Source organism: Zophobas morio, unplaced genomic scaffold (assembly GCF_036711695.1).
Source record: "Zophobas morio isolate AGI-343-1 ecotype UQ-CSIRO unplaced genomic scaffold, CSIRO_AGI_Zmor_V1 ptg000684l, whole genome shotgun sequence".
Classification (NCBI taxonomy): domain Eukaryota; kingdom Metazoa; phylum Arthropoda; class Insecta; order Coleoptera; family Tenebrionidae; genus Zophobas; species Zophobas morio.
This window is the reverse complement of record NW_026972787.1, coordinates 200-72,288: the sequence shown is the minus strand read 5'-3', so window position 1 is coordinate 72,288 and position 72,089 is coordinate 200. Positions and strand designations below refer to the sequence as shown.

General features: G+C 34.8%; 2 protein-coding genes and 1 non-coding gene across 3 annotated transcripts; 1 reads left to right on the top strand and 2 right to left on the bottom strand.

The window, feature by feature from the left end:
• Positions 1–50,977: 50,977 nt before the first annotated feature.
• On the bottom strand, positions 50,978–51,978 carry LOC135121733 (uncharacterized). Its single transcript, XM_064046017.1, has 2 exons — positions 51,364–51,978; positions 50,978–51,299 (listed from the first exon to the last, which is right to left on the bottom strand). Exons 1-2 carry the CDS (start codon positions 51,470–51,472, stop codon positions 50,995–50,997), a joined length of 414 nt encoding a protein of 137 aa, XP_063902087.1. The 5' UTR covers positions 51,473–51,978; the 3' UTR covers positions 50,978–50,994.
• Positions 51,979–53,786: 1,808 nt separating this feature from the next.
• Positions 53,787–55,538, top strand: LOC135121732 (uncharacterized). The gene has a single exon (XM_064046016.1). The coding sequence runs from the start codon at positions 53,787–53,789 to the stop codon at positions 55,536–55,538; it is 1,752 nt and encodes a 583-aa protein (XP_063902086.1).
• Positions 55,539–62,690: 7,152 nt separating this feature from the next.
• Trnal-uaa (transfer RNA leucine (anticodon UAA)) lies at positions 62,691–62,774 on the bottom strand. The gene has a single exon. It is a non-coding gene; the product is annotated as a tRNA-Leu (tRNA).
• Positions 62,775–72,089: the final 9,315 nt, after the last annotated feature.

Here is a 72,089-nt window from a genome sequence, read left to right as displayed (position 1 = left end):
TGCACTTTCCGAGCCCGTAGGGTATCTGAGTGGCTTAAAATTACAAGAAAACACTTCAAAAGTGACGTTTCTGAAGAATTTTAACAGTTTTCTTGTATCTACGAACGCCAGAATGCATAAAATTGACCTAAACGTCTCCTTTTCCTATTCTGAGTCGATTCTGCATGCTTTAAGTGTGTTTGGTGGCTCAGAACCATCAAAAAACGTTGAAATATAGTTCAAATTCAATAAAAATCGACAAAAATACAGTTTCTCGTTAAAATTTGATGGTTTCGTTGCACTTTCCGAGCCCGTAGGGTATCTGAGTGGCTTAAAAGTACAAGAAAACACTTCAAAAGTGACGTTTCTGAAGAATTTTAACAGTTTTCTTGTATCTACGAACGCCAGAATGCATAAAATTGACCTAAACGTCTCCTTTTCCTATTCTGAGTCGATTCTGCATGCTTTAAGTGTGTTTGGTGGCTCAGAACCATCAAAAAACGTTGAAATATAGTTCAAATTCAATAAAAATCGACAAAAATACAGTTTCTAGCTAAAATTTGATGGTTTCGTTGCACTTTCCGAGCCCGTAGGGTATCTGAGTGGCTTAAAAGTACAAGAAAACACTTCAAAAGTGACGTTTCTGAAGAATTTTAACAGTTTTCTTGTATCTACGAAAGCCAGAATGCATAAAATTGACCTAAACGTCTCCTTTTCCTATTCTGAGTCGATTCTGCATGCTTTAAGTGTGTTTGGTGGCTCAGAACCATCAAAAAACGTTGAAATATAGTTCAAATTCAATAAAAATCGACAAAAATACAGTTTCTAGTTAAAATTTGATGGTTTCGTTGCACTTTCCGAGCCCGTAGGGTATCTGAGTGGCTTAAAAGTACAAGAAAACACTTCAAAAGTGACGTTTCTGAAGAATTTTAACAGTTTTCTTGTATCTACGAACGCCAGAATGCATAAAATTGACCTAAACGTCTCCTTTTCCTATTCTGAGTCGATTCTGCATGCTTTAAGTGTGTTTGGTGGCTCAGAACCATCAAAAAACGTTGAAATATAGTTCAAATTCAATAAAAATCGACAAAAATACAGTTTCTAGTTAAAATTTGATGGTTTCGTTGCACTTTCCGAGCCCGTAGGGTATCTGAGTGGCTTAAAAGTACAAGAAAACACTTCAAAAGTGACGTTTCTGAAGAATTTTAACAGTTTTCTTGTATCTACGAACGCCAGAATGCATAAAATTGACCTAAACGTCTCCTTTTCCTATTCTGAGTCGATTCTGCATGCTTTAAGTGTGTTTGGTGGCTCAGAACCATCAAAAAACGTTGAAATATAGTTCAAATTCAATAAAAATCGACAAAAATACAGTTTCTAGTTAAAATTTGATGGTTTCGTTGCACTTTCCGAGCCCGTAGGGTATCTGAGTGGCTTAAAAGTACAAGAAAACACTTCAAAAGTGACGTTTCTGAAGAATTTTAACAGTTTTCTTGTATCTACGAACGCCAGAATGCATAAAATTGACCTAAACGTCTCCTTTTCCTATTCTGAGTCGATTCTGCATGCTTTAAGTGTTTGGTGGCTCAGAACCATCAAAAAACGTTGAAATATAGTTCAAATTCAATAAAAATCGACAAAAATACAGTTTCTAGCTAAAATTTGATGGTTTCGTTGCACTTTCCGAGCCCGTTGGGTATCTGAGTGGTTAAAAGTACAAGAAAACACTTCAAAAGTGACGTTTCTGAAGAATTTTAACAGTTTTCTTGTATCTACGAACGCCAGAATGCATAAAATTGACCTAAACGTCTCCTTGTCCTATTCTGAGTCGATTCTGCATGCTTTAAGTGTGTTTGGTGGCTCAGAACCATCAAAAAACGTTGAAATATAGTTCAAATTCAATAAAAATCGACAAAAATACAGTTTCTAGTTAAAATTTGATGGTTTCGTTGCACTTTCCGAGCCCGTAGGGTATCTGAGTGGCTTAAAAGTACAAGAAAACACTTCAAAAGTGACGTTTCTGAAGAATTTTAACAGTTTTCTTGTATCTACGAACGCCAGAATGCATAAAATTGACCTAAACGTCTCCTTTTCCTATTCTGAGTCGATTCTGCATGATTTAAGTGGGTTTGGTGGCTCAGAACCATCAAAAAACGTTGAAATATAGTTCAAATTCAATAAAAATCGACAAAAATACAGTTTCTAGCTAAAATTTGATGGTTTCGTTGCACTTTCCGAGCCCGTAGGGTATCTGAGTGGCTTAAAAGTACAAGAAAACACTTCAAAAGTGACGTTTCTGAAGAATTTTAACAGTTTTCTTGTATCTACGAAAGCCAGAATGCATAAAATTGACCTAAACGTCTCCTTTTCCTATTCTGAGTCGATTCTGCATGCTTTAAGTGTGTTTGGTGGCTCAGAACCATCAAAAAACGTTGAAATATAGTTCAAATTCAATAAAAATCGACAAAAATACAGTTTCTAGTTAAAATTTGATGGTTTCGTTGCACTTTCCGAGCCCGTAGGGTATCTGAGTGGCTTAAAAGTACAAGAAAACACTTCAAAAGTGACGTTTCTGAAGAATTTTAACAGTTTTCTTGTATCTACGAACGCCAGAATGCATAAAATTGACCTAAACGTCTCCTTTTCCTATTCTGAGTCGATTCTGCATGCTTTAAGTGTGTTTGGTGGCTCAGAACCATCAAAAAACGTTGAAATATAGTTCAAATTCAATAAAAATCGACAAAAATACAGTTTCTAGTTAAAATTTGATGGTTTCGTTGCACTTTCCGAGCCCGTAGGGTATCTGAGTGGCTTAAAAGTACAAGAAAACACTTCAAAAGTGACGTTTCTGAAGAATTTTAACAGTTTTCTTGTATCTACGAACGCCAGAATGCATAAAATTGACCTAAACGTCTCCTTTTCCTATTCTGAGTCGATTCTGCATGCTTTAAGTGTGTTTGGTGCTCAGAACCATCAAAAAACGTTGAAATATAGTTCAAATTCAATAAAAATCGACAAAAATACAGTTTCTAGTTAAAATTTGATGGTTTCGTTGCACTTTCCGAGCCCGTAGGGTATCTGAGTGGCTTAAAAGTACAAGAAAACACTTCAAAAGTGACGTTTCTGAAGAATTTTAACAGTTTTCTTGTATCTACGAACGCCAGAATGCATAAAATTGACCTAAACGTCTCCTTTTCCTATTCTGAGTCGATTCTGCATGCTTTAAGTGTTTGGTGGCTCAGAACCATCAAAAAACGTTGAAATATAGTTCAAATTCAATAAAAATCGACAAAAATACAGTTTCTAGCTAAAATTTGATGGTTTCGTTGCACTTTCCGAGCCCGTTGGGTATCTGAGTGGCTTAAAAGTACAAGAAAACACTTCAAAAGTGACGTTTCTGAAGACTTTTAACAGTTTTCTTGTATCTACGAACGCCAGAATGCATAAAATTGACCTAAACGTCTCCTTGTCCTATTCTGAGTCGATTCTGCATGCTTTAAGTGTGTTTGGTGGCTCAGAACCATCAAAAAACGTTGAAATATAGTTCAAATTCAATAAAAATCGACAAAAATACAGTTTCTAGCTAAAATTTTATGGTTTCCTTGCACTTTCCGAGCCCGTAGGGTATCTGAGTGGCTTAAAAGTACAAGAAAACACTTCAAAAGTGACGTTTCTGAAGAAATTTAACAGTTTTCTTGTATCTACGAACGCCAGAATGCATAAAATTGACCTAAACGTCTCCTTTTCCTATTCTGAGTCGATTCTGCATGCTTTAAGTGTGTTTGGTGGCTCAGAACCATCAAAAAACGTTGAAATATAGTTCAAATTCAATAAAAATCGACAAAAATACAGTTTCTAGTTAAAATTTGATGGTTTCGTTGCACTTTCCGAGCCCGTAGGGTATCTGAGTGGCTTAAAAGTACAAGAAAACACTTCAAAAGTGACGTTTCTGAAGAATTTTAACAGTTTTCTTGTATCTACGAACGCCAGAATGCATAAAATTGACCTAAACGTCTCCTTTTCCTATTCTGAGTCGATTCTGCATGCTTTAAGTGTGTTTGGTGGCTCAGAACCATCAAAAAACGTTGAAATATAGTTCAAATTCAATAAAAATCGACAAAAATACAGTTTCTAGTTAAAATTTGATGGTTTCGTTGCACTTTCCGAGCCCGTAGGGTATCTGAGTGGCTTAAAAGTACAAGAAAACACTTCAAAAGTGACGTTTCTGAAGAATTTTAACAGTTTTCTTGTATCTACGAACGCCAGAATGCATAAAATTGACCTAAACGTCTCCTTTTCCTATTCTGAGTCGATTCTGCATGCTTTAAGTGTGTTTGGTGGCTCAGAACCATCAAAAAACGTTGAAATATAGTTCAAATTCAATAAAAATCGACAAAAATACAGTTTCTAGTTAAAATTTGATGGTTTCGTTGCACTTTCCGAGCCCGTAGGGTATCTGAGTGGCTTAAAAGTACAAGAAAACACTTCAAAAGTGACGTTTCTGAAGAATTTTAACAGTTTTCTTGTATCTACGAACGCCAGAATGCATAAAATTGACCTAAACGTCTCCTTTTTCTATTCTGAGTCGATTCTGCATGCTTTAAGTGTGTTTGGTGGCTCAGAACCATCAAAAAACGTTGAAATATAGTTCAAATTCAATAAAAATCGACAAAAATACAGTTTCTAGTTAAAATTTGATGGTTTCGTTGCACTTTCCGAGCCCGTAGGGTATCTGAGTGGCTTAAAAGTACAAGAAAACACTTCAAAAGTGACGTTTCTGAAGAATTTTAACAGTTTTCTTGTATCTACGAACGCCAGAATGCATAAAATTGACCTAAATGTCTCCTTTTCCTATTCTGAGTCGATTCTGGATGCTTTAAGTGTGTTTGGTGGCTCAGAACCATCAAAAAACGTTGAAATATAGTTCAGATTCAATAAAAATCGACAAAAATACAGTTTCTAGCTAAAATTTGATGGTTTCGTTGCACTTTCCGAGCCCGTAGGGTATCTGAGTGGCTTAAAAGTACAAGAAAACACTTCAAAAGTGACGTTTCTGAAGAATTTTAACAGTTTTCTTGTATCTACGAACGCCAGAATGCATAAAATTGACCTAAACGTCTCCTTTTCCTATTCTGAGTCGATTCTGCATGCTTTAAGTGTGTTTGGTGGCTCAGAACCATCAAAAAACGTTGAAATATAGTTCAAATTCAATAAAAATCGACAAAAATACAGTTTCTAGTTAAAATTTGATGGTTTCGTTGCACTTTCCGAGCCCGTAGGGTATCTGAGTGGCTTAAAAGTACAAGAAAACACTTCAAAAGTGACGTTTCTGAAGAATTTTAACAGTTTTCTTGTATCTACGAACGCCAGAATGCATAAAATTGACCTAAACGTCTCCTTTTCCTATTCTGAGTCGATTCTGCATGCTTTAAGTGTGTTTGGTGGCTCAGAACCATCAAAAAACGTTGAAATATAGTTCAAATTCAATAAAAATCGACAAAAATACAGTTTCTAGTTAAAATTTGATGGTTTCGTTGCACTTTCCGAGCCCGTAGGGTATCTGAGTGGCTTAAAAGTACAAGAAAACACTTCAAAAGTGACGTTTCTGAAGAATTTTAACAGTTTTCTTGTATCTACGAACGCCAGAATGCATAAAATTGACCTAAACGTCTCCTTTTCCTATTCTGAGTCGATTCTGCATGCTTTAAGTGTGTTTGGTGGCTCAGAACCATCAAAAAACGTTGAAATATAGTTCAAATTCAATAAAAATCGACAAAAATACAGTTTCTAGCTAAAATTTGATGGTTTCGTTGCACTTTCCGAGCCCGTAGGGTATCTGAGTGGCTTAAAAGTACAAGAAAACACTTCAAAAGTGACGTTTCTGAAGAAATTTAACAGTTTTCTTGTATCTACGAACGCCAGAATGCATAAAATTGACCTAAACGTCTCCTTTTCCTATTCTGAGTCGATTCTGCATGCTTTAAGTGTGTTTGGTGGCTCAGAACCATCAAAAAACGTTGAAATATAGTTCAAATTCAATAAAAATCGACAAAAATACAGTTTCTAGTTAAAATTTGATGGTTTCGTTGCACTTTCCGAGCCCGTAGGGTATCTGAGTGGCTTAAAAGTACAAGAAAACACTTCAAAAGTGACGTTTCTGAAGAATTTTAACAGTTTTCTTGTATCTACGAACGCCAGAATGCATAAAATTGACCTAAACGTCTCCTTTTCCTATTCTGAGTCGATTCTGCATGCTTTAAGTGTGTTTGGTGGCTCAGAACCATCAAAAAACGTTGAAATATAGTTCAAATTCAATAAAAATCGACAAAAATACAGTTTCTAGCTAAAATTTGATGGTTTCGTTGCACTTTCCGAGCCCGTAGGGTATCTGAGTGGCTTAAAAGTACAAGAAAACACTTCAAAAGTGACGTTTCTGAAGAAATTTAACAGTTTTCTTGTATCTACGAACGCCAGAATGCATAAAATTGACCTAAACGTCTCCTTTTCCTATTCTGAGTCGATTCTGCATGCTTTAAGTGTGTTTGGTGGCTCAGAACCATCAAAAAACGTTGAAATATAGTTCAAATTCAATAAAAATCGACAAAAATACAGTTTCTAGTTAAAATTTGATGGTTTCGTTGCACTTTCCGAGCCCGTAGGGTATCTGAGTGGCTTAAAAGTACAAGAAAACACTTCAAAAGTGACGTTTCTGAAGAATTTTAACAGTTTTCTTGCATCTACGAACGCCAGAATGCATAAAATTGACCTAAACGTCTCCTTTTCCTATTCTGAGTCGATTCTGCATGCTTTAAGTGTGTTTGGTGGCTCAGAACCATCAAAAAACGTTGAAATATAGTTCAAATTCAATAAAAATCGACAAAAATACAGTTTCTAGTTAAAATTTGATGGTTTCGTTGCACTTTCCGAGCCCGTAGGGTATCTGAGTGGCTTAAAAGTACAAGAAAACACTTCAAAAGTGACGTTTCTGAAGAATTTTAACAGTTTTCTTGTATCTACGAACGCCAGAATGCATAAAATTGACCTAAACGTCTTATTTTCCTATTCTGAGTCGATTCTGCATGCTTTAAGTGTGTTTGGTGGCTCAGAACCATCAAAAAACGTTGAGATATAGTTCAGATTCAATAAAAATCGACAAAAATACAGTTTCTAGCTAAAATTTGATGGTTTCGTTGCACTTTCCGAGCCCGTAGGGTATCTGAGTGGCTTAAAAGTACAAGAAAACACTTCAAAAGTGATGTTTCTGAAGAATTTTAACAGTTTTCTTGTATCTACGAACGCCAGAATGCATAAAATTGACCTAAACGTCTCCTTTTCCTATTCTGAGTCGATTCTGCATGCTTTAAGTGTGTTTGGTGGCTCAGAACCATCAAAAAACGTTGAAATATAGTTCAAATTCAATAAAAATCGACAAAAATACAGTTTCTAGTTAAAATTTGATGGTTTCGTTGCACTTTCCGAGCCCGTAGGGTATCTGAGTGGCTTAAAAGTACAAGAAAACACTTCAAAAGTGACGTTTCTGAAGAATTTTAACAGTTTTCTTGTATCTACGAACGCCAGAATGCATAAAATTGACCTAAACGTCTCCTTTTCCTATTCTGAGTCGATTCTGCATGCTTTAAGTGTGTTTGGTGGCTCAGAACCATCAAAAAACGTTGAAATATAGTTCAAATTCAATAAAAATCGACAAAAATACAGTTTCTAGTTAAAATTTGATGGTTTCGTTGCACTTTCCGAGCCCGTAGGGGATCTGAGTGGCTTAAAAGTACAAGAAAACACTTCAAAAGTGACGTTTCTGAAGAATTTTAACAGTTTTCTTGTATCTACGAACGCCAGAATGCATAAAATTGACCTAAACGTCTCCTTTTCCTATTCTGAGTCGATTCTGCATGCTTTAAGTGTGTTTGGTGGCTCAGAACCATCAAAAAACGTTGAAATATTGTTCAAATTCAATAAAAATCGACAAAAATACAGTTTCTAGCTAAAATTTGATGGTTTCGTTGCACTTTCCGAGCCCGTTGGGTATCTGAGTGGCTTAAAAGTACAAGAAAACACTTCAAAAGTGACGTTTCTGAAAAATTTTAACAGTGTTCTTGTATCTACGAACGCCAGAATGCATAAAATTGACCTAAACGTCTCCTTTTCCTATTCTGAGTCGATTCTGCATGCTTTAAGTGTGTTTGGTGGCTCAGAACCATAAAAAAACGTTGAAATATAGTTCAAATTCAATAAAAATCGACAAAAATACAGTTTCTAGTTAAAATTTGATGGTTTCGTTGCACTTTCCGAGCCCGTAGGGTATCTGAATGGCTTAAAAGTACAAGAAAACACTTCAAAAGTGACTTTTCTAAAGTATTTTAACAGTTTTCTTGTATCTACGAACGCCAGAATGCATAAAATTGACCTAAACGTCTCCTTCTCCTATTCTGAGTCGATTCTGCATGCTTTAAGTGTGTTTGGTGGCTCAGAACCATCAAAAAACGTTGAAATATAGTTCAAATTCAATAAAAATCGACAAAAATACAGTTTCTAGCTAAAATTTGATGGTTTCGTTGCACTTTCCGAGCCCGTAGGGTATCTGAGTGGCTTAAAAGTACAAGAAAACACTTCAAAAGTGACGTTTCTGAAGAATTTTAACAGTTTTCTTGTATCTACGAACGCCAGAATGCATAAAATTGACCTAAACGTCTCCTTTTCCTATTCTGAGTCGATTCTGCATGCTTTAAGTGTGTTTGGTGGCTCAGAACCATCAAAAAACGTTGAAATATAGTTCAAATTCAATAAAAATCGACAAAAATACAGTTTCTAGTTAAAATTTGATGGTTTCGTTGCACTTTCCGAGCCCGTAGGGTATCTGAGTGGCTTAAAAGTACAAGAAAACACTTCAAAAGTGATGTTTCTGAAGAATTTTAACAGTTTTCTTGTATCTACGAACGCCAGAATGCATAAAATTGACCTAAACGTCTCCTTTTCCTATTCTGAGTCGATTCTGCATGCTTTAAGTGTGTTTGGTGGCTCAGAACCATCAAAAAACGTTGAAATATAGTTCAGATTCAATAAAAATCGACAAAAATACAGTTTCTAGCTAAAATTTGATGGTTTCGTTGCACTTTCCGAGCCCGTAGGGTATCTGAGTGGCTTAAAAGTACAAGAAAACACTTCAAAAGTGACGTTTCTGAGGAATTTTAACAGTTTTCTTGTATCTACGAACGCCAGAATGCATAAAATTGACCTAAACGTCTCCTTTTCCTATTCTGAGTCGATTCTGCATGCTTTAAGTGTGTTTGGTGGCTCAGAACCATCAAAAAACGTTGAAATATAGTTCAAATTCAATAAAAATCGACAAAAATACAGTTTCTAGTTAAAATTTGATGGTTTCGTTGCACTTTCCGAGCCCGTAGGTTATCTGAGTGGCTTAAAAGTACAAGAAAACACTTCAAAAGTGACGTTTCTGAAGAATTTTAACAGTTTTCTTGTATCTACGAACGCCAGAATGCATAAAATTGACCTAAACGTCTCCTTTTCCTATTCTGAGTCGATTCTGCATGCTTTAAGTGTGTTTGGTGGCTCAGAACCATCAAAAAACGTTGAAATATAGTTCAAATTCAATAAAAATCGACAAAAATACAGTTTCTAGTTAAAATTTGATGGTTTCGTTGCACTTTCCGAGCCCGTAGGGTATCTGAGTGGCTTAAAAGTACAAGAAAACACTTCAAAAGTGACGTTTCTGAAGAATTTTAACAGTTTTCTTGTATCTACGAACGCCAGAATGCATAAAATTGACCTAAACGTCTCCTTTTCCTATTCTGAGTCGATTCTGCATGCTTTAAGTGTGTTTGGTGGCTCAGGACCATCAAAAAACGTTGAAATATACTTCAAATTCAATAAAAATCGACAAAAATACAGTTTCTAGCTAAAATTTGATGGTTTCGTTGCACTTTCCGAGACCGTAGGGTATCTGAGTGGCTTAAAAGTACAAGAAAACACTTCAAAAGTGACGTTTCTGAAGAATTTTAACAGTTTTCTTGTATCTACGAACGCCAGAATGCATAAAATTGACCTAAACGTCTCCTTTTCCTATTCTGAGTCGATTCTGCATGCTTTAAGTGTGTTTGGTGGCTCAGAACCATCAAAAAACGTTGAAATATAGTTTAAATTCAATAAAAATCGACAAAAATACAGTTTCTAGTTAAAATTTGATGGTTTCGTTGCACTTTCCGAGCCCGTAGGGTATCTGAGTGGCTTAAAAGTACAAGAAAACACTTCAAAAGTGACGTTTCTGAAGAATTTTAACAGTTTTCTTGTATCTACGAACGCCAGAATGCATAAAATTGACCTAAACGTCTCCTTTTCCTATTCTGAGTCGATTCTGCATGCTTTAAGTGTGTTTGGTGGCTCAGGACCATCAAAAAACGTTGAAATATACTTCAAATTCAATAAAAATCGACAAAACTACAGTTTCTAGCTAAAATTTGATGGTTTCGTTGCACTTTCCGAGCCCGTAGGGTATCTGAGTGGCTTAAAAGTACAAGAAAACACTTCAAAAGTGACGTTTCTGAAGAATTTTAACAGTTTTCTTGTATCTACGAACGCCAGAATGCATAAAATTGACCTAAACGTCTCCTTTTCCTATTCTGAGTCGATTCTGCATGCTTTAAGTGTGTTTGGTGGCTCAGAACCATCAAAAAACGTTGAAATATAGTTCAAATTCAATAAAAATCGACAAAAATACAGTTTCTAGTTAAAATTTGATGGTTTCGTTGCACTTTCCGAGCCCGTAGGGTATCTGAGTGGCTTAAAAGTACAAGAAAACACTTCAAAAGTGACGTTTCTGAAGAATTTTAACAGTTTTCTTGTATCTACGAACGCCAGAATGCATAAAATTGACCTGAACGTCTCCTTTTCCTATTCTGAGTCGATTCTGCATGCTTTAAGTGTGTTTGGTGGCTCAGAACCATCAAAAAACATTGAAATATAGTTCAAATTCAATAAAAATCGACACAAACACAGTTTCTAGCTAAAATTTGATGGTTTCGTTGCACTTTCCGAGCCCGTAGGGTATCTGAGTGGCTTAAAAGTACAAGAAAACACTTCAAAAGTGACGTTTCTGAAGAATTTTAACAGTTTTCTTGTATCTACGAACGCCAGAATGCATAAAATTGACCTAAACGTCTCCTTTTCCTATTCTGAGTCGATTCTGCATGCTTTAAGTGTGTTTGGTGGCTCAGAACCATCAAAAAACGTTGAAATATAGTTCAAATTCAATAAAAATGGACAAAAATACAGTTTCTAGTTAAAATTTGATGGTTTCGTTGCACTTTCCGAGCCCGTAGGGTATCTGAGTGGCTTAAAAGTACAAGAAAACACTTCAAAAGTGACGTTTCTGAAGAATTTTAACAGTTTTCTTGTATCTACGAACGCCAGAATGCATAAAATTGACCTAAACGTCTCCTTTTCCCATTCTGAGTCGATTCTGCATGCTTTAAGTGTGTTTGGTGGCTCAGAACCATCAAAAAACGTTGAAATATAGTTCAAATTCAATAAAAATCGACAAAAATACAGTTTCTAGCTAAAATTTGATGGTTTCGTTGCACTTTCCGAGCCCGTAGGGTATCTGAGTGGCTTAAAAGTACAAGAAAACACTTCAAAAGTGACGTTTCTGAAGAATTTTAACAGTTTTCTTGTATCTACGAACGCCAGAATGCATAAAATTGACCTAAACGTCTCCTTTTCCTATTCTGAGTCGATTCTGCATGCTTTAAGTGTGTTTGGTGGCTCAGAACCATCAAAAAACGTTGAAATATAGTTCAAATTCAATAAAAATCGACAAAAATACAGTTTCTAGTTAAAATTTGATGGTTTCGTTGCACTTTCCGAGCCCGTAGGGTATCTGAGTGGCTTAAAAGTACAAGAAAACACTTTAAAAGTGACGTTTCTGAAGAATTTTAACAGTTTTCTTGTATCTACGAACGCCAGAATGCATAAAATTGACCTAAACGTCTCCTTTTCCTATTCTGAGTCGATTCTGCATGCTTTAAGTGTGTTTGGTGGCTCAGAACCATCAAAAAACGTTGAAATATAGTTCAAATTCAATAAAAATCGACAAAAATACAGTTTCTAGCTAAAATTTGATGGTTTCGTTGCACTTTCCGAGCCCGTGTATCTGAGTGGCTTAAAAGTACAAGAAAACACTTCAAAAGTGACGTTTCTGAAGAATTTTAACAGTTTTCTTGTATCTACGAACGCCAGAATGCATAAAATTGACCTAAACGTCTCCTTTTCCTATTCTGAGTCGATTCTGCATGCTTTAAGTGTGTTTGGTGGCTCAGAACCATCAAAAAACGTTGATATATAGTTCAAATTCAATAAAAATCGACAAAAATACAGTTTCTAGTTAAAATTTGATGGTTTCGTTGCACTTTCCGAGCCCGTAGGGTATCTGAGTGGCTTAAAAGTACAAGAAAACACTTCAAAAGTGACGTTTCTGAAGAATTTTAACAGTTTTCTTGTATCTACGAACGCCAGAATGCATAAAATTGACCTAAACGTCTCCTTTTCCTATTCTGAGTCGATTCTGCATGCTTTAAGTGTGTTTGGTGGCTCAGAACCATCAAAAACGTTGAAATATAGTTCAAATTCAATAAAAATCGACAAAAATACAGTTTCTAGTTAAAATTTGATGGTTTCGTTGCACTTTCCGAGCCCTTAGGGTATCTGAGTGGCTTAAAAGTACAAGAAAACACTTCAAAAGTGACGTTTCTGAAGAATTTTAACAGTTTTCTTGTATCTACGAAAGCCAGAATGCATAAAATTGACCTAAACGTCTCCTTTTCCTATTCTGAGTCGATTCTGCATGCTTTAAGTGTGTTTGGTGGCTCAGAACCATCAAAAAACGTTGAAATATAGTTCAAATTCAATAAAAATCGACAAAAATACAGTTTCTAGTTAAAATTTGATGGTTTCGTTGCACTTTCCGAGCCCGTAGGGTATCTGAGTGGCTTAAAAGTACAAGAAAACACTTCAAAAGTGACGTTTCTGAAGAATTTTAACAGTTTTCTTGTATCTACGAACGCCAGAATGCATAAAATTGACCTAAACGTCTCATTTTCCTATTCTGAGTCGATTCTGCATGCTTTAAGTGTGTTTGGTGGCTCAGAACCATCAAAAAACGTTGAAATATAGTTCAAATTCAATAAAAATCGACAAAAATACAGTTTTTAGCTAAAATTTGATGGTTTCGTTGCACTTTCCGAGCCCGTAGGGTATCTGAGTGGCTTAAAAGTACAAGAAAACACTTCAAAAGTGACGTTTCTGAAGAATTTTAACAGTTTTCTTGTATCTACGAACGCCAGAATGCATAAAATTGACCTAAACGTCTCCTTTTCCTATTCTGAGTCGATTCTGCATGCTTTAAGTGTGTTTGGTGGCTCAGAACCATCAAAAAACGTTGAAATATAGTTCAAATTCAATAAAAATCGACAAAAATACAGTTTCTAGTTAAAATTTGATGGTTTCGTTGCACTTTCCGAGCCCGTAGGGTATCTGAGTGGCTTAAAAGTACAAGAAAACACTTCAAAAGTGACGTTTCTGAAGAATTTTAACAGTTTTCTTGTATCTACGAACGCCAGAATGCATAAAATTGACCTAAACGTCTCCTTTTCCTATTCTGAGTCGATTCTGCATGCTTTAAGTGTGTTTGGTGGCTCAGAACCATCAAAAAACGTTGAAATATAGTTCAAATTCAATAAAAATCGACAAAAATACAGTTTCTAGCTAAAATTTGATGGTTTCGTTGCACTTTCCGAGCCCGTTGGGTATCTGAGTGGCTTAAAAGTAGAAGAAAACACTTCAAAAGTGACGTTTCTGAAGAATTTTAACAGTTTCCTTGTATCTACGAACGCCAGAATGCATAAAATTGACCTAAACGTCTCCTTTTCCTATTCTGAGTCGATTCTGCATGCTTTAAGTGTGTTTGGTGGCTCAGAACCATCAAAAAACGTTGAAATATAGTTCAAATTCAATAAAAATCGACAAAAATACAGTTTCTAGTTAAAATTTGATGGTTTCGTTGCACTTTCCGAGCCCGTAGGGTATCTGAGTGGCTTAAAAGTACAAGAAAACACTTCAAAAGTGACGTTTCTGAAGAATTTTAACAGTTTTCTTGTATCTACGAACGCCAGAATGCATAAAATTGACCTAAACGTCTCCTTTTCCTATTCTGAGTCGATTCTGCATGCTTTAAGTGTGTTTGGTGGCTCATAACCATCAAAAAACGTTGAAATATAGTTCAAATTCAATAAAAATCGACAAAAATACAGTTTCTAGTTAAAATTTGATGGTTTCGTTGCACTTTCCGAGCCCGTAGGGTATCTGAGTGGCTTAAAAGTACAAGAAAACACTTCAAAAGTGACGTTTCTGAAGAATTTTAACAGTTTTCTTGTATCTACGAACGCCAGAATGCATAAAATTGACCTAAACGTCTCCTTTTCCTATTCTGAGTCGATTCTGCATGCTTTAAGTGTGTTTGGTGGCTCAGAACCATCAAAAAACGTTGAAATATAGTTCAAATTCAATAAAAATCGACAAAAATACAGTTTCTAGCTAAAATTTGATGGTTTCGTTGCACTTTCCGAGCCCGTAGGGTATCTGAGTGGCTTAAAAGTACAAGAAAACACTTCAAAAGTGACGTTTCTGAAGAATTTTAACAGTTTTCTTGTATCTACGAACGCCAGAATGCATAAAATTGACCTAAACGTCTCCTTTTCCTATTCTGAGTCGATTCTGCATGCTTTAAGTGTGTTTGGTGGCTCAGAACCATCAAAAAACGTTGAAATATAGTTCAAATTCAATAAAAATCTACAAAAATACAGTTTCTAGCTAAAATTTGATGGTTTCGTTGCACTTTCCGAGCCCGTTGGGTATCTGAGTGGCTTAAAAGTACAAGAAAACACTTCAAAAGTGACGTTTCTGAAGAATTTTAACAGTTTTCTTGTATCTACGAACGCCAGAATGCATAAAATTGACCTAAACGTCTCCTTTTCCTATTCTGAGTCGATTCTGCATGCTTTAAGTGTGTTTGGTGGCTCAGAACCATCAAAAAACGTTGAAATATAGTTCAAATTCAATAAAAATCGACAAAAATACAGTTTCTAGCTAAAATTTGATGGTTTCGTTGCACTTTCCGAGCCCGTAGGGTATCTGAGTGGCTAAAAAGTACAAGAAAACACTTCAAAAGTGACGTTTCTGAAGAATTTTAACAGTTTTCTTGTATCTACGAACGCGAGAATGCATAAAATTGACCTAAACGTCTCCTTTTCCTATTCTGAGTCGATTCTGCATGCTTTAAGTGTGTTTGGTGGCTCAGAACCATCAAAAAACGTTGAAATATAGTTCAAATTCAATAAAAATCGACAAAAATACAGTTTCTAGTTAAAATTTTATGGTTTCGTTGCACTTTCCGAGCCCGTAGGGTATCTGAGTGGCTTAAAAGTACAAGAAAACACTTCAAAAGTGACGTTTCTGAAGAATTTTAACAGTTTTCTTGTATCTACGAACGCCAGAATGCATAAAATTGACCTAAACGTCTCCTTTTCCTATTCTGAGTCGATTCTGCATGCTTTAAGTGTGTTTGGTGTCTCAGAACCATCAAAAAACGTTGAAATATAGTTCAAATTCAATAAAAATCGACAAAAATACAGTTTCTAGTTAAAATTTGATGGTTTCGTTGCACTTTCCGAGCCCGTAGGGTATCTGAGTGGCTTAAAAGTACAAGAAAACACTTCAAAAGTGACGTTTCTGAAGAATTTTAACAGTTTTCTTGTATCTACGAACGCCAGAATGCATAAAATTGACCTAAACGTCTCCTTTTCCTATTCTGAGTCGATTATGCATGCTTTAAGTGTGTTTGGTGGCTCAGAACCATCAAAAAACGTTGAAATATAGTTCAAATTCAATACAATAAAAATCGACAAAAATACAGTTTCTAGCTAAAATTTGATGGTTTCGTTGCACTTTCCGAGCCCGTAGGGTATCTGAGTGGCTTAAAAGTACAAGAAAACACTTCAAAAGTGACGTTTCTGAAGAATTTTAACAGTTTTCTTGTATCTACGAACGCCAGAATGCATAAAATTGACCTAAACGTCTCCTTTTCCTATTCTGAGTCGATTCTGCATGCTTTAAGTGTGTTTGGTGGCTCAGAACCATCAAAAAACGTTGAAATATAGTTCAAATTCAATAAAAATCGACAAAAATACAGTTTCTAGCTAAAATTTGATGGTTTCGTTGCACTTTCCGAGCCCGTGTATCTGAGTGGCTTAAAAGTACAAGAAAACACTTCAAAAGTGACGTTTCTGAAGAATTTTAACAGTTTCCTTGTATCTACGAACGCCAGAATGCATAAAATTGACCTAAACGTCTCCTTTTCCTATTCTGAGTCGATTCTGCATGCTTTAAGTGTGTTTGGTGGCTCAGAACCATCAAAAAACGTTGAAATGTAGTTCAAATTCAATAAAAATCGACAAAAATACAGTTTCTAGTTAAAATTTGATGGTTTCGTTGCACTTTCCGAGCCCGTAGGGTATCTGAGTGGCTTAAAAGTACAAGAAAACACTTCAAAAGTGACGTTTCTGAAGAATTTTAACAGTTTTCTTGTATCTACGAACGCCAGAATGCATAAAATTGACCTAAACGTCTCCTTTTCCTATTCTGAGTCGATTCTGCATGCTTTAAGTGTGTTTGGTGGCTCAGAACCATCAAAAAACGTTGAAATATAGTTCAAATTCAATAAAAATCGACAAAAATACAGTTTCTAGCTAAAATTTGATGGTTTCGTTGCACTTTCCGAGCCCGTAGGGTATCTGAGTGGCTTAAAAGTACAAGAAAACACTTCAAAAGTGACGTTTCTGAAGAATTTTAACAGTTTTCTTGTATCTACGAACGCGAGAATGCATAAAATTGACCTAAACGTCTCCTTTTCCTATTCTGAGTCGATTCTGCATGCTTTAAGTGTGTTTGGTGGCTCAGAACCATCAAAAAACGTTGAAATATAGTTCAAATTCAATAAAAATCGACAAAAATACAGTTTCTAGTTAAAATTTTATGGTTTCGTTGCACTTTCCGAGCCCGTAGGGTATCTGAGTGGCTTAAAAGTACAAGAAAACACTTCAAAAGTGACGTTTCTGAAGAATTTTAACAGTTTTCTTGTATCTACGAACGCCAGAATGCATTAAATTGACCTAAACGTCTCCTTTTCCTATTCTGAGTCGATTCTGCATGCTTTAAGTGTGTTTGGTGGCTCAGAACCATCAAAAAACGTTGAAATATAGTTCAAATTCAATAAAAATCGACAAAAATACAGTTTCTAGTTAAAATTTGATGGTTTCGTTGCACTTTCCGAGCCCGTAGGGTATCTGAGTGGCTTAAAAGTACAAGAAAACACTTCAAAAGTGACGTTTCTGAAGAATTTTAACAGTTTTCTTGTATCTACGAACACCAGAATGCATAAAATTGACCTAAACGTCTCCTTTTCCCATTCTGAGTCAATTCTGCATGCTTTAAGTGTGTTTGGTGGCTCAGAACCATCAAAAAACGTTGAAATATAGTTCAAATTCAATAAAAATCGACAAAAATACAGTTTCTAGCTAAAATTTGATGGTTTCGTTGCACTTTCCGAGCCCGTAGGGTATCTGAGTGGCTTAAAAGTACAAGAAAACACTTCAAAAGTGACGTTTCTGAAGAATTTTAACAGTTTTCTTGTATCTACGAACGCCAGAATGCATAAAATTGACCTAAACGTCTCCTTTTCCTATTCTGAGTCGATTCTGCATGCTTTAAGTGTGTTTGGTGGCTCAGAACCATCAAAAAACGTTGAAATATAGTTCAAATTCAATAAAAATCGACAAAAATACAGTTTCTAGTTAAAATTTGATGGTTTCGTTGCACTTTCCGAGCCCGTAGGGTATCTGAGTGGCTTAAATGTACAAGAAAACACTTCAAAAGTGACGTTTCTGAAGAATTTTAACAGTTTTCTTGTATCTACGAACGCCAGAATGCATAAAATTGACCTAAACGTCTCCTTTTCCTATTCTGAGTCGATTCTGCATGCTTTAAGTGTGTTTGGTGGCTCAGAACCATCAAAAAACGTTGAAATATAGTTCAAATTCAATAAAAATCGACAAAAATACAGTTTCTAGTTAAAATTTGATGGTTTCGTTGCACTTTCCGAGCCCGTAGGGTATCTGAGTGGCTTAAAAGTACAAGAAAACACTTCAAAAGTGACGTTTCTGAAGAATTTTAACAGTTTTCTTGTATCTACGAACGCCAGAATGCATAAAATTGACCTAAACGTCTCCTTTTCCTATTCTGAGTCGATTCTGCATGCTTTAAGTGTGTTTGGTGGCTCAGAACCATCAGAAAACGTTGAAATATAGTTCAAATTCAATAAAAATCGACAAAAATACAGTTTCTAGCTAAAATTTGATGGTTTCGTTGCACTTTCCTAGCCCGTAGGGTATCTGAGTGGCTTAAAAGTACAAGAAAACACTTCAAAAGTGACGTTTCTGAAGAATTTTAACAGTTTTCTTGTATCTACGAAAGCCAGAATGCATAAAATTGACCTAAACGTCTCCTTTTCCTATTTTTAGGAGTCGATTCTGCATGCTTTAAGTGTGTTTGGTGGCTCAGAACCATCAAAAAACGTTGAAATATAGTTCAAATTCAATAAAAATCGACAAAAATACAGTTTCTAGCTAAAATTTGATGGTTTCGTTGCACTTTCCGAGCCCGTAGGGTATCTGAGTGGCTTAAAAGTACAAGAAAACACTTCAAAAGTGACGTTTCTGAAGAATTTTAACAGTTTTCTTGTATCTACGAACGCCAGAATGCATAAAATTGACCTAAACGTCTCCTTTTCCTATTCTGAGTCGATTCTGCATGCTTTAAGTGTGTTTGGTGGCTCAGAACCATCAAAAAACGTTGAAATATAGTTCAAATTCAATAAAAATCGACAAAAATACAGTTTCTAGCTAAAATTTGATGGTTTCGTTGCACTTTCCGAGCCCGTGTATCTGAGTGGCTTAAAAGTACAAGAAAACACTTCAAAAGTGACGTTTCTGAAGAATTTTAACAGTTTCCTTGTATCTACGAACGCCAGAATGCATAAAATTGACCTAAACGTCTCCTTTTCCTATTCTGAGTCGATTCTGCATGCTTTAAGTGTGTTTGGTGGCTCAGAACCATCAAAAAACGTTGAAATATAGTTCAAATTCAATAAAAATCGACAAAAATACAGTTTCTAGTTAAAATTTGATGGTTTCGTTGCACTTTCCGAGCCCGTAGGGTATCTGAGTGGCTTAAAAGTACAAGAAAACACTTCAAAAGTGACGTTTCTGAAGAATATTAACAGTTTTCTTGTATCTACGAACGCCAGAATGCATAAAATTGACCTAAACGTCTCCTTTTCCTATTCTGAGTCGATTCTGCATGCTTTAAGTGTGTTTGGTGGCTCATAACCATCAAAAAACGTTGAAATATAGTTCAAATTCAATAAAAATCGACAAAAATACAGTTTCTAGTTAAAATTTGATGGTTTCGTTGCACTTTCCGAGCCCGTAGGGTATCTGAGTGGCTTAAAAGTACAAGAAAACACTTCAAAAGTGACGTTTCTGAAGAATTTTAACAGTTTTCTTGTATCTACGAACGCCAGAATGCATAAAATTGACCTAAACGTCTCCTTTTCCTATTCTGAGTCGATTCTGCATGCTTTAAGTGTGTTTGGTGGCTCAGAACCATCAAAAAACGTTGAAATATAGTTCAAATTCAATAAAAATCGACAAAAATACAGTTTCTAGCTAAAATTTGATGGTTTCGTTGCACTTTCCGAGCCCGTAGGGTATCTGAGTGGCTTAAAAGTACAAGAAAACACTTCAAAAGTGACGTTTCTGAAGAATTTTAACAGTTTTCTTGGATCTACGAACGCCAGAATGCATAAAATTGACCTAAACGTCTCCTTTTCCTATTCTGAGTCGATTCTGCATGCTTTAAGTGTGTTTGGTGGCTCAGAACCATCAAAAAACGTTGAAATATAGTTCAAATTCAATAAAAATCGACAAAAATACAGTTTCTAGCTAAAATTTGATGGTTTCGTTGCACTTTCCGAGCCCGTAGGGTATCTGAGTGGCTTAAAAGTACAAGAAAACACTTCAAAAGTGACGTTTCTGAAGAATTTTAACAGTTTTCTTGTATCTACGAACGCCAGAATGCATAAAATTGACCTAAACGTCTCCTTTTCCTATTCTGAGTCGATTCTGCATGCTTTAAGTGTGTTTGGTGGCTCAGAACCATCAAAAAACGTTGAAATATAGTTCAAATTCAATAAAAATCGACAAAAATACAGTTTCTAGCTAAAATTTGATGGTTTCGTTGCACTTTCCGAGCCCGTAGGGTATCTGAGTGGCTTAAAAGTACAAGAAAACACTTCAAAAGTGACGTTTCTGAAGAATTTTAACAGTTTTCTTGTATCTACGAACGCGAGAATGCATAAAATTGACCTAAACGTCTCCTTTTCCTATTCTGAGTCGATTCTGCATGCTTTAAGTGTGTTTGGTGGCTCAGAACCATCAAAAAACGTTGAAATATAGTTCAAATTCAATAAAAATCGACAAAAATACAGTTTCTAGTTAAAATTTTATGGTTTCGTTGCACTTTCCGAGCCCGTAGGGTATCTGAGTGGCTTAAAAGTACAAGAAAACACTTCAAAAGTGACGTTTCTGAAGAATTTTAACAGTTTTCTTGTATCTACGAACGCCAGAATGCATTAAATTGACCTAAACGTCTCCTTTTCCTATTCTGAGTCGATTCTGCATGCTTTAAGTGTGTTTGGTGGCTCAGAACCATCAAAAAACGTTGAAATATAGTTCAAATTCAATAAAAATCGACAAAAATACAGTTTCTAGTTAAAATTTGATGGTTTCGTTGCACTTTCCGAGCCCGTAGGGTATCTGAGTGGCTTAAAAGTACAAGAAAACACTTCAAAAGTGACGTTTCTGAAGAATTTTAACAGTTTTCTTGTATCTACGAACGCCAGAATGCATAAAATTGACCTAAACGTCTTCTTTTCCTATTCTGAGTCGATTCTGCATGCTTTAAGTGTGTTTGGTGGCTCAGAACCATCAAAAAACGTTGAAATATAGTTCAAATTCAATAAAAATCGACAAAAATACAGTTTCTAGTTAAAATTTGATGGTTTCGTTGCACTTTCCGAGCCCGTAGGGTATCTGAGTGGCTTAAAAGTACAAGAAAACACTTCAAAAGTGACGTTTCTGAAGAATTTTAACAGTTTTCTTGTATCTACGAACGCCAGAATGCATAAAATTGACCTAAACGTATCCTTTTCCTATTCTGAGTCGATTCTGCATGCTTTAAGTGTGTTTGGTGGCTCAGAACCATAAAAAAACGTTGAAATATAGTTCAAATTCAATAAAAATCGACAAAAATACAGTTTCTAGTTAAAATTTGATGGTTTCGTTGCACTTTCCGAGCCCGTAGGGTATCTGAGTGGCTTAAAAGTACAAGAAAACACTTCAAAAGTGACGTTTCTGAAGAATTTTAACAGTTTTCTTGTATCTACGAACGCCAGAATGCATAAAATTGACCTAAACGTCTCCTTTTCCTATTCTGAGTCGATTCTGCATGCTTTAAGTGTGTTTGGTGGCTCTGAACCATCAAAAAACGTTGAAATATAGTTCAAATTCAATAAAAATCGACAAAAATACAGTTTCTAGTTAAAATTTGATGGTTTCGTTGCACTTTCTGAGCCCGTAGGGTATCTGAGTGGCTTAAAAGTACAAGAAAACACTTCAAAAGTGACGTTTCTGAAGAATTTTTTTTTTTTTTATTTTTTTTTTTTATTTAGTTAAATCTTTCCCAACGGGGTAATCCCAATTAAAGGGAAAGAGAAACAAAAAAAAACCAAACGATTAGAGAAGAAATGTGCAAATAATTATGTAATAAAAATAATGTAATTTTAGATGAAAGAATATATTGAAAACAAAAATCAAAACCCAGGAAATAATACCTCATAGTCCATATATTGTAACAATTTTATCAATTATAATTGAAAAATTATCAGTGAAATCGCAGTTCCGAAAAATCAGATTACATACTTTGCAAATGGAATAAATCGGTGATTTTTTAAGGATATTGCTATTACATGGCAGACAGTAGAACAAATCATGTTGACGTGAATTGTATCTAGGAACTAGGAAGTTTAGCTTAGCCAGCAAACACATACTGTCAATTTTGTTGTTGATTAAATTCGTTAGAAATCGTACCCCAGCAATAATTCTTCTAGTGTGTAAGGAATTAATCTTAAACCGATTGAGTAAATGAGCATGATTATAACCTCTAGGAGGATACGCTCTATCTTCACAAAATAAGAGATACTTTAGGAATAACCGCTGAACAGATTCAATGTGTTTAATATGTACTTGGTAAATAGGATGCCACACAATCGCTCCGTACTCTAGTTGAGATCTAACTAACGAAAAGAACAATGCTTTACGGGTCTGTATCTTAGTGAAGTCCTTTGTGTTTCTATAAATAAATCCATAGGTTTTATACGCTTTAGAAACAATATGGTTAATGTGTGGAACAAAGGTAAGTTTAGCATCAAACAGTATGCCAAGATCTGTTACAGAATCCTGTCGTTTTAAATCGATAGCGTCTATAACGTATTGAAAATGAAGAGGCGACTTTTTACGACAATACGATATTACCAAGCATTTCTGAATATTCAGAAAGAGACGATTTCTTTGACACCATTGAAAGATTTTATTGAGGTCATTTTGAAGGGCGATACAGTCTTTGATCGATGTTATTATTTTATAAATTTTGTAATCATCTGCAAAGAGTAGACTATCGGTTGATACAGTATTAGTGATGTCATTAACAAACAGCAAGAACAACAACGGGCCCAAATTCGAGCCCTGGGGCACACCAGAAGTAGGATGTATTTTCTTGGACGTATGACATTGATATCGGACACATTGGTCTCTGTTTAACAAGTACGATTTAAACAAATTGATGAGAGAATCAGTGAATCCAAATGCTTTTAACTTGTGCAACAATATGTAGTGATCTATTTGATCAAACGCCTTTTGAAAATCAAGATAAACTGCATCAACTTGCTTTCTTTCATCAATTGCCTCGGCTGTAAACTGCGTAAAACAGACCAAGTTCGTTATAGTGGAGCGCCTATCGATAAACCCATGTTGCAGGGGAGAAATGTACATTTTAACCCCAGAATAAATGTGCTTGTATACTATAGTCTCGAAGATCTTGGAAAAATTGCAGAGCAGTGATATGGGTCTATAATTTCCTATATTCGTCTTGTCGCCCTTCTTAAGAATTGGGCAGATAATAGCCGATTTCCATATTGTCGGAAAAGTGGATGTTGTTATTATCAACTTAAATAGATAGTTCAATGGCTGGACGAAAACTCTGGCACAATCTTTCAGCAAAAAACTGGGAACTCCATCAGGACCCATTGTAACCCCATTTTAACAGTTTTCTTGTATCTACGAACGCCAGAATGCATAAAATTGACCTAAACGTCTCCTTTTCCTATTCTGAGTCGATTCTGCATGTTTTAAGTGTGTTTGGTGGCTCAGAACCATCAAAAAACGTTGAGATATAGTTCAAATTCAATAAAAATCGACAAAAATACAGTTTCTAGTTAAAATTTGATGGTTTCGTTGCACTTTCCGAGCCCGTAGGGTATCTGAGTGGCTTAAAAGTACAAGAAAACACTTCAAAAGTGACGTTTCTGAAGAATTTTAACAGTTTTCTTGTATCTACGAACGCCAGAATGCATAAAATTGACCTAAACGTCTCCTTTTCCTATTCTGAGTCGATTCTGCATGCTTTAAGTGTGTTTGGTGGCTCAGAACCATCAAAAAACGTTGAAATATAGTTCAAATTCAATAAAAATCGACAAAAATACAGTTTCTAGTTAAAATTTGATGGTTTCGTTGCACTTTCCGAGCCCGTAGGGTATCTGAGTGGCTTAAAAGTACAAGAAAACACTTCAAAAGTGACGTTTCTGAAGAATTTTAACAGTTTTCTTGTATCTACGAACGCCAGAATGCATAAAATTGACCTAAACGTCTCCTTTTCCTATTCTGAGTCGATTCTGCATGCTTTAAGTGTGTTTGGTGGCTCAGAACCATCAAAAAACGTTGAAATATAGTTCAAATTCAATAGAAATCGACAAAAATACAGTTTCTAGTTAAAATTTGATGGTTTCGTTGCACTTTCCGAGCCCGTAGGGTATCTGAGTGGCTTAAAAGTACAAGAAAACACTTCAAAAGTGACGTTTCTGAAGAATTTTAACAGTTTTCTTGTATCTACGAACGCCAGAATGCATAAAATTGACCTAAACGTCTCCTTTTCCTATTCTGAGTCAATTCTGCATGCTTTAAGTGTGTTTGGTGGCTCAGAACCATCAAAAAACGTTGAAATATAGTTCAAATTCAATAAAAATCGACAAAAATACAGTTTCTAGCTAAAATTTGATGGTTTCGTTGCACTTTCCGAGCCCGTAGGGTATCTGAGTGGCTTAAGAGTACAAGAAAACACTTCAAAAGTGACGTTTCTGAAGAATTTTAACAGTTTTCTTGTATCTACGAACGCCAGAATGCATAAAATTGACCTAAACGTCTCCTTTTCCTATTCTGAGTCGATTCTGCATGCTTTAAGTGTGTTTGGTGGCCCAGAACCATCAAAAAACGTTGAAATATAGTTCAAATTCAATAAAAATCGACAAAAATACAGTTTCTAGTTAAAATTTGATGGTTTCGTTGCACTTTCCGAGCCCGTAGGGTATCTGAGTGGCTTAAAAGTACAAGAAAACACTTCAAAAGTGACGTTTCTGAAGAATTTTAACAGTTTTCTTGTATCTACGAACGCCAGAATGCATAAAATTGACCTAAACGTCTCCTTTTCCTATTCTGAGTCGATTCTGCATGCTTTAAGTGTGTTTGGTGGCTCAGAACCATCAAAAAACGTTGAAATATAGTTCAAATTCAATAAAAATCGACAAAAATACAGTTTCTAGCTAAAATTTGATGGTTTCGTTGCACTTTCCGAGCCCGTAGGGTATCTGAGTGGCTTAAAAGTACAAGAAAACACTTCAAAAGTGACGTTTCTGAAGAATTTTAACAGTTTTCTTGTATCTACGAACGCCAGAATGCATAAAATTGACCTAAACGTCTCCTTTTCCTATTCTGAGTCGATTCTGCATGCTTTAAGTGTGTTTGGTGGCTCAGAACCATCAAAAAACGTTGAAATATAGTTCAAATTCAATAGAAATCGACAAAAATACAGTTTCTAGTTAAAATTTGATGGTTTCGTTGCACTTTCCGAGCCCGTAGGGTATCTGAGTGGCTTAAAAGTACAAGAAAACACATCAAAAGTGACGTTTCTGAAGAATTTTAACAGTTTTCTTGTATCTACGAACGCCAGAATGCATAAAATTGACCTAAACGTCTCCTTTTCCTATTCTGAGTCAATTCTGCATGCTTTAAGTGCGTTTGGTGGCTCAGAACCATCAAAAAACGTTGAAATATAGTTCAAATTCAATAAAAATCGACAAAAATACAGTTTCTAGCTAAAATTTGATGGTTTCGTTGCACTTTCCGAGCACGTAGGGTATCTGAGTGGCTTAAGAGTACAAGAAAACACTTCAAAAGTGACGTTTCTGAAGAATTTTAACAGTTTTCTTGTATCTACGAACGCCAGAATGCATAAAATTGACCTAAACGTCTCCTTTTCCTATTCTGAGTCGATTCTGCATGCTTTAAGTGTGTTTGGTGGCTCAGAACCATCAAAAAACGTTGAAATATAGTTCAAATTCAATAAAAATCGACAAAAATACAGTTTCTAGTTAAAATTTGATGGTTTCGTTGCACTTTCCGAGCCCGTAGGGTATCTGAGTGGCTTAAAAGTACAAGAAAACACTTCAAAAGTGACGTTTCTGAAGAATTTTAACAGTTTTCTTGTATCTACGAACGCCAGAATGCATAAAATTGACCTAAATGTCTCCTTTTCCTATTCTGAGTCGATTCTGCATGCTTTAAGTGTGTTTGGTGGCTCAGAACCATCAAAAAACGTTGAAATATATTTCAAATTCAATAAAAATCGACAAAAATACAGTTTCTAGCTAAAATTTGATGGTTTCGTTGCACTTTCCGAGCCCGTAGGGTATCTGAGTGGCTTAAAAGTACAAGAAAACACTTCAAAAGTGACGTTTCTGAAGAATTTTAACAGTTTTCTTGTATCTACGAATGCCAGAATGCATAAAATTGACCTAAACGTCTCCTTTTCCTATTCTGAGTCGATTCTGCATGCTTTAAGTGTGTTTGGTGGCTCAGAACCATCAAAAAACGTTGAAATATAGTTCAAATTCAATAAAAATCGACAAAAATACAGTTTCTAGCTAAAATTTGATGGTTTCGTTGCACTTTCCGAGCCCGTAGGGTATCTGAGTGGCTTAAAAGTACAAGAAAACACTTCAAAAGTGACGTTTCTGAAGAATTTTAACAGTTTTCTTGTATCTACGAACGCCAGAATGCATAAAATTGACCTAAACGTCTCCTTTTCCTATTCTGAGTCGATTCTGCATGCTTTAAGTGTGTTTGGTGGCTCAGAACCATCAAAAAACGTTGAAATATAGTTAAAATTCAATAAAAATCGACAAAAATACAGTTTCTAGCTAAAATTTGATGGTTTCGTTGCACTTTCCGAGCCCGTAGGGTATCTGAGTGGCTTAAAAGTACAAGAAAACACTTCAAAAGTGACGTTTCTGAAGAATTTTAACAGTTTTCTTGTATCTACGAACGCCAGAATGCATAAAATTGACCTAAACGTCTCCTTTTCCTATTCTGAGTCGATTCTGCATGCTTTAAGTGTGTTTGGTGGCTCAGAACCATCAAAAAACGTTGAAATATAGTTCAAATTTAATAAAAATCGACAAAAATACAGTTTCTAGCTAAAATTTGATGGTTTCGTTGCACTTTCCGAGCCCGTAGGGTATCTGAGTGGCTTAAAAGTACAAGAAAACACTTCAAAAGTGACGTTTCTGAAGAATTTTAACAGTTTTCTTGTATCTACGAACGCCAGAATGCATAAAATTGACCTAAACGTCTCCTTTTCCTATTCTGAGTCGATTCTGCATGCTTTAAGTGTGTTTGGTGGCTCAGAACCATCAAAAAACGTTGAAATATTGTTCAAATTCAATAAAAATCGACAAAAATACAGTTTCTAGCTAAAATTTGATGGTTTCGTTGCACTTTCCGAGCCCGTAGGGTATCTGAGTGGCTTAAAAGTACAAGAAAACACTTCAAAAGTGACGTTTCTGAAGAATTTTAACAGATTTCTTGTATCTACGAACGCCAGAATGCATAAAATTGACCTAAACGTCTCCTTTTCCTATTCTGAGTCGATTCTGCATGCTTTAAGTGTGTTTGGTGGCTCAGAACCATCAAAAAACGTTGAAATATAGTTCAAATTCAATAGAAATCGACAAAAATACAGTTTCTAGTTAAAATTTGATGGTTTCGTTGCACTTTCCGAGCCCGTTGGGTATCTGAGTGGCTTAAAAGTACAAGAAAACACTTCAAAAGTGACGTTTCTGAAGAATTTTAACAGTTTTCATGTATCTACGAACGCCAGAATGCATAAAATTGACCTAAACGTCTCCTTTTCCTATTCTGAGTCAATTCTGCATGCTTTAAGTGTGTTTGGTGGCTCAGAACCATCAAAAAACGTTGAAATATAGTTCAAATTCAATAAAAATCGACAAAAATACAGTTTCTAGCTAAAATTTGATGGTTTCGTTGCACTTTCCGAGCCCGTAGGGTATCTGAGTGGCTTAAGAGTACAAGAAAACACTTCAAAAGTGACGTTTCTGAAGAATTTTAACAGTTTTCTTGTATCTACGAACGCCAGAATGCATAAAATTGACCTAAACGTCTCCTTTTCCTATTCTGAGTCGATTCTGCATGCTTTAAGTGTGTTTGGTGGCTCAGAACCATCAAAAAACGTTGAAATATAGTTCAAATTCAATAAAAATCGACAAAAATACAGTTTCTAGTTAAAATTTGATGGTTTCGTTGCACTTTCCGAGCCCGTAGGGTATCTGAGTGGCTTAAAAGTACAAGAAAACACTTCAAAAGTGACGTTTCTGAAGAATTTTAACAGTTTTCTTGTATCTACGAACGCCAGAATGCATAAAATTGACCTAAACGTCTCCTTTTCCTATTCTGAGTCGATTCTGCATGCTTTAAGTGTGTTTGGTGGCTCAGAACCATCAAAAAACGTTGAAATATAGTTCAAATTCAATAAAAATCGACAAAAATACAGTTTCTAGCTAAAATTTGATGGTTTCGTTGCACTTTCCGAGCCCGTAGGGTATCTGAGTGGCTTAAAAGTACAAGAAAACACTTCAAAAGTGACGTTTCTGAAGAATTTTAACAGTTTTCTTGTATCTACGAATGCCAGAATGCATAAAATTGACCTGAACGTCTCCTTTTCCTATTCTGAGTCTATTCTGCATGCTTTAAGTGTGTTTGGTGGCTCAGAACCATCAAAAAACGTTGAAATATAGTTCAAATTCAATAAAAATCGACAAAAATACAGTTTCTAGTTAAAATTTGATGGTTTCGTTGCACTTTCCGAGCCCGTAGGGTATCTGAGTGGCTTAAAAGTACAAGAAAACACTTCAAAAGTGACGTTTCTGAAGAATTTTAACAGTTTTCTTGTATCTACGAACGCCAGAATGCATAAAATTGACCTAAACGTCTCCTTTTCCTATTCTGAGTCGATTCTGCATGCTTTAAGTGTGTTTGGTGGCTCAGAACCATCAAAAAACGTTGAAATATAGTTCAAATTCAATAAAAATCGACAAAAATACAGTTTCTAGCTAAAATTTGATGGTTTCGTTGCACTTTCCGAGCCCGTAGGGTATCTGAGTGGCTTAAAAGTACAAGAAAACACTTCAAAAGTGACGTTTCTGAAGAATTTTAACAGTTTTCTTGGATCTACGAACGCCAGAATGCATAAAATTGACCTAAACGTCTCCTTTTCCTATTCTGAGTCGATTCTGCATGCTTTAAGTGTGTTTGGTGGCTCAGAACCATCAAAAAACGTTGAAATATAGTTCAAATTCAATAAAAATCGACAAAAATACAGTTTCTAGTTAAAATTTGATGGTTTCGTTGCACTTTCCGAGCCCGTAGGGTATCTGAGTGGCTTAAAAGTACAAGAAAACACTTCAAAAGTGACGTTTCTGAAGAATTTTAACAGTTTTCTTGTATCTACGAACGCCAGAATGCATAAAATTGACCTAAACGTATCCTTTTCCTATTCTGAGTCGATTCTGCATGCTTTAAGTGTGTTTGGTGGCTCAGAACCATAAAAAAACGTTGAAATATAGTTCAAATTCAATAAAAATCGACAAAAATACAGTTTCTAGTTAAAATTTGATGGTTTCGTTGCACTTTCCGAGCCCGTAGGGTATCTGAGTGGCTTAAAAGTACAAGAAAACACTTCAAAAGTGACGTTTCTGAAGAATTTTAACAGTTTTCTTGTATCTACGAACGCCAGAATGCATAAAATTGACCTAAACGTCTCCTTTTCCTATTCTGAGTCGATTCTGCATGCTTTAAGTGTGTTTGGTGGCTCTGAACCATCAAAAAACGTTGAAATATAGTTCAAATTCAATAAAAATCGACAAAAATACAGTTTCTAGTTAAAATTTGATGGTTTCGTTGCACTTTCTGAGCCCGTAGGGTATCTGAGTGGCTTAAAAGTACAAGAAAACACTTCAAAAGTGACGTTTCTGAAGAATTTTTTTTTTTTTTATTTTTTTTTTTTATTTAGTTAAATCTTTCCCAACGGGGTAATCCCAATTAAAGGGAAAGAGAAACAAAAAAAAACCAAACGATTAGAGAAGAAATGTGCAAATAATTATGTAATAAAAATAATGTAATTTTAGATGAAAGAATATATTGAAAACAAAAATCAAAACCCAGGAAATAATACCTCATAGTCCATATATTGTAACAATTTTATCAATTATAATTGAAAAATTATCAGTGAAATCGCAGTTCCGAAAAATCAGATTACATACTTTGCAAATGGAATAAATCGGTGATTTTTTAAGGATATTGCTATTACATGGCAGACAGTAGAACAAATCATGTTGACGTGAATTGTATCTAGGAACTAGGAAGTTTAGCTTAGCCAGCAAACACATACTGTCAATTTTGTTGTTGATTAAATTCGTTAGAAATCGTACCCCAGCAATAATTCTTCTAGTGTGTAAGGAATTAATCTTAAACCGATTGAGTAAATGAGCATGATTATAACCTCTAGGAGGATACGCTCTATCTTCACAAAATAAGAGATACTTTAGGAATAACCGCTGAACAGATTCAATGTGTTTAATATGTACTTGGTAAATAGGATGCCACACAATCGCTCCGTACTCTAGTTGAGATCTAACTAACGAAAAGAACAATGCTTTACGGGTCTGTATCTTAGTGAAGTCCTTTGTGTTTCTATAAATAAATCCATAGGTTTTATACGCTTTAGAAACAATATGGTTAATGTGTGGAACAAAGGTAAGTTTAGCATCAAACAGTATGCCAAGATCTGTTACAGAATCCTGTCGTTTTAAATCGATAGCGTCTATAACGTATTGAAAATGAAGAGGCGACTTTTTACGACAATACGATATTACCAAGCATTTCTGAATATTCAGAAAGAGACGATTTCTTTGACACCATTGAAAGATTTTATTGAGGTCATTTTGAAGGGCGATACAGTCTTTGATCGATGTTATTATTTTATAAATTTTGTAATCATCTGCAAAGAGTAGACTATCGGTTGATACAGTATTAGTGATGTCATTAACAAACAGCAAGAACAACAACGGGCCCAAATTCGAGCCCTGGGGCACACCAGAAGTAGGATGTATTTTCTTGGACGTATGACATTGATATCGGACACATTGGTCTCTGTTTAACAAGTACGATTTAAACAAATTGATGAGAGAATCAGTGAATCCAAATGCTTTTAACTTGTGCAACAATATGTAGTGATCTATTTGATCAAACGCCTTTTGAAAATCAAGATAAACTGCATCAACTTGCTTTCTTTCATCAATTGCCTCGGCTGTAAACTGCGTAAAACAGACCAAGTTCGTTATAGTGGAGCGCCTATCGATAAACCCATGTTGCAGGGGAGAAATGTACATTTTAACCCCAGAATAAATGTGCTTGTATACTATAGTCTCGAAGATCTTGGAAAAATTGCAGAGCAGTGATATGGGTCTATAATTTCCTATATTCGTCTTGTCGCCCTTCTTAAGAATTGGGCAGATAATAGCCGATTTCCATATTGTCGGAAAAGTGGATGTTGTTATTATCAACTTAAATAGATAGTTCAATGGCTGGACGAAAACTCTGGCACAATCTTTCAGCAAAAAACTGGGAACTCCATCAGGACCCATTGTAACCCCATTTTAACAGTTTTCTTGTATCTACGAACGCCAGAATGCATAAAATTGACCTAAACGTCTCCTTTTCCTATTCTGAGTCGATTCTGCATGTTTTAAGTGTGTTTGGTGGCTCAGAACCATCAAAAAACGTTGAGATATAGTTCAAATTCAATAAAAATCGACAAAAATACAGTTTCTAGTTAAAATTTGATGGTTTCGTTGCACTTTCCGAGCCCGTAGGGTATCTGAGTGGCTTAAAAGTACAAGAAAACACTTCAAAAGTGACGTTTCTGAAGAATTTTAACAGTTTTCTTGTATCTACGAACGCCAGAATGCATAAAATTGACCTAAACGTCTCCTTTTCCTATTCTGAGTCGATTCTGCATGCTTTAAGTGTGTTTGGTGGCTCAGAACCATCAAAAAACGTTGAAATATAGTTCAAATTCAATAAAAATCGACAAAAATACAGTTTCTAGTTAAAATTTGATGGTTTCGTTGCACTTTCCGAGCCCGTAGGGTATCTGAGTGGCTTAAAAGTACAAGAAAACACTTCAAAAGTGACGTTTCTGAAGAATTTTAACAGTTTTCTTGTATCTACGAACGCCAGAATGCATAAAATTGACCTAAACGTCTCCTTTTCCTATTCTGAGTCGATTCTGCATGCTTTAAGTGTGTTTGGTGGCTCAGAACCATCAAAAAACGTTGAAATATAGTTCAAATTCAATAGAAATCGACAAAAATACAGTTTCTAGTTAAAATTTGATGGTTTCGTTGCACTTTCCGAGCCCGTAGGGTATCTGAGTGGCTTAAAAGTACAAGAAAACACTTCAAAAGTGACGTTTCTGAAGAATTTTAACAGTTTTCTTGTATCTACGAACGCCAGAATGCATAAAATTGACCTAAACGTCTCCTTTTCCTATTCTGAGTCAATTCTGCATGCTTTAAGTGTGTTTGGTGGCTCAGAACCATCAAAAAACGTTGAAATATAGTTCAAATTCAATAAAAATCGACAAAAATACAGTTTCTAGCTAAAATTTGATGGTTTCGTTGCACTTTCCGAGCCCGTAGGGTATCTGAGTGGCTTAAGAGTACAAGAAAACACTTCAAAAGTGACGTTTCTGAAGAATTTTAACAGTTTTCTTGTATCTACGAACGCCAGAATGCATAAAATTGACCTAAACGTCTCCTTTTCCTATTCTGAGTCGATTCTGCATGCTTTAAGTGTGTTTGGTGGCCCAGAACCATCAAAAAACGTTGAAATATAGTTCAAATTCAATAAAAATCGACAAAAATACAGTTTCTAGTTAAAATTTGATGGTTTCGTTGCACTTTCCGAGCCCGTAGGGTATCTGAGTGGCTTAAAAGTACAAGAAAACACTTCAAAAGTGACGTTTCTGAAGAATTTTAACAGTTTTCTTGTATCTACGAACGCCAGAATGCATAAAATTGACCTAAACGTCTCCTTTTCCTATTCTGAGTCGATTCTGCATGCTTTAAGTGTGTTTGGTGGCTCAGAACCATCAAAAAACGTTGAAATATAGTTCAAATTCAATAAAAATCGACAAAAATACAGTTTCTAGCTAAAATTTGATGGTTTCGTTGCACTTTCCGAGCCCGTAGGGTATCTGAGTGGCTTAAAAGTACAAGAAAACACTTCAAAAGTGACGTTTCTGAAGAATTTTAACAGTTTTCTTGTATCTACGAACGCCAGAATGCATAAAATTGACCTAAACGTCTCCTTTTCCTATTCTGAGTCGATTCTGCATGCTTTAAGTGTGTTTGGTGGCTCAGAACCATCAAAAAACGTTGAAATATAGTTCAAATTCAATAGAAATCGACAAAAATACAGTTTCTAGTTAAAATTTGATGGTTTCGTTGCACTTTCCGAGCCCGTAGGGTATCTGAGTGGCTTAAAAGTACAAGAAAACACATCAAAAGTGACGTTTCTGAAGAATTTTAACAGTTTTCTTGTATCTACGAACGCCAGAATGCATAAAATTGACCTAAACGTCTCCTTTTCCTATTCTGAGTCAATTCTGCATGCTTTAAGTGCGTTTGGTGGCTCAGAACCATCAAAAAACGTTGAAATATAGTTCAAATTCAATAAAAATCGACAAAAATACAGTTTCTAGCTAAAATTTGATGGTTTCGTTGCACTTTCCGAGCACGTAGGGTATCTGAGTGGCTTAAGAGTACAAGAAAACACTTCAAAAGTGACGTTTCTGAAGAATTTTAACAGTTTTCTTGTATCTACGAACGCCAGAATGCATAAAATTGACCTAAACGTCTCCTTTTCCTATTCTGAGTCGATTCTGCATGCTTTAAGTGTGTTTGGTGGCTCAGAACCATCAAAAAACGTTGAAATATAGTTCAAATTCAATAAAAATCGACAAAAATACAGTTTCTAGTTAAAATTTGATGGTTTCGTTGCACTTTCCGAGCCCGTAGGGTATCTGAGTGGCTTAAAAGTACAAGAAAACACTTCAAAAGTGACGTTTCTGAAGAATTTTAACAGTTTTCTTGTATCTACGAACGCCAGAATGCATAAAATTGACCTAAATGTCTCCTTTTCCTATTCTGAGTCGATTCTGCATGCTTTAAGTGTGTTTGGTGGCTCAGAACCATCAAAAAACGTTGAAATATATTTCAAATTCAATAAAAATCGACAAAAATACAGTTTCTAGCTAAAATTTGATGGTTTCGTTGCACTTTCCGAGCCCGTAGGGTATCTGAGTGGCTTAAAAGTACAAGAAAACACTTCAAAAGTGACGTTTCTGAAGAATTTTAACAGTTTTCTTGTATCTACGAATGCCAGAATGCATAAAATTGACCTAAACGTCTCCTTTTCCTATTCTGAGTCGATTCTGCATGCTTTAAGTGTGTTTGGTGGCTCAGAACCATCAAAAAACGTTGAAATATAGTTCAAATTCAATAAAAATCGACAAAAATACAGTTTCTAGCTAAAATTTGATGGTTTCGTTGCACTTTCCGAGCCCGTAGGGTATCTGAGTGGCTTAAAAGTACAAGAAAACACTTCAAAAGTGACGTTTCTGAAGAATTTTAACAGTTTTCTTGTATCTACGAACGCCAGAATGCATAAAATTGACCTAAACGTCTCCTTTTCCTATTCTGAGTCGATTCTGCATGCTTTAAGTGTGTTTGGTGGCTCAGAACCATCAAAAAACGTTGAAATATAGTTAAAATTCAATAAAAATCGACAAAAATACAGTTTCTAGCTAAAATTTGATGGTTTCGTTGCACTTTCCGAGCCCGTAGGGTATCTGAGTGGCTTAAAAGTACAAGAAAACACTTCAAAAGTGACGTTTCTGAAGAATTTTAACAGTTTTCTTGTATCTACGAACGCCAGAATGCATAAAATTGACCTAAACGTCTCCTTTTCCTATTCTGAGTCGATTCTGCATGCTTTAAGTGTGTTTGGTGGCTCAGAACCATCAAAAAACGTTGAAATATAGTTCAAATTTAATAAAAATCGACAAAAATACAGTTTCTAGCTAAAATTTGATGGTTTCGTTGCACTTTCCGAGCCCGTAGGGTATCTGAGTGGCTTAAAAGTACAAGAAAACACTTCAAAAGTGACGTTTCTGAAGAATTTTAACAGTTTTCTTGTATCTACGAACGCCAGAATGCATAAAATTGACCTAAACGTCTCCTTTTCCTATTCTGAGTCGATTCTGCATGCTTTAAGTGTGTTTGGTGGCTCAGAACCATCAAAAAACGTTGAAATATTGTTCAAATTCAATAAAAATCGACAAAAATACAGTTTCTAGCTAAAATTTGATGGTTTCGTTGCACTTTCCGAGCCCGTAGGGTATCTGAGTGGCTTAAAAGTACAAGAAAACACTTCAAAAGTGACGTTTCTGAAGAATTTTAACAGATTTCTTGTATCTACGAACGCCAGAATGCATAAAATTGACCTAAACGTCTCCTTTTCCTATTCTGAGTCGATTCTGCATGCTTTAAGTGTGTTTGGTGGCTCAGAACCATCAAAAAACGTTGAAATATAGTTCAAATTCAATAGAAATCGACAAAAATACAGTTTCTAGTTAAAATTTGATGGTTTCGTTGCACTTTCCGAGCCCGTTGGGTATCTGAGTGGCTTAAAAGTACAAGAAAACACTTCAAAAGTGACGTTTCTGAAGAATTTTAACAGTTTTCATGTATCTACGAACGCCAGAATGCATAAAATTGACCTAAACGTCTCCTTTTCCTATTCTGAGTCAATTCTGCATGCTTTAAGTGTGTTTGGTGGCTCAGAACCATCAAAAAACGTTGAAATATAGTTCAAATTCAATAAAAATCGACAAAAATACAGTTTCTAGCTAAAATTTGATGGTTTCGTTGCACTTTCCGAGCCCGTAGGGTATCTGAGTGGCTTAAGAGTACAAGAAAACACTTCAAAAGTGACGTTTCTGAAGAATTTTAACAGTTTTCTTGTATCTACGAACGCCAGAATGCATAAAATTGACCTAAACGTCTCCTTTTCCTATTCTGAGTCGATTCTGCATGCTTTAAGTGTGTTTGGTGGCTCAGAACCATCAAAAAACGTTGAAATATAGTTCAAATTCAATAAAAATCGACAAAAATACAGTTTCTAGTTAAAATTTGATGGTTTCGTTGCACTTTCCGAGCCCGTAGGGTATCTGAGTGGCTTAAAAGTACAAGAAAACACTTCAAAAGTGACGTTTCTGAAGAATTTTAACAGTTTTCTTGTATCTACGAACGCCAGAATGCATAAAATTGACCTAAACGTCTCCTTTTCCTATTCTGAGTCGATTCTGCATGCTTTAAGTGTGTTTGGTGGCTCAGAACCATCAAAAAACGTTGAAATATAGTTCAAATTCAATAAAAATCGACAAAAATACAGTTTCTAGCTAAAATTTGATGGTTTCGTTGCACTTTCCGAGCCCGTAGGGTATCTGAGTGGCTTAAAAGTACAAGAAAACACTTCAAAAGTGACGTTTCTGAAGAATTTTAACAGTTTTCTTGTATCTACGAATGCCAGAATGCATAAAATTGACCTGAACGTCTCCTTTTCCTATTCTGAGTCTATTCTGCATGCTTTAAGTGTGTTTGGTGGCTCAGAACCATCAAAAAACGTTGAAATATAGTTCAAATTCAATAAAAATCGACAAAAATACAGTTTCTAGCTAAAATTTGATGGTTTCGTTGCACTTTCCGAGCCCGTAGGGTATCTGAGTGGCTTAAAAGTACAAGAAAACACTTCAAAAGTGACGTTTCTGAAGAATTTTAACAGTTTTCTTGTATCTACGAACGCCAGAATGCATAAAATTGACCTAAACGTCTCCTTTTCCTATTCTGAGTCGATTCTGCATGCTTTAAGTGTGTTTGGTGGCTCAGAACCATCAAAAAACGTTGAAATATAGTTCAAATTTAATAAAAATCGACAAAAATACAGTTTCTAGCTAAAATTTGATGGTTTCGTTGCACTTTCCGAGCCCGTAGAGTATCTGAGTGGCTTAAAAGTACAAGAAAACACTTCAAAAGTGACGTTTCTGAAGAATTTTAACAGTTTTCTTGTATCTACGAACGCCAGAATGCATAAAATTGACCTAAACGTCTCCTTTTCCTATTCTGAGTCGATTCTGCATGCTTTAAGTGTGTTTGGTGGCTCAGAACCATCAAAAAACGTTGAAATATAGTTCAAATTCAATAAAAATCGACAAAAATACAGTTTCTAGTTAAAATTTGATGGTTTCGTTGCACTTTCCGAGCCCGTAGGGTATCTGAGTGGCTTAAAAGTACAAGAAGGTTGTAAAAAACTTTCTGATTAACAAAGCCTACTATAACTATGATCAGTTTCTGAACGACATCAATGTATCCATGCAATAATGTGTATCATGTTCTATATGTTTTCTTCCTTCTGTACAACTTTTCTTGATTTATTACTATCAAACATTGTAAATGACATTTATGTTATCTCTGTATTTTGACGAGTGTAAAATGTGTGTACATTTAAGCACAATAAAAATTGATTGATTGATTGATTGATTGAAGAAAACACTTCAAAAGTGACGTTTCTGAAGAATTTTAACAGTTTTCTTGTATCTACGAACGCCAGAATGCATAAAATTGACCTAAACGTCTCCTTTTCCTATTCTGAGTCGATTCTGCATGCTTTAAGTGTGTTTGGTGGCTCAGAACCATCAAAAAACGTTGAAATATAGTTCAAATTCAATAAAAATCGACAAAAATACAGTTTCTAGCTAAAATTTGATGGTTTCGTTGCACTTTCCGAGCCCGTAGGGTATCTGAGTGGCTTAAAAGTACAAGAAAACACTTCAAAAGTGACGTTTCTGAAGAATTTTAACAGTTTTCTTGTATCTACGAACGCCAGAATGCATAAAATTGACCTAAACGTCTCCTTTTCCTATTCTGAGTCGATTCTGCATGCTTTAAGTGTGTTTGGTGGCTCAGAACCATCAAAAAACGTTGAAATATAGTTCAAATTCAATAAAAATCGACAAAAATACAGTTTCTAGCTAAAATTTGATGGTTTCGTTGCACTTTCCGAGCCCGTAGGGTATCTGAGTGGCTTAAAAGTACAAGAAAACACTTCAAAAGTGACGTTTCTGAAGAATTTTAACAGTTTTCTTGTATCTACGAACGCCAGAATGCATAAAATTGACCTAAACGTCTCCTTTTCCTATTCTGAGTCGATTCTGCATGCTTTAAGTGTGTTTGGTGGCTCAGAACCATCAAAAAACGTTGAAATATAGTTCAAATTCAATAAAAATCGACAAAAATACAGTTTCTAGCTAAAATTTGATGGTTTCGTTGCACTTTCCGAGCCCGTAGGGTATCTGAGTGGCTTAAAAGTACAAGAAAACACTTCAAAAGTGACGTTTCTGAAGAATTTTAACAGTTTTCTTGTATCTACGAACGCCAGAATGCATAAAATTGACCTAAACGTCTCCTTTTCCTATTCTGAGTCGATTCTGCATGCTTTAAGTGTGTTTGGTGGCTCAGAACCATCAAAAAACGTTGAAATATAGTTCAAATTCAATAAAAATCGACAAAAATACAGTTTCTAGCTAAAATTTGATGGTTTCGTTGCACTTTCCGAGCCCGTAGGGTATCTGAGTGGCTTAAAAGTACAAGAAAACACTTCAAAAGTGACGTTTCTGAAGAATTTTAACAGTTTTCTTGTATCTACGAACGCCAGAATGCATAAAATTGACCTAAACGTCTGCTTTTCCTATTCTGAGTCGATTCTGCATGCTTTAAGTGTGTTTGGTGGCTCAGAACCATCAAAAAACGTTGAAATATAGTTCAAATTCAATAAAAATCGACAAAAATACAGTTTCTAGCTAAAATGTGATGGTTTCGTTGCACTTTCCGAGCCCGTAGGGTATCTGAGTGGCTTAAAAGTACAAGAAAACACTTCAAAAGTGACGTTTCTGAAGAATTTTAACAGTTTTCTTGTATCTACGAACGCCAGAATGCATAAAATTGACCTAAACGTCTCCTTTTCCTATTCTGAGTCGATTCTGCATGCTTTAAGTGTGTTTGGTGGCTCAGAACCATCAAAAAACGTTGAAATATAGTTCAAATTCAATAAAAATCGACAAAAATACAGTTTCTAGCTAAAATTTGATGGTTTCGTTGCACTTTCCGAGCCCGTAGGGTATCTGAGTGGCTTAAAAGTACAAGAAAACACTTCAAAAGTGACGTTTCTGAAGAATTTTAACAGTTTTCTTGTATCTACGAACGCCAGAATGCATAAAATTGACCTAAACGTCTCCTTTTCCTATTCTGAGTCGATTCTGCATGCTTTAAGTGTGTTTGGTGGCTCAGAACCATCAAAAAACGTTGAAATATAGTTCAAATTCAATAAAAATCGACAAAAATACAGTTTCTAGCTAAAATTTGATGGTTTCGTTGCACTTTCCGAGCCCGTAGGGTATCTGAGTGGCTTAAAAGTACAAGAAAACACTTCAAAAGTGACGTTTCTGAAGAATTTTAACAGTTTTCTTGTATCTACGAACGCCAGAATGCATAAAATTGACCTAAACGTCTCCTTTTCCTATTCTGAGTCGATTCTGCATGCTTTAAGTGTGTTTGGTGGCTCAGAACCATCAAAAAACGTTGAAATATAGTTCAAATTCAATAAAAATCGACAAAAATACAGTTTCTAGCTAAAATTTGATGGTTTCGTTGCACTTTCCGAGCCCGTAGGGTATCTGAGTGGCTTAAAAGTACAAGAAAACACTTCAAAAGTGACGTTTCTGAAGAATTTTAACAGTTTTCTTGTATCTACGAACGCCAGAATGCATAAAATTGACCTAAACGTCTCCTTTTCCTATTCTGAGTCGATTCTGCATGCTTTAAGTGTGTTTGGTGGCTCAGAACCATCAAAAAACGTTGAAATATAGTTCAAATTCAATAAAAATCGACAAAAATACAGTTTCTAGCTAAAATTTGATGGTTTCGTTGCACTTTCCGAGCCCGTAGGGTATCTGAGTGGCTTAAAAGTACAAGAAAACACTTCAAAAGTGACGTTTCTGAAGAATTTTAACAGTTTTCTTGTATCTACGAACGCCAGAATGCATAAAATTGACCTAAACGTCTCCTTTTCCTATTCTGAGTCGATTCTGCATGCTTAAAGTGTGTTTGGTGGCTCAGAACCATCAAAAAACGTTGAAATATAGTTCAAATTCAATAAAAATCGACAAAAATACAGTTTCTAGCTAAAATTTGATGGTTTCGTTGCACTTTCCGAGCCCGTAGGGTATCTGAGTGGCTTAAAAGTACAAGAAAACACTTCAAAAGTGACGTTTCTGAAGAATTTTAACAGTTTTCTTGTATCTACGAACGCCAGAATGCATAAAATTGACCTAAACGTCTCCTTTTCCTATTCTGAGTCGATTCTGCATGCTTTAAGTGTGTTTGGTGGCTCAGAACCATCAAAAAACGTTGAAATATAGTTCAAATTCAATAAAAATCGACAAAAATACAGTTTCTAGCTAAAATTTGATGGTTTCGTTGCACTTTCCGAGCCCGTAGGGTATCTGAGTGGCTTAAAAGTACAAGAAAACACTTCAAAAGTGACGTTTCTGAAGAATTTTAACAGTTTTCTTGTATCTACGAACACCAGAATGCATAAAATTGACCTAAACGTCTCCTTTTCCTATTCTGAGTCGATTCTGCATGCTTTAAGTGTGTTTGGTGGCTCAGAACCATCAAAAAACGTTGAAATATAGTTCAAATTCAATAAAAATCGACAAAAATACAGTTTCTAGCTAAAATTTGATGGTTTCGTTGCACTTTCCGAGCCCGTAGGGTATCTGAGTAGCTTAAAAGTACAAGAAAACACTTCAAAAGTGACGTTTCTGAAGAATTTTAACAGTTTTCTTGTATCTACGAACGCCAGAATGCATAAAATTGACCTAAACGTCTGCTTTTCCTATTCTGAGTCGATTCTGCATGCTTTAAGTGTGTTTGGTGGCTCAGAACCATCAAAAAACGTTGAAATATAGTTCAAATTCAATAAAAATCGACAAAAATACAGTTTCTAGCTAAAATTTGATGGTTTCGTTGCACTTTCCGAGCCCGTAGGGTATCTGAGTGGCTTAAAAGTACAAGAAAACACTTCAAAAGTGACGTTTCTGAAGAATTTTAACAGTTTTCTTGTATCTACGAACGCCAGAATGCATAAAATTGACCTAAACGTCTCCTTTTCCTATTCTGAGTCGATTCTGCATGCTTTAAGTGTGTTTGGTGGCTCAGAACCATCAAAAAACGTTGAAATATAGTTCAAATTCAATAAAAATCGACAAAAATACAGTTTCTAGCTAAAATTTGAAGGTTTCGTTGCACTTTCCGAGCCCGTAGGGTATCTGAGTGGCTTAAAAGTACAAGAAAACACTTCAAAAGTGACGTTTCTGAAGAATTTTAACAGTTTTCTTGTATCTACGAACGCCAGAATGCTTAAGATACCCTACGGGCTCGGAAAGTGCAACGAAACCATCAAATTTTAGCTAGAAACTGTATTTTTGTCGATTTTTATTGAATTTGAACTATATTTCAACGTTTTTTGATGGTTCTGAGCCACCAAACACACTTAAAGCATGCAGAATCGACTCAGAATAGGAAAAGGAGACGTTTAGGTCAATTTTATGCATTCTGGCGTTCGTAGATACAAGAAAACTGTTAAAATTCTTCAGAAACGTCACTTTTGAAGTGTTTTCTTGTACTTTTAAGCCACTCAGATACCCTACGGGCTCGGAAAGTGCAACGAAACCATCAAATTTTAGCTAGAAACTGTATTTTTGTCGATTTTTATTGAATTTGAACTATATTTCAACGTTTTTTGATGGTTCTGAGCCACCAAACACACTTAAAGCATGCAGAATCGACTCAGAATAGGAAAAGGAGACGTTTAGGTCAATTTTATGCATTCTGGCGTTCGTAGATACAAGAAAACTGTTAAAATTCTTCAGAAACGTCACTTTTGAAGTGTTTTCTTGTACTTTTAAGCCACTCAGATACCCTACGGGCTCGGAAAGTGCAACGAAACCATCAAATTTTAGCTAGAAACTGTATTTTTGTCGATTTTTATTGAATTTGAACTATATTTCAACGTTTTTTGATGGTTCTGAGCCACCAAACACACTTAAAGCATGCAGAATCGACTCAGAATAGGAAAAGGAGACGTTTAGGTCAATTTTATGCATTCTGGCGTTCGTAGATACAAGAAAACTGTTAAAATTCTTCAGAAACGTCACTTTTGAAGTGTTTTCTTGTACTTTTAAGCCACTCAGATACCCAACGGGCTCGGAAAGTGCAACGAAACCATCAAATTTTAGCTAGAAACTGTATTTTTGTCGATTTTTATTGCATTTGAACTATATTTCAACGTTTTTTGATGGTTCTGAGCCACCAAACACACTTAAAGCATGCAGAATCGACTCAGAATAGGAAAAGGAGACGTTTAGGTCAATTTTATGCATTCTGGCGTTCGTAGATACAAGAAAACTGTTAAAATTCTTCAGAAACGTCACTTTTGAAGTGTTTTCTTGTACTTTTAAGCCACTCAGATACCCTACGGGCTCGGAAAGTGCAACGAAACCATCAAATTTTAGCTAGAAACTGTATTTTTGTCGATTTTTATTGAATTTGAACTATATTTCAACGTTTTTTGATGGTTCTGAGCCACCAAACACACTTAAAGCATGCAGAATCGACTCAGAATAGGAAAAGGAGACGTTTAGGTCAATTTTATGCATTCTGGCGTTCGTAGATACAAGAAAACTGTTAAAATTCTTCAGAAACGTCACTTTTGAAGTGTTTTCTTGTACTTTTAAGCCACTCAGATACCCTACGGGCTCGGAAAGTGCAACGAAACCATCAAATTTTAGCTAGAAACTGTATTTTTGTCGATTTTTATTGAATTTGAACTATATTTCAACGTTTTTTGATGGTTCTGAGCCACCAAACACACTTAAAGCATGCAGAATCGACTCAGAATAGGAAAAGGAGACGTTTAGGTCAATTTTATGCATTCTGGCGTTCGTAGATACAAGAAAACTGTTAAAATTCTTCAGAAACGTCACTTTTGAAGTGTTTTCTTGTACTTTTAAGCCACTCAGATACCCTACGGGCTCGGAAAGTGCAACGAAACCATCAAATTTTAGCTAGAAACTGTATTTTTGTCGATTTTTATTGAATTTGAACTATATTTCAACGTTTTTTGATGGTTCTGAGCCACCAAACACACTTAAAGCATGCAGAATCGACTCAGAATAGGAAAAGGAGACGTTTAGGTCAATTTTATGCATTCTGGCGTTCGTAGATACAAGAAAACTGTTAAAATTCTTCAGAAACGTCACTTTTGAAGTGTTTTCTTGTACTTTTAAGCCACTCAGATACCCTACGGGCTCGGAAAGTGCAACGAAACCATCAAATTTTAGCTAGAAACTGTATTTTTGTCGATTTTTTTTGAATTTGAACTATATTTCAACGTTTTTTGATGGTTCTGAGCCACCAAACACACTTAAAGCATGCAGAATCGACTCAGAATAGGAAAAGGAGACGTTTAGGTCAATTTTATGCGTTCTGGCGTTCGTAGATACAAGAAAACTGTTAAAATTCTTCAGAAACGTCACTTTTGAAGTGTTTTCTTGTAATTTTAAGCCACTCAGATACCCTACGGGCTCGGAAAGTGCAACGAAACCATCTAATTTTAGCTAGAAACTGTATTTTTGTCGATTTTTATTGAATTTGAACTATATTTCAACGTTTTTTGATGGTTCTGAGCCACCAAACACACTTAAAGCATGCAGAATCGACTCAGAATAGGAAAAGGAGACGTTTAGGTCAATTTTATGCATTCTGGCGGTCGTAGATACAAGAAAACTGTTAAAATTCTTCAGAAACGTCACTTTTGAAGTGTTTTCTTGTACTTTTAAGCCACTCAGATACCCTACGGGCTCGGAAAGTGCAACGAAACCATCAAATTTTAGCTAGAAACTGTATTTTTGTCGATTTTTATTGAATTTGAACTATATTTCAACGTTTTTTGATGGTTCTGAGCCACCAAACACACTTAAAGCATGCAGAATCGACTCAGAATAGGAAAAGGAGACGTTTAGGTCAATTTTATGCATTCTGGCGTTCGTAGATACAAGAAAACTGTTAAATTTCTTCAGAAACGTCACTTTTGAAGTGTTTTCTTGTACTTTTAAGCCACTCAGATACCCTATGGGCTCGGAAAGTGCAACGAAACCATCAAATTTTAGCTAGAAACTGTATTTTTGTCGATTTTTATTGAATTTGAAAGTAGTTATATAGTGGGGCTGCTGGCTCAGGTCAAATGAGGTCAACCCGAGCTAGGAGCCCCACAACTTTTGATCGAGCGGTCATTGATCTTTTTGGTCGACAACTGACCTGGGCGTTCATTGACTCTTTGTGGCTGCAGGTGGCTGACATGTGCGTTGACCTTGCTTTTGCTCGGTCAAGCTGACGCAGCGATCCCCTTCCTATCTCGAGCAGGCTCGAGTAATACCCCACCATCTCTTTTGCGGTTATATAAACGTCGATTTACTTGTCAGTGATTTATTTAGTATTGTGCCTTCAATTGTTGAACAGATTGTAAATTTAAAATGTCGTCTTTTATTTCTGGTTTGAATAAAGAATCACAATTACAAGCTTTTGTGAGTGCAAAAACTTTAGAAGAAAACAAAAAGTTTTTAATTAAAAGTTTTAGTAAAAATCCTACAAAATACGGGGACAAAATATTTGTGCAACTGGAAGATTGCAGGACAATACTACCCGAGCGCTTTACTGAAAAATTCGACGATTCAGTAATCGACGATCTGAACAGAAAAATTGCCAACGGCTGGAAGTTGCATTTCGTCAACAAAGGACCGATCGGTCAAACAGTCAATATAGAATTCATTGAAGGATGAAGATAATGAAAAATAAGAAATATAATCTAAATATCGTTAAAACTTTGCATCGGAGATTAGATTTACATTTGGAACGTATTCGTTCCATAAAAGAAGCAATTAAGTTGTATGAAATAAGAAAAGGACTTAATAATCTTAAGCTGTAGAATTAATGATTTTAATAAATTATAATTAATCACTTACTGTGTTTTATTTCACCATCCTCGTACAAAATATTATTTTATGGTGAATCGTCATGAATAAAAGACGTGTGTGCTTCGATAATATACCTGTTATTTTCTTAATAAATGATAAAGAAAACCGAATTAATACTTGGTTATATGATGTTAGAAGATTTCAAATGAATGTGGAACGTTTCGAAATACAAATAAAACCGTTAATCGAAAAAATGATGGAGAAGAAGCGAAAATTTAGAGAAACAATCGAAAAGTTAGATTCACAATTGAAAATTATTCAACAAAGAAAATCAGTTAAATAACTTCTTCGAAAATTGGAATAATTCAAATTATATTATTATATTGTAATAAATATTGTTTATTTCGTTTGGTGTGTTATTTTCACCAGTCCCATATAAAATTATTTAATTGCGATTAACCGTCACGAATAAAAGCCGTGTTTCTTCCGACAAAATTCCGTTTAAAATGGTCACTTAGGTTATTCATAACAGACAAAAAAATTATTTGTTTTGGGTCGAAAATAGGCCCAGACTACATAAACTTTTACCCAAACGACAAATAATAAACCGAACCACGCCCGTAATAATTTAAAATAAAATTTCAGCTGTCCGAAGCAAGTTTCTGTTGATTTAAGCTTATTTGCACTCGGAATCTTGTACATTACAAATAATTACGGATCAATCTAACGTAAAAATAATGATGCGAAACACGTCCGTAATTATTAGAATAAAATATCAAATGTCGGAAGGCGAGAGTGTGTTGTTTAAAATTAAAAAATGTCACTTACATCGTCGAAAACAGACAGTAAAATTATCCGTTCTTTCTCGAAAACATGCATACACACACATATCACAAAAACCACCATTTAGTGTCCACAACAAAGCAAGAAAACCACTTATTTTCCGATATAATTACGAATATTTTCACCTTAAAATTTGTAAACCGAAACGCGTCGTCGTCCGTCATTATAACAATATTCTTTCGCATCAGCAGATTCCTTCGGAACCACACGTTATTTTCTCATTAGACAGGGACGTATTCGGAAATATTTAAAAATAAGGAATTATCGCTTCAGGGTGCCATACAGCAGAAAGTTTGTTCACAAAAAAAGAAAAACGCATCTCTATAAACTAATGACACAATTTGTGTAAAAATAAATGAGGGTAAGGGGTGTAATAATTGTTTAAATATAAAAAAAATGTTTAACTCGAAAACGGTAAGAGATAGGAGGTTCGTGCAAAGAACAAAAAAGTTTCTAAAATACGAAACACATGCACCTATCTTGACGGTTTTTAGTTTGAGTTTAGCATTTCGGAGAAAAGGGCAAAAGTTTGTGGTGACCAAACGGAATTAGTTAAAAATTTGTTTTTTGTGTCAAATTATTTTCGGATGAATAATCGATAGGTCCATATAATTAAATATGTGAAAATTTGAGTTTGGGGCGCAACAATTTTTGTCAAAAAAGGTTGTCAAAATTCGAAAAAAAGTTTTCCTTGAGCAGTAGGAAAGTAAATTAGAAGTTTTGGTGAAAAAAAAAATTTAAAAAATTCAAAGAATCCAAAGAAAAATTAAAACAAAAAAAATCTCAAAAAAAAAATCCAAATTTAGAAAAGTTTGTTTTTTCACAAAAACAAATGCATATTCATGAAGTACTATCTAATCGTGTGTAAAAATGATCATGACTCATAGGTGTATCTACCGTTTAAATAGAAAAAATTTTTGTTACTCGAAAATGGTAAGAGATAGGAGGTTCGTGTATAGGGCAGAAAAGATTGACAAAAACAAATAATATCGACAGCCGTCAACGGTTTTTCGCTAACTTTTGATATGACTGTGAAAAGGGCAAAAGTTTGTGGCGCCCAAACGGTAAAACTTAAAAAATAGATTTTTGTACCAAAATATTTCCGAATGAACGGTCTATAGGTCTACGTAGCAAAAAAAGTATTTTCATCTACCGTTTAGTAGTAATAACGAAAAAACCTTATAGCTCCTAAGGGGTAAGAGGTAGCATGTCGGTACAAGGGAACGGAAAAAAGCTAAAAAAATTAAGACACACGTTGAGCAAAAAAAATTTCGAAAAAAGTTGAAATTGAGGGAGAAAAGGGCAAAAGTTTCTAGTGCCCAAACGGTAAGAGATACGGTATCGGTTGTATACATCAAAACCTTCTTATGGAACGAACGGATAAGTTTGCTCAAAAAAATCGATTCTGTCCACGTCAACCTTGATACAGGAGCCATTTTTAGTTTTTTCAAGGTCGCTACGTAAAAATTTTTTCAGGTCGAAAAAAAGACCATCGAAAAAGGATTCGAATAAGCCCAACATGCAACACTTAAAAAAAAAAAAAAAAAAAAAAAAGCGAAATAGGTTATTGTCTTTATATTTATTGTCACATGACTACTACCATCACAACTAAGTACACTAAGACATTAAAGAAAAAATTTCAAGTTTCAAAAACCAACAAAAAAACATCAAAAACCATCAAAAAGCACTATTAAAAAAAGAGATATATGTATATATTTGCTGCTTCCACTACTTCTATCACTACAACAATTTGCTACCACTACAACAATTTGCTACCACTACAACACTAAACACTACTATATATACTATACCCTATACACTATACACTATACACTATATACACTATTCACTGTACAAAATTAATCCTATTTAATAAGTTTTTTACTTCTTCAGCACTGCTTTCACAATTTTTCAAGTTTTTGTTGAGATCATAGAGTTCTTTTTTGGCTTCCGCAAGAAGTCTTTGATAATCACACACTTTTTTCTCATATTGTTTGACGTTTTTTTCACACCTCGTCTTTTTTTTCAGGAGGTCGAACCTTTTCTTTTTATGGGTTCGTTCGGCCTCCCGACACTTCGAACGGAAAGACGCCAGAAGTTCCGGTGCCGTGGATGGCGACTGGAACTCATCCTCGCTGTCCACAGTTCGAGGTGTCGGGGGTGGTGTCCGGCGGATCGGTTGCCCTTCCTCCTCTTCCTGCTGTTGCTGCTGATGGTGCACTGATGGGGAGCGTACATCAGCATCAGGAACAGGAAGAGTTGCATTCGTCTCTTGTTGTTGTTGTTGCTGTTGCTCCTCAGGGGTTGCCTGCATGTTCTCACACAACGCCCTCAATAACTTCATGTTCTTTCCACCATTTTCCTCTTCGCCATCGAACATAGATGGCGTCAAGTCGATATCGAGAGGAGACGGCTGCTGGTAGGAACATGAGGGCTGTGGAGAACTGGGCTCTAGAGATCTTAATCGACTCATCTCCTCCTCCGAGAGCTCAGAGATAAGTCTCATAGGGGGTGGTGGTGATGATGGACGGCAATTATTATTATTGGGTGGCTACAAAATATATAAACATTACTTAGTTATTATTAAAAAGAGAAAAAGCAATCGCAATAATAATGCAAATATATAATAGATAAAAATAAAAAAAAAACCTACCTGAATGACGATATTTTCCAGAATATTAATTTTTGGTTTTTTTAAACTCAGGGAAAATTTCATTTTTATTGCAGGGACACTGTACACACACACAGAGAGAGAGAATAAAAATAACTAATGACAATTATAAGTAACTACTCTAAATATATAGGAAAAATAATGCAGAATATACAAAAAAATAAACAATGTAGAGGGGTTAAATGCCGAATCAGCAGTTTTTCATGTCCATATATGGACATTTTAAAGATTGATCCAAATCAGAGAAATGCAATTCAGCAATTTTTGAAGACGTGCTTTTCTCGGAAATTAAGAGTTCAAGGTTATGAAAAAACCTATTTCTGTGAGAAATGCAATTCGGCAATTCCATAAACACGTGCTCTTCACGGAACTTAAGAGTTCAAGGTCATGAAAAAACTATTTCCGTGAGAACTGCAATTCAGCAATCCAAGCCTCACTGTGATGAAGCACATGTATATAAGACGTATTGGTGTTCTATAAATTTATCAGTTCAGTTCACACATCAGATATGTTTCCACTGAAAGAGAGTCTTTTGGTTTCTCGCGATCTTGATATAGATTCATTGAATGAAGAGAAACGTTGTATCATTCAAGCAATCGAAAGTTTGTTACGACAAAAATTTCCATTGTGCAGAAAATTCATGGCTGGTGGATGTGCCTGCCGCATTTCTATTGAACCGAACCTCTTCATATACGGACATTGATATTTATATAGAAAAAAATGAAAATATAGAAGAATGGGCTAAGGATAACTGCCAAGCTAACCGAATCTCTATTTACGTTTATCAATCCAAATGGCCTTGCTGTTATTTGAATTTTGAAGGTTTTCTATTTAACCTTATTTTTATTGAACCTCGTCCTCAAATTTCCTTGGAAGCCAGAATACTAAGAATTCTCAAATCTTTCGATTTAACGATATGCAAAGTGGCAATGTATTTTTCAAGTGGAGTAAATCCAGTACTTGTTGAATGGAAATTAACAGATGTGAATTTCGACAATGTTGAAAAAAAAGATCGCATCACCAAATATAAGAAAAGAATTGCGAAAAAGGAAGTACGATTTGAACCAAACAATTTAGCTATGTCAGCATATACTGTAGTGGTAGATCACGATGATTCCTGTGTTGCTGCTAATAATTTGAAAAATATTAAATAATTTATTGTTGTGTTAAATCGTAGTGCTGATGCTGTTAGAAAAAAAAAAAAATTATAGAATATATGTGAAATAAAACTAATAAATGTAAATAATTGTTTTATTGAATCCGTACATTCATACATTTTCAAACATTTGTTGGATTATTGGGTTTGCTACAATGAGTGAAACATATTAACACTAAATAAAGTAACACACAAAATATAGTTACAAAAATAATTGCTCCTGCAGAAGTAAATATCCAGATCCAGGGTTTTGCCAAACAATATTGTGTAGCATTTTCACCGCTAGAACTTTTGTATCCACTATAATCGTTAATAGTGGTGATATTTGGTGACTTGCATCGGCTTCTGTTTTTGAAGACAAATTCTAGTTGATACTGCAGTTGGCTGGAAACGGATACATTTTTTGAATAAAACATAACTAACTGATCATGTCCATCTTTAATTTCTATCATTTTTCTACAAGTACATTCTTTATTTCTAACCAGAGTTTGTAAATGTACATCTGTAACATTGCTATCAGTGAATAAATACAAATCTTTCTGTATTAAAATGGTCGATAAAGTAAGTGTGCAGTTTAAGCCTAACATTGTTTGGATAGAATGAGTACTTTGTTGTTGCGAAGTAACCTATATATGTATTCAACAGCACCACCACCACCACCACCACAATTAGCACTAACGGCTCGCCAAATCCCAGCATGCTACTATTACGGTCATTATCGAGAATATGAGGAAAAGTGAAGCAGACCACACATGATCGTTTCTTAAACAAAAATCAAAGATTTCCTTTGAATTGTTACTACTGTTAATATTTTCGATTATTAACCATTGAGAAAATTGTCGATTTCCTTGTTCTGTTTTTATCTTGTAAGCCAAATAATTTTGCGTTGTGATATTTTTCGCATAGAAGAGATGATAACTGGTTTCGATTATATTGATCGGAGTCATTTTTTCCCAACATTCCTTTTCATACGTCTGAATATACAGAAGAGTTATGTTTGGCGTGGTATAGATATATAAGTTGTTTTCAACAAGCGCACTTAATAGTACCATCACGTTGATAGGCAGAAACATTTTAGACTAGTTATGTTCTTGTATACACACACTCGAATAGCAAGCTTGTAGAGGTGGTAAGTCATGGTAGGGTGGTAGCGATAAACGGACCGAAACAAATTACTATAATTATTTTATTATTTTCTTCTAAAAACTGACTTATAATTATTGATTGCCGTTCTGTCCAGAAGCAGCTCCCTACTCATGGAGGGGACGTACGTTTGACTAATTTCATTATCCCAGTTGTCTGGGCATTCTATTATTGGCGGTGGTGGTGGTGCTCGTGGTGGTGGTGATGGTGGCGTATGGGATGCTCTGGAAGCAGCCTCACGAAGACATCTCTCCCGCTCCCAGGCCTCACGATGACAATTAAAAATATGGCGCTTCAATCGGCTCTCAAGAAGCCTATGGCTTCTGTCAAACGGGCATATGACAAATTGCTCTAAATAAAAAAAAAAGAAAAAACAATTAGGATTTTTATTTAATAGTAATAAAGACAAGCTTACCCATTTTGTTGTTTATATATATTTTTCTTAAGTGTTGAGGACTGACTGTGATCTTCAATTTGTTGAGGACTGTTATAACTCTTGCGGGTGATCTCCCATTTATACACATTATCAATCCCCACTCTTGCTATTTTCCTCCACTTTTACTACAGATTACATTTTCTTAATTACGCTGAAGTTGATAATTTAGTTGTTTTTCTGAGCTTGCAAAAATACGCGTCTCATTTTTCGCTGATTTTTATTAAATTTGTTGAGTTGTGAGTTACAATCGGAAATTTCGTTCACATATAAATAAGAAGGTATTCCACAGAAAAATAAAGAAAAATAATAGTGCTCTTCTTTCTACTGTGATAAACAAGTTCGACAGCAAAAAAAAAAAAAAAAAAGAAATGCATCCGCAGGAAACAGTGACGGCTATATGTAAAGGCTCGCTTAAGCTAATTCATGAATATATTAGTAAAATCAAAACAATCGAAGAAATTAAAAATTTTTTAGTATATATAAATACCAGCATTAGAATAATTAGAAAAGCACTTAGATGTAAAATACATCGAGAAAATATTTTAGAAAATGCTAATTCCTTAGAAACAAGTCTAGCTTATTTAAAATTTTACCGCTTCAAGCTTTTAAATAAAAAAAAACAATTGTCTCTAAAAATTGGAGAAGGTTATTTTAAAAGAGACAAATTTAAACCTACGGCAAACGTAACCTGGCAAGACATAGAATCTTGTTTTGAACAAAGAATTCGTACAGGATTTATAATTAATCATCACATTAAAGATCCTCTTCAGTTTTTTCGACAATCTTTTAAATGTTTTATGTTTAGAATTAGAAAAGAGCTAAAAAACACGATGCTAAAAGTAAATGTAATTTTTTCGGCAAATTTTATTAAACCGCACTCTGGTGAAACAGACGTTAAAACATTCTCCACAAAAAATCAGCACATTGATGCATATACAGATTTAAAGCAATGGTACGAAGAGAACGTTGTTGATAAGATAATGAAGAAATTAGAAGAATTTGCGGAAAAGGACTCCGGTTGGGCGTTGTATGAGATTTTAGGATTGAAAATTAACATAAATAAATATGATCCAATCAAATTTGGTTACTCAACTTTCGTGTCCACACCAGCTTGCATTAAAAAAAAACATGCAATAATTAATGTTCAAAATGATGGTGAATATTGTTTTCTATGGGCAATAGTTTCAGCTTTATTCCCTACCGATAAAAATTCACATCGAAAATCGTCGTATCCACACTTCAAAAATGTGTTGAAATATGATAATTTAGACTTTCCAATCACAATTAAAGACATTCAAAAATTTGAAGAACTCAACAATCTTGCAATTAATTTGTACTGCATCGAGGAGAAAAAAGTTTTACCTTGTCGTTTAAGCACAAGGTTTTTAAATTCTAATAAAGTAATTAATTTGCTTATGCTACCTGCTGAAACACAAATACAAAATACAAAAAACGACAATGATCACTTTGAAGATCGTCAATTGCTCTATCATTTCGTGTGGATCAAAAATTTGTCAGCTCTTTTAGCTAAGCAACTTTCCCTCCATAAATGTAAATTTTATATATGCGAAAGATGTTTAAATCATTTCACTACAGAGGAGTTACTCCAAAAACATAAAACTACATGTCAGAGTATTAATAAATATTCCATAAGATTGCCATCAGAAAACGAAAATTATTTGTATTTTCAAAATTATAGATATCAAGAGAAAGTACCTTTTACTATATACGCAGATCTCGAGAGTATTCTTCTTGATTATTCAAAAGACCACATGTCCACTACTTGTAAAACCAATCCTTATCAAAAACATGTTGCATACAGTGTTGCATACTATTTTCACTGTTCATATGATAATTCTCTTTCCAGATTTCGTTTGTATCGAGGTAAAGATTGCATCCAATGGTTTGTTCAAGAGTTAAATCAATTGGCTCATTTTTGTAACAACAAATTTCAAAACATTATATCTATGGAAAAATTAACTACACAAGAACGTGAGCAGTTTGAATCCTCACAAATATGTCATATATGTAAAAAAACATTTTCAGAAAATAACGTTAAAGTGCGCGATCATAATCACTTAACTGGAATGTATAGGGGCGCTGCACATCAGAATTGTAATTTAAATTATAAAGATATTTGTGTTATACCTGTGGTGTTTCATAATATGAGTGGATATGACGCACATTTTTTTATTAAAGAACTTTCAAATTCAATAAAAGGTGACATTAAATTGCTTCCCATCAATAAAGAAAGATATATTTCATTTACTAAATTTGTCGATGATACAAAAGTTAGTTTACGATTTATTGATTCTTTCAGATTTATGCCCTACAGTTTAGACAAGCTTTCTTCCAATTTAGATAATTCACAAAAAATTATTACTCAGACAAATTGTAATAATATGGAAGAATTTTATTTGTTAAACAGAAAAGGAGTGTTTCCTTATGATTATATAAATTCCTGGGAGAAACTCCTTGAAACAAAACTACCCGAAAAAAAGGAATTTTATAGCCGCTTATACGAACAAGATGTTAAAGATGAAGATTATTCTCACGCTATCAAAGTTTGGAATACTTTCAATATTCGTACATTAGGAGAATATTCCGATTTATATTTAAAAACAGATGTGCTTCTTCTAGCCGACGTATTCGAAGCATTTCGAACTACGTGTTTAAATACTTATCAACTTGATCCCTTACATTATTATACTGCACCAGGCTTAACATTTGATGCCATGTTAAAAACGACAAAAATTAAACTAGAACTCTTAACGGACATAGATAAAGTCCTTTTTGTGGAGAGAGGTATTAGAGGTGGAGTTTCCCAATGTTCTAATAGATACGGTAAAGCCAATAATAAGTACATGAATAAAGACGAATATGATCCTTCACAAGATAGTACCTATTTAATGTATTTTGATGTTAATAACCTTTACGGAGCGGCAATGTCTCAATGTTTACCGTATGGGAAATTTGAATTTGTAGAAAATTTCAATATTTCAGATATCTTAGATACTTCTGATAATTCCACAACTGGTTATATTATTGAATGCGATTTGGATTATCCAGTAGATTTGCATGAAATACATAGCGATTTACCTTTAGCTCCAGAGCACATGATACCTCCCATTTCAAGATCTAAACTTAAAAAGTTGTTATTGACTTTATATCCTAAGAAAAATTATGTTATACATTATAGGAATTTAAAAATGTATATAAAATTTGGTATGAAAATAAAATGTGTACATCGTGTTCTTAAATTCGAACAGTCTGCGTGGTTAAAGGAATATATAGATTTAAATACAAGGCTTAGACAGCAAGCGAAGAACGATTTTGAAAAAGATTTTTTTAAATTAATGATTAACGCTATTTATGGTAAATGCATGGAAAATGTTCGAAAACATAGGGATATTCGATTGGTCAGTAAATGGGAGGGACGATGGGGAGTTCGTTCTCTTATTTCTAAACCAAATTTTCACAGTTCCGTTGTATTTGATGATGATTCAGCTATCATCGAAATGAGTAAATTAGAGGTGTTTTTAAATAAACCAATTTATGTCGGTTTTTGTATTTTAGATATTTCTAAAACTTTTCTCTATGAATTCCACTATGGTTATATTAAGGAAACATTTAACAATAATGCAAAGTTGCTTTACACCGACACTGACAGTCTAATTTACGAATTTCATGTAGGTGATATATACGAATATATTAAGAAAGATTCTCATCGGTTTGATACTTCAGACTATGATTTGTATAATGTTTATGGTATAGAACAAAAAAATAAAAAAGTGCCAGGTTTGATGAAAGATGAAAATAACGGTAAGATTATGTTAGAATTTGTGGGTCTCAGATCGAAAATGTATGCATATAGAGTTGCAAAGGATGATTTTAATAAAAAGGTAGTTAAGAAATCCAAAGGTAGTACGAAAGCTTCACTTAAAACAATAACATTCGAAAATTATAAAGAATGCTTATTTAATAGCCGAAATTACGAAAAGTCCCAAAATCTCATCAAATCAAAACATCATATTGTTTACACAATAAAACAGGAGAAAATAGTTCTCAGCCATAATGATGATAAGAGAATTGTTACAAGATTTGCAACGGATACGCGACCTTGGGGATATCATATTTCGCCACCAGAAATGTGAAGAGTGGGGAATTATAATATAAAAGCAGTTTAAGTTAGCTGATGATTTATTCGATGTTGGTGATTTCACATTACTACAATGTCTGACTTGAGACAGTTTGTTGATTTGCAAGCATTTTGTGCATCCGAAAATGTGTATAAAATTTATCTTCGCGCCGCTGCGAATGATAGGACAAAATTAAATTTGTTCCTTTACATTATTGAAAAAGCCGAATTTATTGTACCGGATGAAGTATTTAAATGGATTGCTGAAAATGAAGTTGGTTTTTTTACTCTTGACATATGTGTACTCCTACAAAAGAAACAATCTCTTGACAGTTATATTGATGCATTTCTAAATATATGTGAAAGAGACAACATTGAAAATTTAAATTATGCTTCTTTGGAGTTTTTAATGACCACCAACTACCTTGATAATTCACTAGTTTATAAATCTTTTATTTATAAATTATTAAGTGATCATCGCTGGCAGAATCTGGGGGATCTCTTCTATCCTGTTGAAAATATCCAGAAAAATTACCGACGGATCGAGCAATGTGTTGACGAATTTATGTGTCGAGCTGCATATTTGGCAAATCACAAAGCACTCACTACATTCTTTGAGGCTCTAACGATAATCAATTACGATTCCTTCACATTTAAACCCTCTGAAAATCAGGAGCACAAAAGAATTTTCACCTGGCTCAAAAAGAACATTGTCAAAGGTGAAGCTAATCCTGAATTACCATTAGGATGGACCGAAGGACCAGATGCAGCAAGATGGCCCTCAATTAAATTAGATGATTATAAGAAAACTTTAGATGTAATTTTTGGTTGTCATAAATAAAATACACAAAAATGGTTGTATATGTAGTTTTATTTACCCCTCAAACATAATACATTAATTTTAAATACAGTAACATTTTAAATTATTCACAACACTCTGACGACATCTTGTGCAGGAATGTATTTTACCATTCGGTCGTGAAGAATAAGACAGTAGGCTGTGGTGTCTGCTGGAATACCTGCGGTCGTTTCAAACCACAACGTAATTGTAACGGGGCCTCTCTTCAAAGCTTCCGTTTGTTTAGAACAGTCGATTACTACTATGGGTGTCTTTTCTTTAAATTCATCCTTATCGAATAATGGCTCGCTAGTTTTGGATAAGAACGATGTTCTTAAATCCTAATAAACTTCCTAAGGAATCCTTTCTTGAAAAATTTATATCAAGGGTACATTTAACTTCCGATTTTAATGTATTATTATTTCCTCTGATTATTAAGTTTGGTGTTGACATTTTAAATTTCTTTATTCTATTTCCGTATTCGTCAGTTTGGTATTGAAAATAATGTTCCATATAGTTTTTGATTTCTTTATTTAAATACGACTCAATGTCTTCTATTTCATAAGAACCCTCGGGAATTTCTATATAATGCTCTTTTTTGTCTGGTGTAAAAAAATAAAATTTGTTATTATTGTTATCGATATTTGGAAAAGAATTCCAAGTAACCAAACTTTCTAATCCTAAAGCATAGTTATAATCTTCCAAGATAATTGGTGGATAGTATCTGCTCGAAAGTACAGAACTGTTTCCATCCAATGAAAATACGTTCGACATCGTAGTACTTGCTTCAACGACACTATCAATTGAACTAAAACGCTCCAACTTCGAACAATTTTATTTGTAACAGTTATATAGAAATCGTAGACATAAATGTCCACAATTAATAGTTTTAAAAGTCTGTAAAGCTTGATGATTATATACTATATTACAGGAACCGTTGCTCTGTAAATATTTGATCAGTTCAAGAGGTGGCCTCAAATCTCCATAACTATCGAAGTATATAGCTTCATTTCGAGTTTTTTTATAAGCTGTCCAATGTGTTCCAGAACCTTCCTTATTGTCTAGATTTAATATACCACACTCATTAAGGTGCACTTTATTTGGAAGCGAATCTTTCATAAAAACTCCTCTGAAGCGAGGAATTTTCAAACGCTTTACATATTTGCAAATGTCGATGTTGGTGAGAGCATGTTTTGGAAGATTTATCGGGAGTTCTTTTGAAATTTTGATGGGGCTAAAAAAAGACCATATCCTCTTTTATATGGTTTCAAATATAATCCACTCCCTGACTTTCCTACAGCTATCGACTCCATTTTCTGATTGTGTCTTTGGTTTTCTTTCAACTGTTCTTTAGCTGATTTAGCATCGTTAACAGCTTTTGCAACGGCTGCTGCACCACCACCTAAAGATCCCAGAGCGCCTAAAGCGGCAAATATTGGTAGTAGAGGTAAAAATCCACCACTTTTCGGTATGGGTATTATACGTCTGTGACGAAGAGGTCTCACTCTCTTTTTTCCTTTTGATGATTTTACTGCTCTCATGGCCACTTTTACAGCATCCTTCATATTCTTAAATTTCTTATTTTTTAAAGCAAGCCTGGCGGATTTTCTTAAAACGTTAAAATTCAAGGCCTTTCCACGTCTAATAGTTTTTCTTTTGATTCGACAACCCATACCAAGTTTTATTTTAGCTTTCATAGCAGCCGCAACACCTAAAGCAGCAGCTTTTTCCCCGAAAGATGCGTCCGAAGAACGTAGTCTAAGTTTTGCTTTATCTAATAGAACTTTATCGGCTTTATGTCGATTTTCCAAATCTTTATGTTCACTGTAAGCTATATCGTGAAATTTGCAAGCTTCGTCTAATTGATTTCGACCTTTATCTCCTCTTGCTAATCGTTTTTCTAATTTAGTTCCTGGTCCACAAAAGTTATAACCCGGAATATGAAGTTCAAACGGTAATTTATTAATAACCGAATTTACGATCCCACGTCCACAATATGTTTTTCTGTAGGTCTCACTACGACGACTGTTCCTTGTTCGCTTCGTAATCTTCATTTATACTCAAACTTTCGTATCAGCTAAAATACTAATGGAATCGTAGAAAAATTTAGTATTTATACCCCTCCACATGTCGGTTTCTTAATTAGATGTCGAAATGCGTTTGATCCCTCAAAACCTTAAATTGCCGATAAGCAATAACGATATCAAAATTAACAGTGAGAATAAAAGACACGGAGATCTTTTACCATCGACAGTAAGATGTATAATTGTCGGACCGTCTAATTGCGGAAAAACTAATGTTATGATAGGTTTAATCGAACATCCAAATGGTTTAAGATTTGAAAATGTCTACGTGTATTCTAAATCTCTTTTCCAACCAAAATATCAATATTTGGAAAATCTTCTAAAACCTATTAAAGGTATAAATTTTTATAGTTTTAACAATTTCGACAATAACAACATACCACCAGCGCACAAAGCTAAAACTAATTCTGTCTTCATTTTTGACGACGTGGCATGTGACAAGCAAAATTTAATGAAAGAATATTTTAGCATGGGACGACACAGAAATATAGATTGTTTTTATTTATGTCAAACATACACATGTATTCCTAAACATCTAATAAGAGACAACGCAAATTTTATTATTTTATTTAAGCAAGATAATTTAAACTTGCGTCATATTTATGATGATCATATCGGTACTGATATCACATTTGATAAATTTAAAGAAATCTGTTCATTTTGCTGGCAAAATAGTTATGAATTTTTAGTAGTCGATAAAGAGAACGAAATTCGTAGTGGTAGGTTTAGAAAAGGATTTGATAATTTCATTGACCCATTTCCATAATTTCAGTCTATAAAAGTATCTTAAACCGTCAACATGCCAGTTCCTGTAAAATATAAATGTCCAAAATGTGGAGGTGAAACAGATACCCCTAACTTACCCTGTATATATTGCTATTATAAAGATCATATAAGAGATCATTACAAAACAAAACATGTGCATCTATACTATTGAAATATGAAAAAAAAAAAAAAACTAGTCTTTTTTTATAGAATGTTTGTGAAATGTTGCATACGTATATAAGCCTTTAATTCAAATAGATTAATTCAGTTTATTTGTATTTTCGAAAGTCTTAGGAGACATGGATTCGAAAATATCAGATGTGCTTGATTTAAAAAAGAAATTGATTAAGAAAAGAAAAGATTTACAAAGAAAATTAGAACTAATTAAAGCAACTCAAAGAAATGAAGAAAAAAAGTATGAACCCCTTACCAAACATTTGGAAACATTAATTGAGAGAAGAAGTGAATCTGCAATAAAAAGTAATCAAGATGTGAAAACAAAAAATGCATCGAACATTGAGCACAGTACACCAACAAAGCGAAAGTTGGAAAATACAATTCTATCTCCTGTTCGTGCCAAAAAAACTATCAATAATACACCAATGCAAGAAGAAATTTTCACACCAAGACAAAAAAGAATTGCTACAAAAGTTACTAACCTTGTGAAAAGAATCGATACAATCAAAAACGAAAAAGAACAAGGAATGAGTCCGATTAGTTCAAAATATGATATTCTGTCACAGGGAGATTTCGAGGAATCAATAAATAAAACAGATGCACAGAACAATGTGTTCGAATACATTCCCGAAAAAGACAATGATAATTACAACTTCGATGAAGTTCTTGAAAAATCTGTTCAATTAAGTAAAAATTATATTAAAAACATCGTTGATACAGATGTTTACAACGAATATTTAAATGATTTTGATGAATTACCGAGAAAATATATTGACGAAATGCATCACGATACAGAAAGTAAATTTGATCACAGAACAGGCGTAAGACATGACACGTTCTCAGAGAAATTTTACATTGGTTCGAAGGAGGTACAATTTGTAGGTCCAGATATAAAAATAGATAATGAGATATTTATAGGGACGCCTGGAATTTATGAACTCATTTTTAAAAAGAAGCCTATTCATTTTACTGTGGAAGACAAAGAAATATACAAAAAAATTCTAGAAAAAACTAATGCATATCGAAGAAATTTCGATGAAAATGATCGAATATTGGGTACAAGTTCTATGAAATACAAAAATATTATAGGACCATTGTTCTCAACTCTCACGAAGTATAAAAAGCCGAAGAAAGGTGGTCAAGTATTGTTTAAAGAAGTAAACGCAAATAAAGTTGATTATGTGTATTGGGAAGATCCAAATGAATTAGTTGAAAGACTGAAGTTGTTAGTCGCTTCCCAGACAGCAGGCCACTCAGGTCACCAAAACGAAATCGTTTCTATAATAGAAGAACTACGCGAAGCTAAAATTATTGCTTAATATGACTCTGGATAAATTCGGACGTCATTTGCTGAAACATACTAAACTTTCAGATTCAGTTGACGATGCTATGATTACTATTTCGAACTATATGTTCTATAATCTAATATTTCACTTCGAATCAGCTAAAACCATCGAAAACACGTACATATTAAAGTCTAAAGAAACTCACTACACGTTTCCTTTAGAAATTGGTTCAATTGCAAAATTAAATATTACTAGCAATGAAATAAATATTTGTGTAAATAACAAAATATTTAATAGAGAAGAAATGGAAGGACTTTCATTACGTAACGGTGACCGTATCTCGTTCAAATATGCCTTCAATAAAACAGAAAATGTACCAGATTTGTTCGCTGAAATGATAATAAAATGCCCTGTGAATTTTGAAGAATCATTAGTTACGTCCGAGAAAGCATATTATAAACACAAGAGCAATAAAAATGAAGCGCAAGAAGGTGTATGAACCAACTCCCATTAAAAGAGATATTGTTGCAGAACTGCACAAACCTGTAAGAATTAATTTTACACGACGTAAGGTGATAATTAAGGGTATTAACGAAACATTACAAGCAGATTTAGTGGAAATGATACCGTATGCTAAGACAAATAGAGGATACAAATATATACTTATTGTTATTGACTGTTTCTCAAAATATGTGTGGGCTGTTCCAGTAAAATCGAAAGATTCTCAACAAATAACGACTGCAATGGAAACAATTTTATCCAAGATCGTATGGTTACCCAAAAATTTACAAACAGATCAAGGAAAAGAATTCTATAATGTAAAGTTTCAAAATCTTATGAAAAAATACAAAATTAATCATTACAGTGTTTACAGTTTAAAAAAGGCCTCAATCGTTGAAAGAGTAAATCGCACATTGAAAAATTTAATGTGGAAAGAATTTAGTTTGCAAGGAAATTATAAATGGTTAGATTTATTGCCAAATGTAGTACATCAATATAATAATTCTTATCATCGTACTATAAAAATGAAACCCTCACAAGTTAACAAAAGTAATGAGAAAGCTATTCTAAAAGCTGCTTATACTCGCATTAAAATAGTTAGCAATAAACAAAAATTTACAGTTGGTGACAACGTAAGAATAAGTAAATATCGTGGAATCTTTGATAAGGGATACACACCCAATTGGTCAAATGAAATTTTCGTAATAAGGAAAATTAATCTCACTAATCCCATCACATATTTTTTGAAAGATGAAAAGGGTGAAAACATTTTAGGTGGCTTCTATGAAATGGAACTACTAAAAGTTAAGCACCCAGGTGTGTATCTCGTTGAAAAAGTTTTAAAAAAGAAAGGCAACCAACTGTATGTCAAGTGGTTAGGATTTAATAGCACCCACAATAGTTGGATTGATAGAAAAACAATTGCATAGTCGCTTCCTTCTCAGTCAGTCGAAATAATTGACAAGATGAAGTTGGTTGTAGTTGACGTACAAGGTTTTACTCTGCAAGAATTCATTGTAAAAGAACTTACGATATACGATGGAATTAACACAATACATGAAACATTCAAATCCACCAAACAATTCAACGAACTCGATGAAAAAACCAAGAAACAAGCCAGATATCTAGAACGTTACCATCACATGTTGAGATTTAATGACGGCTCCAAGGATCAGATATTTGCAAAAGAAATTTTGCTCAAATACATCAAGGAACATGGAGTGAAGGTCTTATATGTAAAAGGAAAATGTAAAGAAAATTATCTCATGGAAACGCTAGGAAAAGACTGCCCCAAAGTTGTGAACCTCGAAACAATTGAAGACTGTGTGAAATTGCCTAAAGAAATCCCATCATGTGATAATCATATATCTAACAATAAAAAATGTTACTGTTCTTTAAATAATGCTAAGTGTCTATACAATTGGTTGTATGAAATATTTCCTCAATAAATGACGTAATATTAAATTGTGTTTCATTTAAACGCAAAACAAAACTGTAGAACTGCATATAAAAAAAACTGTCAGGTGTGGGATTCGAACCCACGCTCTCTTTCGAGAATCAGAGCTTAAATCTGACGCCTTAAACCGCTCGGCCAACCTGACTACGGACATAGAGTCAGATAGATCGAGCACAAGGCGATGACAAAGCAAGGTCAACGCCGAGGTCAGTCACGTTCATACACAAACAGTCAATTGTCGACCAAAAAGATCAATGACCGCTCGATCAAAAGTTGTGGGGCTCCTAGCTCGGGTTGACCTCATTTGACCTGAGCCAGCAGCCCCACTATATAACTACTTTTGAACTATATTTCAACGTTTTTTGATGGTTCTGAGCCACCAAACACACTTAAAGCATGCAGAATCGACTCAGAATAGGAAAAGGAGACGTTTAGGTCAATTTTATGCATTCTGGCGTTCGTAGATACAAGAAAACTGTTAAAATTCTTCAGAAACGTCACTTTTGAAGTGTTTTCTTGTACTTTTAAGCCACTCAGATACCCTACGGGCTCGGAAAGTGCAACGAAACCATCAAATTTTAGCTAGAAACTGTATTTTTGTCGATTTTTATTGAATTTGAACTATATTTCAACGTTTTTTGATGGTTCTGAGCCACCAAACACACTTAAAGCATGCAGAATCGACTCAGAATAGGAAAAGGAGACGTTTAGGTCAATTTTATGCATTCTGGCGTTCGTAGATACAAGAAAACTGTTAAAATTCTTCAGAAACGTCACTTTTGAAGTGTTTTCTTGTACTTTTAAGCCACTCAGATACCCTACGGGCTCGGAAAGTGCAACGAAACCATCAAATTTTAGCTAGAAACTGTATTTTTGTCGATTTTTATTGAATTTGAACTATATTTCAACGTTTTTTGATGGTTCTGAGCCACCAAACACACTTAAAGCATGCAGAATCGACTCAGAATAGGAAAAGGAGACGTTTAGGTCAATTTTATGCATTCTGGCGTTCGTAGATACAAGAAAACTGTTAAAATTCTTCAGAAACGTCACTTTTGAAGTGTTTTCTTGTACTTTTAAGCCACTCAGATACCCTACGGGCTCGGAAAGTGCAACGAAACCATCAAATTTTAGCTAGAAACTGTATTTTTGTCGATTTTTATTGAATTTGAACTATATTTCAACGTTTTTTGATGGTTCTGAGCCACCAAACACACTTAAAGCATGCAGAATCGACTCAGAATAGGAAAAGGAGACGTTTAGGTCAATTTTATGCATTCTGGCGTTCGTAGATACAAGAAAACTGTTAAAATTCTTCAGAAACGTCACTTTTGAAGTGTTTTCTTGTACTTTTAAGCCACTCAGATACCCTACGGGCTCGGAAAGTGCAACGAAACCATCAAATTTTAGCTAGAAACTGTATTTTTGTCGATTTTTATTGAATTTGAACTATATTTCAACGTTTTTTGATGGTTCTGAGCCACCAAACACACTTAAAGCATGCAGAATCGACTCAGAATAGGAAAAGGAGACGTTTAGGTCAATTTTATGCATTCTGGCGTTCGTAGATACAAGAAAACTGTTAAAATTCTTCAGAAACGTCACTTTTGAAGTGTTTTCTTGTACTTTTAAGCCACTCAGATACCCTACGGGCTCGGAAAGTGCAACGAAACCATCAAATTTTAGCTAGAAACTGTATTTTTGTCGATTTTTTTTGAATTTGAACTATATTTCAACGTTTTTTGATGGTTCTGAGCCACCAAACACACTTAAAGCATGCAGAATCGACTCAGAATAGGAAAAGGAGACGTTTAGGTCAATTTTATGCGTTCTGGCGTTCGTAGATACAAGAAAACTGTTAAAATTCTTCAGAAACGTCACTTTTGAAGTGTTTTCTTGTAATTTTAAGCCACTCAGATACCCTACGGGCTCGGAAAGTGCAACGAAACCATCTAATTTTAGCTAGAAACTGTATTTTTGTCGATTTTTATTGAATTTGAACTATATTTCAACGTTTTTTGATGGTTCTGAGCCACCAAACACACTTAAAGCATGCAGAATCGACTCAGAATAGGAAAAGGAGACGTTTAGGTCAATTTTATGCATTCTGGCGTTCGTAGATACAAGAAAACTGTTAAAATTCTTCAGAAACGTCACTTTTGAAGTGTTTTCTTGTACTTTTAAGCCACTCAGATACCCTACGGGCTCGGAAAGTGCAACGAAACCATCAAATTTTAGCTAGAAACTGTATTTTTGTCGATTTTTATTGAATTTGAACTATATTTCAACGTTTTTTGATGGTTCTGAGCCACCAAACACACTTAAAGCATGCAGAATCGACTCAGAATAGGAAAAGGAGACGTTTAGGTCAATTTTATGCATTCTGGCGTTCGTAGATACAAGAAAACTGTTAAAATTCTTCAGAAACGTCACTTTTGAAGTGTTTTCTTGTACTTTTAAGCCACTCAGATACCCAAGGGGCTCGGAAAGTGCAACGAAACCATCAAATTTTAGCTAGAAACTGTATTTTTGTCGATTTTTATTGAATTTGAACTATATTTCAACGTTTTTTGATGGTTCTGAGCCACCAAACACACTTAAAGCATGCAGAATCGACTCAGAATAGGAAAAGGAGACGTTTAGGTCAATTTTATGCATTCTGGCGTTCGTAGATACAAGAAAACTGTTAAAATTCTTCAGAAACGTCACTTTTGAAGTGTTTTCTTGTACTTTTAAGCCACTCAGATACCCTACGGGCTCGGAAAGTGCAACGAAACCATCAAATTTTAGCTAGAAACTGTATTTTTGTCGATTTTTATTGAATTTGAACTATATTTCAACGTTTTTTGATGGTTCTGAGCCACCAAACACACTTAAAGCATGCAGAATCGACTCAGAATAGGAAAAGGAGACGTTTAGGTCAATTTTATGCATTCTGGCGTTCGTAGATACAAGAAAACTGTTAAAATTCTTCAGAAACGTCACTTTTGAAGTGTTTTCTTGTACTTTTAAGCCACTCAGATATCCTACGGGCTCGGAAAGTGCAACGAAACCATCAAATTTTAGCTAGAAACTGTATTTTTGTCGATTTTTATTGAATTTGAACAATATTTCAACGTTTTTTGATGGTTCTGAGCCACCAAACACACTTAAAGCATGCAGAAACGACTCAGAATAGGAAAAGGAGACGTTTAGGTCAATTTTATGCATTCTGGCGTTCGTAGATACAAGAAAACTGTTAAAATTCTTCAGAAACGTCACTTTTGAAGTGTTTTCTTGTACTTTTAAGCCACTCAGATACCCTACGGGCTCGGAAAGTGCAACGAAACCATCAAATTTTAGCTAGAAACTGTATTTTTGTCGATTTTTATTGAATTTGAACTATATTTCAACGTTTTTTGATGGTTCTGAGCCACCAAACACATTTAAAGCATGCAGAATCGACTCAGAATAGGAAAAGGAGACGTTTAGGTCAATTTTATGCATTCTGGCGTTCGTAGATACAAAAAAACTGTTAAAATTCTTCAGAAACGTCACTTTTGAAGTGTTTTCTTGTACTTTTAAGCCACTCAGATACCCTACGGGATCGGAAAGTGCAACGAAACCATCAAATTTTAGCTAGAAACTGTATTTTTGTCGATTTTTATTGAATTTGAACTATATTTCAACGTTTTTTGATGGTTCTGAGCCACCAAACACACTTAAAGCATGCAGAATCGACTCAGAATAGGAAAAGGAGACGTTTAGGTCAAATTTATGCATTCTGGCGTTCGTAGATACAAGAAAACTGTTAAAATTTTTCAGAAACGTCACTTTTGAAGTGTTTTCTTGTACTTTTAAGCCACTCAGATACCCTACGGGCTCGGAAAGTGCAACGAAACCATCAAATTTTAGCTAGAAACTGTATTTTTGTCGATTTTTATTGAATTTGAACTATATTTCAACGTTTTTTGATGGTTCTGAGCCACCAAACACACTTAAAGCATGCAGAATCGACTCAGAATAGGAAAAGGAGACGTTTAGGTCAATTTTATGCATTCTGGCGTTCGTAGATACAAGAAAACTGTTAAAATTCTTCAGAAACGTCACTTTTGAAGTGTTTTCTTGTACTTTTAAGCCACTCAGATACCCTACGGGCTCGGAAAGTGCAACGAAACCATCAAATTTTAGCTAGAAACTGTATTTTTGTCGATTTTTATTGAATTTGAACTATATTTCAACGTTTTTTGATGGTTCTGAGCCACCAAACACACTTAAAGCATGCAGAATCGACTCAGAATAGGAAAAGGAGACGTTTAGGTCAATTTTATGCATTCTGGCGTTCGTAGATACAAGAAAACTGTTAAAATTCTTCAGAAACGTCACTTTTGAAGTGTTTTCTTGTACTTTTAAGCCACTCAGATACCCTACGGGCTCGGAAAGTGCAACGAAACCATCAAATTTTAGTTAGAAACTGTATTTTTGTCGATTTTTATTGAATTTGAACTATATTTCAACGTTTTTTGATGGTTCTGAGCCACCAAACACACTTAAAGCATGCAGAATCGACTCAGAATAGGAAAAGGAGACGTTTAGGTCAATTTTATGCATTCTGGCGTTCGTAGATACAAGAAAACTGTTAAAATTCTTCAGAAACGTCACTTTTGAAGTGTTTTCTTGTACTTTTAAGCCACTCAGATACCCTACGGGCTCGGAAAGTGCAACGAAACCATCAAATTTTAGCTAGAAACTGTATTTTTGTCGATTTTATTGAATTTGAACTATATTTCAACGTTTTTTGATGGTTCTGAGCCACCAAACACACTTAAAGCATGCAGAATCGACTCAGAATAGGAAAAGGAGACGTTTAGGTCAATTTTATGCATTCTGGCGTTCGTAGATACAAGAAAACTGTTAAAATTCTTCAGAAACGTCACTTTTGAAGTGTTTTCTTGTACTTTTAAGCCACTCAGATACCCTACGGGCTCGGAAAGTGCAACGAAACCATCAAATTTTAGCTAGAAACTGTATTTTTGTCGATTTTTATTGAATTTGAACTATATTTCAACGTTTTTTGATGGTTCTGAGCCACCAAACACACTTAAAGCATGCAGAATCGACTCAGAATAGGAAAAGGAGACGTTTAGGTCAATTTTATGCATTCTGGCGTTCGTAGATACAAGAAAACTGTTAAAATTCTTCAGAAACGTCACTTTTGAAGTGTTTTCTTGTACTTTTAAGCCACTCAGATACCCTACGGGCTCGGAAAGTGCAACGAAACCATCAAATTTTAGCTAGAAACTGTATTTTTGTCGATTTTTATTGAATTTGAACTATATTTCAACGTTTTTTGATGGTTCTGAGCCACCAAACACACTTAAAGCATGCAGAATCGACTCAGAATAGGAAAAGGAGACGTTTAGGTCAATTTTATGCATTCTGGTGTTCGTAGATACAAGAAAACTGTTAAAATTCTTCAGAAACGTCACTTTTGAAGTGTTTTCTTGTACTTTTAAGCCACTCAGATACCCTACGGGCTCGGAAAGTGCAACGAAACCATCAAATTTTAGCTAGAAACTGTATTTTTGTCGATTTTTATTGAATTTGAACTATATTTCAACGTTTTGTGATGGTTCTGAGCCACCAAACACACTTAAAGCATGCAGAATCGACTCAGAATAGGAAAAGGAGACGTTTAGGTCAATTTTATGCATTCTGGCGTTCGTAGATACAAGAAAACTGTTAAAATTCTTCAGAAACGTCACTTTTGAAGTGTTTTCTTGTACTTTTAAGCCACTCAGATACCCTACGGGCTCGGAAAGTGCAACGAAACCATCAAATTTTAGCTAGAAACTGTATTTTTGTCGATTTTTATTGAATTTGAACTATATTTCAACGTTTTTTGATGGTTCTGAGCCACCAAACACACTTAAAGCATGCAGAATCGACTCAGAATAGGAAAAGGAGACGTTTAGGTCAATTTTATGCATTCTGGCGTTCGTAGATACAAGAAAACTGTTAAAATTCTTCAGAAACGTCACTTTTGAAGTGTTTTCTTGTACTTTTAAGCCACTCAGATACCCTACGGGCTCGGAAAGTGCAACGAAACCATCAAATTTTAGCTAGAAACTGTATTTTTGTCGATTTTTATTGAATTTGAACTATATTTCAACGTTTTTTGATGGTTCTGAGCCACCAAACACACTTAAAGCATGCAGAATCGACTCAGAATAGGAAAAGGAGACGTTTAGGTCAATTTTATGCATTCTGGCGTTCGTAGATACAAGAAAACTGTTAAAATTCTTCAGAAACGTCACTTTTGAAGTGTTTTCTTGTACTTTTAAGCCACTCAGATACCCTACGGGCTCGGAAAGTGCTACGAAACCATCAAATTTTAGCTAGAAACTGTATTTTTGTCGATTTTTATTGAATTTGAACTATATTTCAACGTTTTTTGATGGTTCTGAGCCACCAAACACACTTAAAGCATGCAGAATCGACTCAGAATAGGAAAAGGAGACGTTTAGGTCAATTTTATGCATTCTGGCGTTCGTAGATACAAGAAAACTGTTAAAATTCTCCAGAAACGTCACTTTTGAAGTGTTTTCTTGTACTTTTAAGCCACTCAGATACCCTACGGGCTCGGAAAGTGCAACGAAACCATCAAATTTTAGCTAGAAACTGTATTTTTGTCGATTTTTATTGAATTTGAACTATATTTCAACGTTTTTTGATGGTTCTCAGCCACCAAACACATTTAAAGCATGCAGAATCGACTCAGAATAGGAAAAGGAGACGTTTAGGTCAATTTTATGCATTCTGGCGTTCGTAGATACAAGAAAACTGTTAAAATTCTTCAGAAACGTCACTTTTGAAGTGTTTTCTTGTACTTTTAAGCCACTCAGATACCCTACGGGCTCGGAAAGTGCAACGAAACCATCAAATTTTAGCTAGAAACTGTATTTTTGTCGATTTTTATTGAATTTGAACTATATTTCAATGTTTTTTGATGGTTCTGAGCCACCAAACACACTTAAAGCATGCAGAATCGACTCAGAATAGGAAAAGGAGACGTTTAGGTCAATTTTATGCATTCTGGCGTTCGTAGATACAAGAAAACTGTTAAAATTCTTCAGAAACGTCACTTTTGAAGTGTTTTCTTGTACTTTTAAGCCACTCAGATACCCTACGGGCTCGGAAAGTGCAACGAAACCATCAAATTTTAGCTAGAAACTGTATTTTTGTCGATTTTTATTGAATTTGAACTATATTTCAACGTTTTTTGATGGTTCTGAGCCACCAAACACACTTAAAGCATGCAGAATCGACTCAGAATAGGAAAAGGAGACGTTTAGGTCAATTTTATGCATTCTGGCGTTCGTAGATACAAGAAAACTGTTAAAATTCTTCAGAAACGTCACTTTTGAAGTGTTTTCTTGTACTTTTAAGCCACTCAGATACCCTACGGGCTCGGAAAGTGCAACGAAACCATCAAATTTTAGCTAGAAACTGTATTTTTGTCGATTTTTATTGAATTTGAACTATATTTCAACGTTTTTTGATGGTTCTGAGCCACCAAACACACCTAAAGCATGCAGAATCGACTCAGAATAGGAAAAGGAGACGTTTAGGTCAATTTTATGCATTCTGGCGTTCGTAGATACAAGAAAACTGTTAAAATTCTTCAGAAACGTCACTTTTGAAGTGTTTTCTTGTACTTTTAAGCCACTCAGATACCCTACGGGCTCGGAAAGTGCAACGAAACCATCAAATTTTAGCTAGAAACTGTATTTTTGTCGATTTTTATTGAATTTGAACTATATTTCAACGTTTTTTGATGGTTCTGAGCCACCAAACACACTTAAAGCATGCAGAATCGACTCAGAATAGGAAAAGGAGACGTTTAGGTCAATTTTATGCATTCTGGCGTTCGTAGATACAAGAAAACTGTTAAAATTCTTCAGAAACGTCACTTTTGAAGTGTTTTCTTGTACTTTTAAGGCACTCAGATACCCTACGGGCTCGGAAAGTGCAACGAAACCATCAAATTTTAGCTAGAAACTGTATTTTTGTCGATTTTTATTGAATTTGAACTATATTTCAACGTTTTTTGATGGTTCTGAGCCACCAAACACACTTAAAGCATGCAGAATCGACTCAGAATAGGAAAAGGAGACGTTTAGGTCAATTTTATGCATTCTAGGCGTTCGTAGATACAAGAAAACTGTTAAAATTCTTCAGAAACGTCACTTTTGAAGTGTTTTCTTGTACTTTTAAGCCACTCAGATACCCTACGGGCTCGGAAAGTGCAACGAAACCATCAAATTTTAGCTAGAAACTGTATTTTGTCGATTTTTATTGAATTTGAACTATATTTCAACGTTTTTTGATGGTTCTGAGCCACCAAACACACTTAAAGCATGCAGAATCGATTCAGAATAGGAAAAGGAGACGTTTAGGTCAATTTTATGCATTCTGGCGTTCGTAGATACAAGAAAACTGTTAAAATTCTTCAGAAACGTCACTTTTGAAGTGTTTTCTTGTACCTTTAAGCCACTCAGATACCCTACCGGGCTCGGAAAGTGCAACGAAACCATCAAATTTTAGCTAGAAACTGTATTTTTGTCGATTTTTATTGAATTTGAACTATATTTCAACGTTTTTTGATGGTTCTGAGCCACCAAACACACTTAAAGCATGCAGAATCGACTCAGAATAGGAAAAGGCGACGTTTAGGTCAATTTTATGCATTCTGGCGTTCGTAGATACAAGAAAACTGTTAAAATTCTTCAGAAACGTCACTTTTGAAGTGTTTTCTTGTACTTTTAAGCCACTCAGATACCCTACGGGCTCGGAAAGTGCAACGAAACCATCAAATTTTAGCTAGAAACTGTATTTTTGTCGATTTTTATTGAATTTGAACTATATTTCAACGTTTTTGATGGTTCTGAGCCACCAAACACACTTAAAGCATGCAGAATCGACTCAGAATAGGAAAAGGAGACGTTTAGGTCAATTTTTATGCATTCTGGCGTTCGTAGATACAAGAAAACTGTTAAAATTCTTCAGAAACGTCACTTTTGAAGTGTTTTCTTGTACTTTTAAGCCACTCAGATACCCTACGGGCTCGGAAAGTGCAACGAAACCATCAAATTTTAGCTAGAAACTGTATTTTTGTCGATTTTTATTGAATTTGAACTATATTTCAACGTTTTTTGATGGTTCTGAGCCACCAAACACACTTAAAGCATGCAGAATCGACTCAGAATAGGAAAAGGAGACGTTTAGGTCAATTTTATGCATTCTGGCGTTCGTAGATACAAGAAAACTGTTAAAATTCTTCAGAAACGTCACTTTTGAAGTGTTTTCTTGTACTTTTAAGCCACTCAGATACCCTACGGGCTCGGAAAGTGCAACGAAACCATCAAATTTTAACTAGAAACTGTATTTTTGTCGATTTTTATTGAATTTGAACTATATT

Coding starts and splice junctions, on each gene's coding strand:
- LOC135121733 (XM_064046017.1), bottom strand. CDS start 51,472: ATGTGTATAAATGGGAGATCACCCGCAAGAGTTATAACAGTCCTCAAC. Junction 51,300..51,363: donor ATATATAAACAACAAAATGG/GTAAGCTTGTCT, acceptor TTTTTTATTTAG/AGCAATTTGTCATATGCCCG.
- LOC135121732 (XM_064046016.1), top strand. CDS start 53,787: ATGGAAGAATTTTATTTGTTAAACAGAAAAGGAGTGTTTCCTTATGAT.